Below are 72089 nucleotides of genomic sequence, written 5' to 3'. Positions count from 1 at the left end.
CAGGAAAATATGTTCCAATTATAATATAACTATTTGAAGAACACTGCCTCATTTTTTAAAAATACGACAGAATAAATGAAAAGACCAGGTTCTTGTCACATTAATTTTTTTTTTTTAGCTTACACATCCTGAATGTTTGTTGCTGGCGCTGATATATTTTAGGATGAGGTACAAGATAAAAGTATGGTCTAAAGCATTATAAAAAATCTAGTGCAAATGGAACATTCAGAAATTTCTTCTATTCTGGGACTCACATCAAAAGTAGATAGTCAGGAATTAAATTGCTACTAAAGACAATAAGGTTTGGAAAATTTTGTGTTTTTATTTTAATAATGTTAATTTTACTGCATTAAGCTGAAAGAAGAAATTGATTTCCTTTGTAAACTGTTGAAACAGCATGGTATGGAGCTAAAGTATTTTTATTTTTTTATAGAGCAAACATTAAACTGATCAATTTGAACTTTATACTGAAAGAACAATTGTGTAATCTAATTAGAAATTTTGAATCTAATTAGAATTTGTGAGAATCATGCTTTGGATAACTATCCTTTAGAGTATCTAACAGATTATCAGAAGTACATTTTATTAAATGGGCTTGTCATTTCCTCCTGACAATTATAATTGTGTATGCTGTACTGGAGGCACAGTGGTTAAACACTCAACTGCTAAAGAAAGGTTGGAAGTCTGAACCCAGTAGATGCCCCTCAGAAGAAAGATGTAGCAGTCTGCTTCTGTAAAGATTGAAGCCTTGGAAACCCTGTGGGGCAGTTCTATTCTGTCCTACAGTGTCACTATGAGTTGGAATCAAGTGGATGGCAATGAGTTTGGTTTCAGGTTTCTGGTATACATGGTAAGGAGCCCTGGTGGTACTGTGATTAAATTCTCAGCTGCTAGATTCAAGATCAGGGGTTAGAACCAACCAGGTGCTCCATGGAAGAAAGATGTAGCAATCTGCTCCCGTAAAGATTACAGCCCAGGAAATCCTATGGGGGCAGTTTTATTCTGTCCTATAGGGTCACTATAAAACTCTGGTGGTACAGTGGTTAAAAGCTACGACAAACTACAGCTGCTAACAAAAAGATCTGTAGTTTGAATCCAACAGCCACTCCTTGGGGCAGTTCTACTCTGTCCGGTAGGGTCGCTATGAGTTGGAATTGCCTTGATGGCAATGGGTTGTTTTTGGTATAGGGTCACTATGAGTCAAAATTGACTGGATGGCAATGGGTTTGGTTTTTTCAGTTTAGTACACATGGTCATTGTGAACACTGTGAAATACGACACTGAAAAGATGGATTTGTCTTCAATTTGGAAAAATACCCTCATATTTATTAAACAGTATTAATTTATTCATTGTAATGTAAAAATTTCCTATAAAAGTCAATTTCCATTTCTTGAAAAAATTCTCTAATTTCTTTAACTTGTCATGATAGCCTCAGAGGTCTCTGGGACTATAGCGTTGGTGGAAAATATATGTCCATTTTATCATCACCTAACAAGCATTTTAATAGAATTAAGAAGCAAAATAGTATTGTCACGGAAAATGGGCATGAGAATGTAATTCCTGGAGAATTTCAGAAGTTTAGTGAGGGTACTGAATTCCCACTGTACATAGCCTAGAGGCGTTTAAATCAACTTTATTTCAATTTCAAGAGTCAAAGAGCCCTCAGCTGACATCCAAGTGACAGAAGAACAAATCTATCAGAAATAATAATAAACACAGATAAAGGAATTCATGTAGCAAAGTGGAATGAGTTACTAACATGTACAACACTTCAATGTAAATAGAAATAGTCAAAGAAAACACAGAAGATAAAAGTGAAAATAGCATCTTTTTTTGTTATTTGTTTCTTTGTCTTTTTGTGTTAAGCAGTAACTCTCAACAACATAAAATGTATTTATTTCAAAATAACTTTATAAATAAAATATTTTATTCTTTTGTAACACTTGGATTTATGAAAATTAAGGGGAAAACTGACCTCACTGAGTTTTATTTGGTTAATTAAATTTTGAGTAAAAATGAAGTGAGCAAATTTTTCTAGGCTGCTACTTTCAAATAGCAGAATATTGGGGCAGGTTGAGTGTGGGAACCTACAATGATTAATGTGTCTCAGACTGGATGGACCTTGATTTTCAGTGGTTCGATAGTTATGATGTAGTTTGACAGTTATGTAACGATGTAATTTGTCAGTTATTTAATGATGAAATCAACTCCCTGACGAGATCTGCTATAAGCAGCCAATCAGTTGAAAGGGAATTTCCTTGGGGTTGGCCTGCCTTCATTCAGTACATATGGATGTTCCAGCAAGGCCCTTGCTCTGAATCTTGCATCTGGCTTATCATCATCTGACCTCCATTTTTTTGGAACTTGATATGGCAGCTTACCTGCTGAACTTGGGATTCGTCAGCCTCCACAGACTTTGAGACAACAGCCTGCCATTTGACCTGCCAGTCTTGGGTTTCTCAGCCACTGCAGCTACATGAGTCAGGAGATGTCTTCAGGCTGACTCCTGCTCCATGAACTTCTCTCTCTCTGCCTCTCTCTCTCTATGTATACACATATACATTTCACTGGTTTTGCTTCTTTAGAGAACCCAGCCTAAGACATTTGGTACGGAGAGTGGTTCTAGGGAAACAAAACTGTAAGTATGAATTTTCTAAATCGGTTCTCGAGTTTTGTTAGTCTTAAAGATCTTGAAGACTCTGCTTCTAGTAGTAAAGAGTGTGTTGCTAATCCATAGAGGGAGGTATAGAAATACACAAAATATCACCACCAATAAGTCAAGTATTGGTGAGAAGCAAGGGTCTGGGTGATGGCATGTTTGGACACTCTTATACAATTTTGTCAAGATGACAAGTATAGGGAAGCTGGTTGGTTGGTCCTACTTTTATTAGACAAAGAGGTGAAAAAAGAGAGGAGCTCAGGGCTTCAGAATCACAGCTCAAGCACTGCATAAGTGACCTCAAAGTTGCCACTTGCGCCTTGAAAGGAAGCGTTATTTCTTGTAATAACAGAGCTGGTATTGCTGAAAAATGAACCCAGAGTCTTATCATAAGAGTGGCTGAATTACAACGCCATATGAATTTCCAATCTTGAATGATGTCTGAAATTAAAGTAAGGATATTGATTGGGAAGAAATGAGGTCCTGAAATTTGGGTTTGGGACATATGGGCAGATAATCAGGGAGCTGAGCCCCTAAATTCCCTTGACTAACTCCTGCCAGCAGAACCAGTCCTGTCACTGCTATCTGAAGGGATTACTACACCATCTCCAATAAAATCACCCTCCCCAGTAAACCACTGAGATACCCTTTCCAGTAAAACCAGTAGCTCCTCCACCCCCATCTGAGGACATTAATCCATCTATGTATGAAGAGCCTTTGTCTGAATTATTGCCTGAGGAGGCATCTGAGTCATTGCATGGGGCATTATCTGAAGTGGAAGGCTTACAAGACATTGCCGAATGTGTTCATAACACAATCCTACCACACATATTTGCTTTATACTGATAACTAGACTTAAGTCCCAGCAAGCCTCAAAAGGTGAATTATGAAGCATGACCCAAGAGGAGGTACATGGCACTCCCAAAAAACTGTCTGAGTTTTCTAATATGTGGAAACATAAACCTGGGGAATATGTACGGGATTGGCTATTAAGGGTGTGGGATAATGATGCAAGGAACATAAAGTTGCATCAGTCTCAGTTTAGTGATATGGGCCTACTAAGAACAGATTCATTTAATTTTTCAGCTTGAGAGGTTCGGAAAGGATCTAATAGTTTATTTGGTAGGATCACTGAAGCATGGATTATGCAGTGGCCTACACTAAATCAAGTTGAAATACCAGACCTGCCTTGGCATAGTGCAGAGGAATGTATCCAAAGGCCGAGGAAAATTAGCATGTTAGACTGGATTTACCAGGTTAGACTCATACACCCATAAGTGGAGTGCCCAGAGTACACATCTTTTACCACAATGGTGAAGAACAAATTTGTAAAGGGAGCCCCAGAATCTTTGAAGACTGCTACGGTTGCTATTTTATCTAAGTCAGATCTGATAGTGGGAACTCCTCTAACTGAATTAAGACACCTAACTACAAAATGACACAAGAAACATCAAAAGAAGTTGGAAGGAATGCATAGAGTCATTATACCAAAAACAGTTGGTCAATGTCCAGCCATTTCAAGAGGTAACATACGATGAGGAAACGATGGTACCGAAGGAAGAAGTCCAAGCTGCACTGAAATCATTGGAGAGGGAAACAAGGATCTAGGAATTGACAGAATATCAATTGAGATGTTTCAACAAATGGATGCAGCCCTGGAAGTGCTCACTCATCTATGCCAAGAAATTTGGAAGACAGCTACCTGGCCAATCGGCTGGAAGAGATACATATTTATGCCACTTACCAAGAAAGGTGATTTAACCAAATGCAGAAATTATCGAACAATATCATTAATATCACATACAAGCAAAATTTTGCTGAAGATTATTCAAAAGAAGCTGCAATAGTATATCAACAGGGATCTGTAAGAAATTCAGGCCAGTTTCAGAAGAGGACGTGGAACCAGGGATATCATTGCTGACGTCAGATGGATCCTGGATGAAAGCAGAGAATGCCAGAAGGATGTTTATCTGTGTTTTACTGACTATGCAAAGGCATTCGACTATGTGGATCATAACCAATTATGGATAATATTGCGAAGAATGGGAATTCTAGAACACTTAATTGTGCTCATGAGGAAGCTGTACATAGATCAAGAGGCAGTTGTTTGGACAGAACAAGCGGATTCTGGTTGGTTTAAAGTCAGGAAAGGTGTGTGTCAGGGTTGTATCCTCTCACCATACTTATTCAATTTGTATGCTGAGAACATAATCCAAGAAGCTGGACTATATGAAGAAGAATGGGGCACCAGGATTGGAGGAAGACTCATTAACAACCTGCATTATTCAGATGGCACAACCTTGCTTGCTGAAAGTGAAGAGGACTTGAAGCACTTACTAATGAAGATCAAAGACCACAGCCTTCAGTATGGATTATACTTCAATATAAAGAAAACAAAAATCCTCACAACTGGACCAATAAGCCACATCATGATAAATGGAGAAATAATTGAAGTTGTCAAGGATTTCGTTTTACTTGGATCCACAGTCCACACCCATGGAAGCAGCAGTCAAGAAATCAAAAGATGCATTGCATTGGGCAAATTGGCTGCAAAGGACCTCTTCAAAGTGTTGAAAATCAAAGATGTCACCTTGAAGACTAAGCTGCTTTCGTGTTGCTGTGATGCTGGAAGCTACACCACTGGTGTTCAGATACCAGCGGGGTCACCCATGGAGGACAGTTTTCAGCTGAGCTTCCAGACTAAGACAGACTAGGAAGAAGGGCCTGGCAGTCTATTTTTGAAAAGCATTAGCCAGTGAAAACCTTATGAATAGCAGTGGAACATTGTCTGATGTAGTGCTGGAAGATGAGCCCCCCCACCCAAGCTGGAAGGCACTCAAAAGATAACTGGGGAAGAACTGCCTCCTCAAAGTAGAGTCGACCTTAATGATGCGGTTGGAGTAAAGCTTTTGGGACCATCATCACTGATGCAGCACAACTTAAAATGAGAAGAAACAGCTGCAAACATCCATTAATAATTGGAACCTGGAATTATGAAGTATGAATCTAGGAAAATTGGAAATCGTCAAAAATGAAATGGAATGCATAAACATCTATATCCTAGGCATTAGTGAGCTGAAATGGACTGGTATTGGCCATTTTGAATCGGACGATCATATAGTCTACTATGCTGGGAATGACAACTCCAAGAGGAATGGTGTTGCATTCATCATTGAAAGGAACGTTTCAAGATCTATCCTGAAGTGCAATGCTATCAGTGATAGGATAATATCCATATGCCTACAAGGAAGACCAGTTAATACGACTACTATTCAAATTTACGCACCAACCACTAGGGGCAAAGATAAAGAAATACAAGATTTTTATCAGCTGCTGCAGTCTGAAATTGATCAAACATGCAATCAAGATGCATTGATAATTACTGGCGATTGGAATGGGAAAGTTGGAAACAAAGAAGGATCAGTAGTTGGAAAATATGGCCTTGGTGATAGAAACAACGCCGGAGATTGAATGATAGAATTTTGCAAGACCAACGACTTCTTCATTGCAAATACCTTCTTTCGCCAACATAAATGGCGACTATACACACAGAAATCAAATAGACTACATCTGTGGAAAGAGACGATGGAAAGAAAGAAAAGACCAAGATGGATGTCAGAGGAGACTCTGAAACTTGCTCTCAAACGTCGAGTAGCTAAAGCAAAAGGAAGAATTGATGAAGTTAAAGAACTGAACAGAAAATTTCAAAGGGTGTCTCGTGAAGACAAAGTAAAGTATTATAATGACATGTGCAAAGAGCTGGAGATACAAAACCAACAGGGAAGAACACGCTCGGTGTTTCTCAAGCTGAAAGAACTGAAGAAAAAATTCAAGCCTTGAGTTGCAATAGTGAAGGATTCTATGGGGGAAAATATTAAATGACTCAGGAAGCATCAAAAGAAGATGGAAGGAATATACAGAGTCATTATACCAAAAAGAATTAGTCGATGGTCAGCCACTTCAAGAGATGGCATACGACCAGGAACATATGGTACCGAAGGAAGAAGTCCAAGCTGCTCTGAAGGCATCGGCAAAAAACAAGGCTCCAGGAGCTAATGGATCATCAATTGAGATGTTTGAACAAACAGATGCAGCAGCACTGGAAGTGCTCACTCGTCTATGCCAAGAAATAAGGAAGACAGCTTCCTGGCCAACTGACTGGAAGAGATCCATATTTATGCCTATTACCAAGAAAGGTGATCCAACTGAATGTGGAAATTATAGAACAATATCATTAATATCACATACAAGCAAAATTTTGCTGAAGATCATTAAAAAACAGCTGCAGCAGTATATCAACAGGGAACTGCCAGAAATCAGGCCAGTTTCAGAAGAGGACGTGGAACCAGGGATATCATTGCTGACGTCAGATGGATCCTGGATGAAAGCAGAGAATACCAGAAGGATGTTTACCTGTGTTTTATTGACTATGCAAAGGCATTCGACTATGTGGATCATAACCAATTATGGATAACATTGCAAAGAATGGGAATTCCAGAACACTTAATTGTGCTCATGAGGAAGCTGTACAGAGATCAAGAGGCAGTTGTTCGGACAGAACAAGGGGATACTGATTGGTTTAAAGCCAGGAAAGGTGTGTGTCAGGGTTATGTCCTTTCACCATACCTATTCAATCTGTATGCTGAGCAAATAATCTGAGAAGCTGGACTATACGAAGAAGAACGGGGCATCAGGATTGGAGGAAGATTCATTAACAACCTGCGTTATGCAGATGACACAATGTTCTTTGCTGAAAGTGAAGAGCACTTGAAGCACTTACTAATGAAGATCAAAGACCACAGCCTTCAGTATGGATTACAGCTCACCATAAAGAAAACAAAAATCCTTAGAACTGGACTAACGAGCAACATCATGATAAATGGAGAAAAGATTGAAGTTGTCAAGGATTTCATTTTACTTTAATACATAATCAACACCCACGGAAGCAGCAGCCCAGAAATCAAAAGACACATTGCATTGGGTAAATCTGCTGCAAAGGACCTCTTTAAAGTGTTGAAGAGCAAAGATGTCACCTTGAAGACTAAGGTGCGCCTGACCCAAGCCATGGTATTTTCAGTTGCATCATATGCATGTGAAAGCTGGACAATGAATAAGGAAGACCGAAGAAGAATTGATGCCTTTGAATTGTGGTGTTGGTGAAGAATATTGAATATACCATGGACTGCCAAAAGAACTAACAAATCTGTCTTAGAAGAAGTACAACCAGAATGCTCCTTAGAAGCAAGGATGGCGAAATTGCATCTTACATACTTTGGACGTGTTGTCAGGAGGGATCAGTCCCTGGAGAAGGACATCATGCTTGGCAGAGTACAGGGTCAGCGGAAAAGAAGAAGACCCTCAACGAGGTGGATTGACACAGTGGCTGCAACAATGAGCTCAAGCATAACAACAATTGTAAGGATGTCTCAGAACTGGGCAGTGTTTTGTTGTATTGTGCATAGGGTCGCTGTGAGTCGGAACCGACTCGACGGCACCTAACAACAACATAAGTATTTGTATAACTATATATCTACATAACTAGCCTACCAGCCTCTGATCTCTAACTGATCTTCTACAGTGCTGTTGGAATAAAACCCACTGACACTGAGTCAGTTCCAACTCATAGCCACTCTGTTGGACAGAGTTGAACTGCTCCATAGGGTTTTCAAGGCTGTAATCTTTTAGGAAAGCAGATTGTCACATCTTTCTCCCTCAGAGGGGTGGGTGGGTTTAAACCACAAATCTTTTGGTTAGCAGCCAAGTGATTAACCACTGCATCACCAGGGCTGTTAGAATAACTTATAATATGCAAATCCGACCATGCCTCTCTCCTACTAAGAAAGTTTTTATGGCTTTTTATTGATTGAAAAATAATGTTTAAACTTTTCAAGTATTTTCATAACTTGGTTTTTCTAGTTTCATTTCTTATGTCTTTCAAGGAAGAGTCTCAACAACAGTGAACCACTAAGGGTATTGCAAAAATGTGTATAGAATTCATGCCCCTTGCCCAAGTCTTCTCTGCTATTTTGTGAAACTTCAATTAACATTTAAAGCTAATTAATACGCAGTCTTCTTTGGAGGACTCTGGGCAACAAGGCTAAGTTGGTCACCACATATTCAGACTTCCATAATGTTTGTGGTCCATTTTAGATGAATCCTATCATATAACATGTAATCAACTGTTTGTATCTGTTTTTTGGACTGGATTCTAAATTCCTCAGTAGCAGAGTCTACATCTTATTGATTTCTACATTTATATCATCTTATGCAGAGTTTGGAAACCCTGGTGGCATAGTGGTTAAGTGCTATGGTTGCTAACCAATGGGTCGGCAGTTCGAATCTGCCAGGTGCTCCTTGGAAACTCTATGGGGCAGTTCTACTCTGTCCTCTAGGGTTGCTATGAGTTGGAATTGACTCGATGGCACTGGGTTTGTTTTTTTTTTTTTTACCCAGAGTTTAGTAAGAAAAAAAAAAGAATAAATAAATGCAGCAGTGAAATACAGGAAAGAGGTCAATATGTTTCAATGATAAAATTCAAAAAGGCAGCATCTGCTGGGGATTAATATAAAATGTTAAGGATAGGTTCAGATGACAATTACACAGGTGATTGATGTATTGGACTGGATAACATATCCCATTAAAAAATGTTTAAAACTACGTGACTACATGTTGGGAAACGACATGTTGGAAAACTACATGCTCATTAAGAACATGGGGTATGATATGAGAGTGAAGGAGAAATAATTGAATTATATGTCGCAGTAAAGGCCTTTATGCCATATCTCAATAAGTGCTTAGTGTTTGTTGCACAATTTATACTGGGCATGGGGAAAACTTGTTGAAGTGAAAGTAATCAAAACTGTCAGAAACTTTGAAATCATATCATATGAGCAAATATTTAGAGTACTAATGATGTAAAGGAGGCCTGGTGGCACAGTAGTTAAGAGCTACAACTGCTAATGAAAAGGTTGGCAGTTCAAATCCACCAGCCACTCCTTGGAAACCCTATGGGGCATTTCTGCTCTGTCCTATAAAACCAAAAAAACCAAACCCACTGCTGTCAAGTTGATTCCACTTCATAGCGACCCCATAGGACAGAGTAGAACTGCCCCATAGAGTTCACAAGGAGGGCCTGGTGGATTCGAACTGCCAACCTTTTGGTTAGCAGCCATAGCTCTTAACCACTATACCACCAGGGTTTCCCTCTGTTCTATAGGGTTGCCATGGTTTAGAATTGACTGGACAGCAATGAGTTTGGTTTGGAATGATATAAGAAGGAGTCTTGATGGCACAATAGTTAACTGCTCAGCTGCTAACCAAAAATTTGGAGATTGGAACCCACTTAGAGGTTCCACAGGAGGAAAACCTGGCAATTGGTTCCCATAAAGATTACAGCTTGGAAAACCCTATGAGAAAGTTCCACTCTGTCATATGCGGTCGCTATAAGTCAGAATTGACCAGACAGCCTTTAACAACAACAACAACTGATATGCAACTTGAGAAAAATGTGGAGCTATAAGGAAAATGAATACTGTGAAAATGAATGACTTTTCAAATATTAAGATCGCCATGTCTTAAAAAAATTATGGACTTGTTTTCATTTCTATAATAAGAGGTCTATAAATGGATGTTTAAGATAATCAGTTTAAAAAGTATACTTCTACAGATATATATGTTTAATTTGCTTTGTAAGAGAGAGATTCTCCTAAACCTTTGACGAAATTGAAATGTCTGAACTGAACCCATATTTCTAATGCATTCAGTGGAGCTGAAACTGTAGCTGACAAATTTTCCTCTTTAGGCTCTTTCCCTAAACCAGCAATCATGGGCAGCTATCGAGGTATTTTCTCTGTGAACAAGCCAGGATGTGAAAGAAATACATTCCAAGAAGGGGTTTTTGTGGAAATACATTTATGACCTGATCCCAGCATTATCTGAACCACCCAGGCAAAAAGATAGGTTTCATTTAAACAAGCAGGGTTTAAGGGGAGGTTGAGCCTAGCACCAGAATGGCCTGGTATTGAACATCTCCAAAAATGTTTTCCATCAAAGTGTTTTACTTCAAAAAAGACACTTTTACTACCTATCCTAGAAATGCATGCATGCAAAAACTGGATGATGAATAAGTAAGACCGAAGAAGAATTGATGCCTTTGAATTGTGGTGTTGGCAAAGAATTTTGAATATATCATGGACTGCCAAAAGAATGAACCAATCTGTCCTGGAAGAAGTACAACCAGAATGCTCCTTGGAAGCAAGAATGGTGAGACTATGTTTCACATACTATGGACATGTTATCAGGAGGGATCAGTCCCTGGGGAAGAACATCATGCTTGGTAAAGTACATGGCCAGCGAAAAAGAGGAATGCCCTCATCAAGATGGATTGACAAGGTGGCTGCAACAATGGGCTCAGGCTTAAAAACAATTGTGAGGATGGTGGATGACCGGGCAGTGTTTTGTTCTGTTGTACATAGGGCCACTAAGAGTCTGAACAAATTGTTCGGCACCTAACAACAACAACTAGAAATTTGTATAGTAGCGATTCTGTGACTATAATTTGTAACCTCTGTGCCCGCCTAAGTTTCTATGAGCAGCCCCTATAACCAATCCTATAGTCCATTTATATAATGTACCCAACAGAATTTCTTTCTCCATCTATGACCTCATTTAAAAACTACCAGTTATGATTTTATTGTAGCTTCTTGCCTTAGCCGTATATAAACTTTGTTTACAGAGCTTTCAGCGAACACCGCCATGTTTTCACTTACGTGAGCTGGTGGTTTCCTTCATCCGAGTGAATCTTTATGGTGAATAAATCCTCCGAATTTTAAGTTCAAGGCCTGAGTGTTTTTTTGCTACAACGGTTTGGGGACTCATCTAGGATTTGGAAAGTGGCCCCCCTCTTCAGTGAATATGCTGAGTACCTCAGGATCAGAACGGGCACCAAATTAAAAGCGCTTTTGTGCTGTCTTTGCCTCCTCAAAGCCTCGCAGTGTCATGTTAGCCCTTCTCGGAATCGAACCCTCCACTCTTTTTGTTTAGGATTTCTGAGATTTATTTGTCTTCTCTCTCATTTCTGTCTTATTTATCTGTTCAATGTGTTGAACATAACATCACAGCCATTTTAATGTTGGATTTCAGGTGTCTAATTTCTTCCGTCTTGAATTAGTAAGGTGAATGTTTAGTTTTAGCTGCCATCTAACGGATTTTTTGTTTTTGAGAGAAGGCAGTAAGTTTGGTCTTTATATTTTTTCCCCTACTTTCTCTGAGACACTCATTAAGCAGGGTGGGGTGCGCGCGCGCCTGTGTGTGTGTGTGTGTGGGAGGGGTGGGTAACAGCCCCCGCCTGTTTTGTGTTTGTCCCATAAAGTGGCATTATTTGATTAGGGGACAATTTAGGTTCGTGCCACTTAGGAATCTTTTGAACAATCTACTCTTGTTTTCTCTGATTTTTTTTTTGTTTTGTTCTGTTTTGTTCTTGTTGCTAGCATGTGCAGGTTAGTCGTTCTTGCAAGTATATCTGTTGTGACTAGTCCATTTGTTTGTAAGCAATTTAAAGTTAGTTAAATTTTTGTTAAAGCTTAAACTCCCTTATTTATACCAGCTAGTCTGTTTTTTTTTTTTTTTTTAAGTCTGTATAATTGCTACGCTGCTAACCAAAAGATTGGCAGGTCATATCCACCAGGTGTTCCTTGGAAACTCTATGGGGCAGTTCTACTCTGTCCTGTAGGGTCGCTCTGAGTCAGAATAGACTCGATGGTGGTGGGTTTGGTTTAGTCTATATAATAATCAGGTAAAAGGAGAGGTTGCCACTCTGTTACCAAGCAACCAGGCTGACTGTGCTGCTTGCATTTAAGACAGTGAAGGCGCTCCATAAATAACTCAGGGCCCTGTAAAGTTTACGCAAAGGCTCTAAACTTCAAAATTAGTTACTTGACAACTGAATAAACTGCTTCTTTCAAATTTGCTTATTAATAACTCTTTTATGAATTAATTTTAAAAAGACTTTTAAAATATCCTTGGGGAAATAAGCCTGGATTTCCCCTCTACCAAAATGCTGATTTAAAGTTCATGCTTAAAACAACTGTAAATTGAATATACTTAGAAGTAATTTAGAATCTCAGTCATCACATTAAGAAAATGAGTTCCCATTTTGCGATGTCTTATTTTCTTTTTGATGAGCTTTTGTTTGACTCTAAGAAACTAAATTGCTTATGTTGTATAGTATTATATAAACCTGAGTCTGGAGCAAGTCTCACAGCTTGATCAATTTATGTAGTTTTTGTGTTTCACTTGTATTGAGAACTTGTCTCTAATGTTATGTTTAAGTTTCTGAATTTCATCAACTTAAAGGCCATGGGTAGCAGTTACTGTTTTTCATGAGGCTGGCTTTTCTCTCCCTCCCGCCCACCTCCAAAAAAAAAACAAAAAACTTTCTATGCCTTAAATTTTAGTAATTACTCTGATAAACCTTGATATAAATTAATGTATTTAAAAATATGGTGAAAAAAGATGCCTTTTATTGATATAAGAAGGCCTTAAAAAGAAATAAATTATTCTAAATCATTTTTAAAGGATCCTATGAAAATATGCAGGAAATAAGTGTATAAAACATGTAACAATTTTTTACTTCTGGATAGGATTATTAACTTATAATATTTTTCAAAGAATTTACTTTGATTAGTTTAAATAAATAAGCATTTATATAAATTAAATTATTTCCAAGAATTAATAAAAATAAATTCATTCTAGTAAAGTATATTGTATGTCAACTTAAAATAATTTCCAAGATCTTTTTAAGTAATTTAAGCTGAATTAAATATATAAAATATGTTTTATGAAAGAAAAATAGTAGTTTGTCCTAGTATGAAAGAGGCTGGTTTTCCTAGGTGAAAAGAAAAGAAAAAATTTATATAGATATATGGAAAGTGATAGGTCAAAGGAAAGTCAAACAGAAATTTAAAAACACTAAAGAAAGAAGGCTAAACTAGTATCACAGAGAAAAGATAAATGTATTTGATGTATGTATGTACATTTAGGTTTAATAATGAATGTGTTTGCCGTTTAAAGGATTATACTATAAAAAATACAATTGAAATTTTTTGTTTATTACAACTGAAAGTTTAATAGGTTAATTCATGAGAATTTTTAAAGTTCAATGTCAAATAGCATATGAAACAAAGAACTGGATTTCTCACTGTTAAAATAACAAAAAATTACTTAATTACTAAGTTAAAAGGTCAATTTTATTCTTTATACAATCTGCCTTGAAAAGAAGGGTGCAATAGAATAAATTTCTGAATCAAAAGAAAATATGTTTTTTTTTAAAAAAGTTTTTACCTTTAAAATCTTTAATATAAAATAACTTAAGTATTATTGTCTCTCTACAATCTATGTTAAACTCTTGACAGCTTTGAAACTTCATGGAAAGTCACAAAGGATTTCTTCTGTTTTATAAAAAAGAAAAATACAACAAAGTTTTTATTTAATATCTTAAGATTATATAAAACATGTTAACTCAGGAAAAACACCAAATTTCTTTGGGTTAAAATTTATACGGCTAATACTGACAAGAAGAACATGATTCTATGTCATAATTTTATTATTTCAATTTATAACTTAGCCGCAACTTTGTTTTTTTTAAATATAGCATCATCAATGCCAGAGGGTTTAACTAAAGAATTCATATCGTGTACGCATAAAGTTTTTGTTACCATTCAAATGTTTTGCTTAATATATTCAAGATTATTATATGTTATATCCAAAGCTCTTTAGAAATGAGGTTAACCGTTATGGTCAGAAATATTTTATCTAAAGTTTTTACTTTATGTTTGCATTGCTTTTGTAAGTAACGGTCATCAAGTTTTTTCACTTTTAAGAACTATTATTCTAAATCAGCCATAACCATTTTTTAATTAATATGTGAAATTTTAATTGTTTTCACTTATTACTGCTTAGTGTCACCCTAAATGGTTTAAAGGGACTTGTAGATACATTAGAATGTACAGGCACCTTTTTTCTTTCAGCTCATCTCCCCTGTTCAATGTATTGTCATTGCCCCAGTAATAAGGTGTCTAATAATAGTATATCTAATACTATTAATGACATGAAGCTAAAGTTGCAGTTACTATATTCTCTACATCAAGTATCTTTTTTTTTAATTTACTATTATTTCTTTTACGTTCACAGTGATTCATCCCCTTAAGAAGCTCTATTGTTGTTGTTAGCTGCCATTGGGTTCCCTCCCAACTCATGGTGACCCCATGTACAATGGAATGAAATGTTGCCAGATCCTATTCCATCTCCATGGTGTGTTGTGAATCGAACCATTATGATCCATAGGGTTTTCATAGACTAATTTTCAGAAGTAGATAGATGCCAAGCCTTTCTTCCTAGCCCATCTTAGTCTGGGAGCTCAGCTGAAACCTGTTAAGCATCATAGCAACACACAGACCTCCACAGATGGATAGGTGGTGGCTCTGTATGAGGTGTATTGGCTGGGAATCAAATCCGGGTCTCCTGCATGGAAAGGAAGAATTCTGCTCCTAAACCAGCACTGCCCTCCTTAATAAGCTCTAATAAAACTTAATTATTATCCTTCTAAGCACCTCAGTGGGAGATATTTAAATCATTATCTCATTTTTTAACTCTGAAAACATCTCCAAAATTTTTTCCAAAACATTAAAAATGTATTTGAAAATACATTTTAATATTGGTTATTGAATTCCAATAACTTTTGTTTCAATGTTTTGAAGTTTGAAATTTTTACATAATTTTATAGATGAAACTCAGTTTTAAAAAAGTTGCAAAAAGGTCTAAGAATTTCCAATAGCCTTCACCAAGATTCTATACAAATCATCATTTTACCATACTCTCTCGTCTCTCGATCCCTTTCTTTTTCTTCTTAAAATATTTTTAATACATTACAGATATCATGCATTTCCTAAATACAAGTTCATTGTTGCAATTATGTCCTTATACATACCACGACAAATTTTAAAAATCCAGAAACTACACTGGAGTAGTGGTTAAGAGCTATGGCTGCTAACCAAAAGGTCGGCAGTTCAAATCCACCAGGTGCTCCTTGGAAACTCTGTGGGGCAGTTCTACTCTGTCCTATAGGCTTACTATCAGTTGGAATCAACTCATCAGCAACGGGTTTGGTTTTAACATTGATACAATAGTATAATTTAAAGGGCTTAATCAGTTTTCATTAACAATCTCACAGATGTCCTTTTCTGGCTCAGTATCAAATGCAACATCGTGTATTGCATTTACTTATCATGTCTCTTTAAATGCAAATTCATTACCATTCTGACTCATAGCAACTGTATGTGTTACAGAGTAGAACTGTCCCATAGCGTTTTCTTGACTGTAATCTTTACAGAAGCAGACCTCCAGGACTTTCTTCTGCAGCACTGCTAGGTGGTTTTGAACTATCAACTTTTAGGTTAGTAGTCAAGCACAAACCGTTTGTGACAACGAGGGACCTTTCAGGTCTCTTTAATCTTCCTTGATTTGTAGCAGTTGCTCAGTTTTTTTTGTGTGTGTGTCTTTTAGGATCTTGTCAGTTTTGAAGAGTACCAGCCAGATATTTTGAAGAGTGACAGAATGTCTTTCATTTGGGTTTTTCTGATACTTCTTTGTCATTAGATTCTGTTTATACATATTTTTGTAGAAATACCACAGAACTGATTCTGTGTCCTTCTCAATGTGTCATGTATATATATTCCATTACTGGTGAACTTTGATGATTTGGATGACCTGAAGTCTGAAAGGTACAAATATATCTTGTAATTAAAAAATCTCCTGTATTTGACCATACTTACTTCCAGTTGATGATTCATGCCTGAAATCATCACTTAATTATATTCATGCGGAAATTGTACACAGACAGAGGCAGTCATTCCTACAGGACAAAGGGATAAAGCGTGGTTTAAAATCAGGAAAGATGTGTGTCAGGGTTGTATCCTTCACCATAATTATTCAATCTGTCTGCTAAGCAAACAGTCAGAGAAGCTGAACTACATAAAGAAAAACGTGGCATCAAGACAGGTGGAAGAATCATTTACAACCTGTGGTATGCAGATGACACAGCATTGCTTGCTGAAAGTGAAGAGGACTTGAAGCACTTACTGATGAAAGTCAAAGATTACAGCATTCAGTATGTGATTTATGCCTCAACATAAAACAAAAATCCTCACAACTGGACCAATAAGCAACATCATGATAAACAGGAAAGATTGAAGTTTTCAAGGATTTCATTCTACTTGGATCCACAATCCACACTCATGGAAGCAGCAGTCAAGAAATCAATTGACATATTGCATTGGGGAAATCTGCAGAAGACCTCTTTAAAGTGTTAAAAAGCAAAGATGTCACTTTGAAGACTAAGGTACGCCTGACACAAACCACATATTCTCAATTGCCTCATATGCATGCAAAAGCTGGACAATGAAAAAGGAAGACTGAAGAAGAATTGACGTCTTTGAATTACGGTGTTGGCAAAGAATATTGAATATGCCATGGACTGCAAGAAGAACGAACAAATCTGTCTTGGGAGAAGTACAGTCAGATTGCTTCTTGGAAGTGAGGATGGCTGCTGTCAGAAATGGTAGAGAATTTGCACAATGGGGGTATATTTGACCTCCACCTCATAGGAACCAGCTTGGTGCTGATTCTTATAGTCAGAGTTATATGACAGCACTGTAAAGTTACTATCTCCTTTTGTAGTTACTAAATATTTGGGGGAAACACATTGAGACAATGCAAATCCTCTATCTCCTCAAATTTCTGTTGACAAAATTCAGCATCCATTGGTAGATATTATCTGCAACAATTATTAATATGGTGCTTGCCTAATAGTTATTTTATATTTCTCTCTTTGCTTCTAATTTATTTATTGTAATTCCGCTGTCAAGATCTATCCTCTATCATTTATTTATTCAATGATTTATTTAAATCTGTGTTAACTCAGGGATATTTATCATATGGGTTAAAATCCTATATTATATTTGCATATTTGGCTTCCCAAATTGTTTCTGCTCTGTCCATTAGGAACTCCCTTAGGTTGGCTCTTGTTTTATTTTTTGATAAGAACCCATCTTTGTAAAGAACTTTCCTTCTATCTGGCAGTATATGTTGTTCCAGTTTCATTTTCTGTCATTCCTGTCCCAACCCTACAGCCAATGACTTCCCCATAAAGCCATATGAGAGACCAATTAGAAGTAACGTTAACTTGAAAAAATGATAGGAAGAGTAAGTACCTACCCATGTAATTACTAGCTCTGAGCACACAGATCATGGTGAGTTAAACTATTTTTTTCTCAGAGTATGGGAGACAGTTAACCGACTTAATCAAATGAATGATTTATGTAATCTAAATATTTATATCCATGAATAGCTTGCTTAGATTTCTGTTTTCTTGATGGCCATGGGACTATTTCTCAATGGGCCCTAAACCTTCATATTCTCCAATTCAGCCACAAAAGAGCTCATTTGGAAGTAGGATAGAATGGATTCTTCTGCTTGAGGTAAGGGAAGGTTGCTTATGGCTGCATTTCACTAGACAGTCATAGCTTCCTTAACGATTTGTTTGCCTTTTTTTCGACTTTCCTTATTGTCATCTTGTACATAAATTCTTTTAATGAACTTTTGATTGATTTACACAAAGATGAGAGTTTTCAAAACTTAATATTTTAATTTACATGTATTTTCTTACAGGCAAAAAAGTTACACTGTACTCACACAATTTCAGTTTAAAGTGAATATAATAAATGAAATAAAATAAAATAAAAGTTCTTCCACTATACCCATTCTTATTTTCCATGAATTCTGTTTTCTTAGCTTTCTTCCTAACTGGAACTTCACACAATGCTCCATGATTTCATGAATATTTCTTAAAGCTTTAAGGTTCACCACAGGAGGCAAAGGCTAAACAAGAGATTTATGTAGTTCATTCTGCAAGTATTTTTACCTTGTGAGAATTGATCCATATTAAAGTCATTCAGAAAAGATTGAGAAAGTTCTTCCATGTCCTTTTAACCACAAAAAACCTTGTTTTTTTTTTTAATGAGTGTCGTAGCTGTAAAGCTTTTGTAGGCTTTCACTGGAACAAGTTTTTATTATTTGATACAATATATGCTTTTCTTATGTTTTTAAAACACAAAGATTCCTTTAACACATTCAGCTTTTTATTTTTCAGGGAATAACACTAATCTTTATTGTAAAGGGTCATTATCTTCTTTATTATACAGAAAAAAAATATGTCTGACTTAAACTTTGCTTCTGATACAAAAATTGTCCTTTCGTTGATCTTGTATTTAATAGACAATTTCGCTTACTAATATAAAAATGCTGTTTTGCTACTAACTTTTGAACCCTCACTTACTCATTCAATTAAAATGTTTCTATTTTGTGGGACACATTTACAATTTTTTGTTTTGTCAAAGACATTTTCATTTAAAAACAGAAATTTCAAAATATTAATGTTCTTTAGTGACTGGAATTGCTTGATTATTTTGTTAGAATTTTAATCCTTGACTAACATCTAGGATCTTAAACTAGAAGATAAAAATTGATGTCTTCAAATTATCTGCCAAAATCTAAACAGTTACTATCAAGTAGAAAGGAAAAATTGTTACTTGTTGATCAGTCCCTCAAGACTTAAATCTACTTTTGGCAATATTACAGCTTAAGGAGTTGTTTTGTCATACTAGAAGTAGTATCCTGATATTTCTTTGAATAGTCTTTTTTTGCAAAATTCACTATTTTGTACTTATTTTTTTCATTTTCCACACTCATCTATACTTATTACAAATTTTATAAGAAAGCATATTTAGAAATTGATAGTCGTAATTTAACACATAGGTTTACATTATTAATTCAATAAACTAGATTATTCATTAATATAAAGAAATTTAGTTGTTAACAATAAAAACACTGCATAACCACATAGCATATTATAGCTTTTAAATACAGTAGTGTATTTCATTTTTACAACTAGTATTTAACAAAAGAGATAATTCTACTATAAAAGTGCAAGTTGACTCATGTTGTAATATTAGAATCCCTGCCATTTTCGCAGATATGATTTTACTAGACAATAGCCTTTGTAACTATGCCAAACTTGCCATTTTGTTCATATCAAAACTTACTGGAATTTTTATTTTGATAATGGGTGTGATAAAAGGTGTGACTATGGATAACTTAGTATATACTGTAATCTGAGCATTTTCCAATACACACAGTAAAACATTTAATTATTAAAATGAAGAGCATTTTTTTTAGTAGGACAAAACATTCTTTTAGAAATGTTTCTTCATATCTGACTGAGAATATTAAAAGGAAATTCTGAAGAACTGTATGCATAAACTTAATTAGAGCTTCCAATATGAATAAAAGTTCTCTAGCTTTTAAATAAGGCTAAGAATTTAAAGACAAACATAAATAAAATTTTCATTAACATTTTGACAAAATTTGTACAACATTCCAGCCTCTATAAAAAACATAAAGTAATGAGATTCTACTCTTGCAGGCAGTTTATTTAAAGCTGGACAGATAAAGCTTACATATGTAAAATACTAGAGAATAATTTACTGAACTTTATAATCTAGCATTATGCTATGATAAATATTTATAAAGAAGGGGAGAACAAATTTTTATTGATTGGAATTATTAGAGAAAATTATATAGAGAACTGAACTCAAACTGACTTTTTAAAGGAACTATTATGTTGATGGACAGATCCTGCTTGCAGCAAGAAAGTGCAACCTGTGAGATAATTTTGATTTACTGTTTTGATGAACACCAATTAATCCATATGTTCTTTGAGTTAAGAGAAAAATACAAAACAAGAAGAAAACAAGCTCGTTTATTTTCTATAGCTCGTATCTTGGATTATGTTTATTGGCTAATAAGTGAAGAATAAAAGGGTTAATTTTTTAAAGCCTCAAATAAATCCAATTCTCTTGACATATGCTTTAGATTTATCTATGCAAGTGCTACAAAAACCTTAAGAAGAAAAATTGGGATAGAAAGACTGAAAAGGAAAATATTAACATGTAAGGAAATGGTGAGAAACAAATCATGGCACAATTTAGAAGAAATAATTGAAATGTCCCTAGGAAGTAAAGTCTTTGTTACACGTGAAGTAAAATAAGCAAATATGTTAGTTATTTATTTTACTATATATACATTTATATATTGTTCAATTTATTGTTTTATTATTCAGATGTAGGATATTTTCAGAATAAAGGGTTAAGAAAGATTCAGGGTTAAAAATCTTGCTTCAGATTGTTTTTGAATATGAGTTCATACCTAAAACAATATGTACAGCCTTTAGTTTATTCCAAAATTTTCTTTTTTTTTTAAATCATAATTCTCTCCTTTAATTCATCTGAAGTTGAAAATGAGAAACCAAACGTCAGTGATAGAGTTCATTCTTCTTGGATTGACAGATGACACCGAGCTTCAGGCTGTGCTTTTCCTTTTTCTGCTACTAACTTATGTCTTAAGTATTATGGGAAATTTGACCATCATCATTCTGACCCTGCTGGATTATCGCCTCCAGAGTCCTATGTATTTCTTCCTCCGGAAGTTTTCCTTTCTAGAAATTTCCTTTACCTCTGTCTTTGTTCCCAAAACTCTAGTCAATATCATAACTGGAGACAAGACTATTTCCTTTGCTGGTTGCTTCACTCAGTATTTTTTTGCCATCTTTCTCGGAGCCACCGAATTTTACCTTTTAGCCGCCATGTCCTATGATCGCTATGTTGCCATCTGTAGACCCCTGCATTACGTAACCATGATGAGTAGGAGACTGTGCATTCAACTTGTCCTATGTTCCTGGTTCTCTGGTTTGTTAGTTGTCCTTGTGCCACATATAATGACTCTCCAGCTGCCCTTCTGTGGGTCCAACATCATCAATCATTATTGCTGTGACTACACTGTACTGTTGCATTTGTCCTGTTCAGACACATATTTCATAGGAATGATTGAGTTTTTCCTTGCTGGGGTGACGCTCATCTTCACATTGGTGTTAGTGATTCTTTCCTACACATACATCATCAGGACGATTCTGAGAATCCCCTCTGCTCAACAAAGGAAAAAAGCTTTTTCTACTTGTTCCTCTCACATGATTGTGGTCTCACTTTGTTATGGAAGCTGTATCTTTATGTATATAAACCCCTCTGTTAAGAATGCAGCCACTTTTAATAAGGGAGTGGCTGTGCTAAATACCTCAATTGCCCCTCTCTTGAACCCATTCATCTATACCCTAAGGAACCAGCAAGTGAAAATAGCCTTCAAAGATATGGTTGGTAAGATACAATTATTTTTTCAAGAAAGTAAAACTATTTGAGGTCCATCATTAAAACAAAGAATAAAGAAATGTTTGAAAGACTAAAGGTGGACTTTATAGTAATTTAGAAATATTTTTTCTGCATTATGTCAATAATATTCCTAATTGAACAGTGAAACTATGTAATTAAGCTGATTTTATCACCATGTTTACTCTTCTTAAAAAATTTACAGGTTTTGTGTGTTTATGTGTCCTCTAACACTTTACTCTTATTTTTCATTTATACTTAATTTTTAAGAAAAGACTGGGGGGAAGAGTAGAAGACTTCTAATAGTTTTTTTTTTTTTTTTTTAATGGAACCCTGGTGGTGTAGTGATTAAGTGCTATGGCTGCTAACCAAAACACTTGCAGTTTGATTCCACCAGGCACTCCTTGGAAACTCTATGGGGCAGTTCTACTCTGTCTTTCTTATAGGGTCGCTACGAGTTGGAATTGACTCCATGACAACAGGTAGTTTGTTTTTTACAAATTTAATTTTTATAATCTTATCCAATGTCATTATGGTCATCAGTTTCTATATTTGTTAACTGAATAATTAAATTCACATTCTGAAGAAATCTGCTACAAATAATACAAAAAAAACACAAAACACCCAAACCAAACCACTTGCCATCCAGTTGATTCCGACTCATAGCGACCCTACAGGACAGAGTAGAACTGCCCCACATGGTTTCCAAGGAGTGGCTGGGGGATCAGAACTGCTGATATTTTGGCTAGCAGCCAAACTTTTAACCAATAGCTTCTGTAATATTGGTGGATGGATGTAAAGTTATTTTCAAATTCTGAAATTCAGGTTTGAATTTAGTCTTTTCACAGTAATCACTCATTGAGAATTTTGACATGCTTAAGTTTTTGAGGTAAAAAATCCTACCACCCAAAACCAAACCCACTGCCGTCAAGTCGATTTGGACTCGTAGCAAACCTACAGGACAGAGTAGAATTGCCCCACAGAGTTTCCAAGGAGCTCCTGGTGGATTTGAACTGGCGACCTCTTGGTTAGCAACCATAGTACTTAACCACTGAAGTCTAATTAGAAATATGTCATTCCAGCTAATTTCATACAGTTCAGTGTTTGGCCTAATCATTGATCCAATAATCATTTAATAATCCTACCTGTGATGTTAATAATTTCATAAGCTTAAATCATAGTCACTCTCAGTTTTTTTTTTCTTCCTCTTCACACTAAACTTTAAATCTTTACAAGCTGATTTCTTTAGTCAGGGCCTCCATTACAAGTAAAAGCTGCAATTTTAGGAATATTCCTGTATCCCTGTTCATTTCTTAGAATGCATGAGCAGATTCACAGCATGGCTAATTTTAAGATTTAAAGAGGCTATAGATATTTTCCACTCCAACCCTCTTGTTTTAAAGAAGAAGATGAGTTTTATAGATGTTAATAAATGTTTACTAAGGCGTATCGTAAATCAGGAAACCCTGGTGGTGTAGTGGTTAAATGCTACTGCTGCTAACCAAGAGATCAGCAGTTCGAATCCAACAGGTGCTCCTTGGAAACTCTATCCGACAGTTCTACTCTGTCCTATAGGGTCGCTATGAGTCGGAATCGACTCAACGGCAGTGGGTTTTTGGTTTTTATAGTAAATCACTACCAAAATTGTACTCTTGATTTCTTTATTCATCCATCAACTAATAATTCAGAATCTACAAGTAGCAGAGATACTATTAGTGTCCTTGGACACCTAATAGAGATTATTGAAAATGTAGAATTTTGTATATACCTAGCCAAGAAGCCCTTGTTGCGCAGTGGTTAGAGCACTCAGCTGCTCTCTGAAAGTGATGGTTTGAACCCCCCAGCCTTTCCATGGAAGGAATATGTGGCAATCTACTTCCATAAAGATTTACAGCCCTTGGAAACTGAAAGGAGCAATTCTACTTTGTTCTATAGGGTTGCTATGAGTCAGAATAGACTCAATGGCAAGGGGTAGATACCTAGCCATAATTGCATCAAAAAGGGACCTAAACATTTAACACATAACGGATGTTAGTAAGTTAGTTAATTTGTTGGTTATTTAGACAGTCACGTATTTGATTCATTAATTCACTCATTGTTTGTTGTTTTAAACACTGTTTTAAAGCTATCATTAGTACACTAATGCTATTCATCCAAAATATTGTCACCCTATGTTGGCTGCTCATTTTTAATGGGCAGGTTAAAAGGATGCCATGCAGGTAGACATTTTACTGATAAGGATAATTTCTGTTAACACACATACACCACATACAAACACAGGCAACATTTTAAAAGCCATTTCAGCGTAGTCTACTAAAACAACCCAGGCTTTTATCTAGAAGAAAACTGATAACTAATTATAAAATTGCAGAAAGATAATTAGCATAGTGTTCTATAAATCTGAACTCTAGGAGTCTACAAAACAGTGATATGTAATATTAAAAGTGATATGTGTCTTGCATTTCAACTTCCAATATATCCAGGGGGGAAAAAACATGTTGATTATGGTTTTAATGGTAATACTTTGTTCTGAGACTTTGAGAATGAACGACCAATATAAAGGACGTAATCTTGTTATTCAGAAGTTTGAATGACTATTATATTCCATTAGCAGAAAAATCGCAGGGTTAGTATTAACATTTCCATTTGATTTCAGACTTTTTCTTGAGTCCTCTTACTTTTGACAATATCTCTGCATCTCTGCTTTGCACAGTGGTTTCTGCCTGTGCTGTAACATTGCTCTGTAGTCTCCACAAGACTCAATTCCCTCTGTTCCATTGAGTGTGAAAGGGTTTACTGTTGTACCAAGAAAAAGCTGTTTTAAATGCACAGGATAACAAGATGACAAATCGGTCAATGCCAAAAGGGAGGGGAAGTGTAGGACTCTCAAAGTTTCCAATGCAGTGTAAGTTTGGCCCCAATATATTATTTTCTGTCACTTTTTTTTAAGGCTTTTGGTAGGGAATCTTGTCAAAGAATCTTTGTGTTCTTCATATTTTATGAGTTATTTGCATACATATATATCTTGTTAGGAATAACATTTTTCACATACAGAGTTTTCTCAATTAAAATTATTTTAATGTAAATTTGTGTAACTATGATTATGCAAGAAACCCTGGTGGAGTCGTGGTTAAGAGCTATGGCTGCTAACCAAAAGGTTGGCAGTTCGAATCTACCAGGCACTCCTCAGAAACCCTAAGGGGCAGTTCTCTGTCCTATAGGGTCGCTATGAGCCAGAATTGACTCCATGGCAATGGGGATGATTAAGCAATGGTTTTTTTTGTTGTTGTTTTGTATTTTCTTTAACAGGGAATATTGTTTTTTTCTTGTAAATGGAAGGAATTCATTTTCTGAACTTCCAAAATTTCAAGCTCCTCTCTTACGCCTGAGTGGATAATCAATAAATTCCCCAGTGTCACTGCCGTTTTAAATAAGAGGTTGCTCATTTTCAGCTAATAGTTACATGGTTTAACCCTAGACTTCCTTCAGAACGTGTGAATAGATGTCTTGTCCTAAAAAGTTTTCTGCCACTACTTTAGCAAAAAGAACATATTATGCATTCATTCATATCTAGATATATTACCTACAGTCTACTTCGATTTAGCCCTTAGCCATCATTGTAAATATGTGGAGTGCTTCATTCATTTCCTGACAGGTTCTGAAGAAGTTACCAAATTGACGTGTATGGTGAGGGTGGGATTTATTAAATGATACCATTTTCATGCAGTACAGAAAATTTTAGTTTGTGAGATTGCTTTGGGAAATGGCATCATCAACATGAATTAAATATTAGGTATAGAAACTGAAAAGAAGAAAAGGCTGTATCTCAATCAGTTCCTCTTAGAGTGGAAGAAAAACAATAAATTGGTGGCAAAATCATTTTTTACTGGAAGAGATTTTAAGAAGTTATTTGGCTGTTAACTAACCTCAGGTTAAAATGTGTGCCTATTTTAGTATCACAAATATCCAGTATAGCAGCTTTAGAACGTTGACAGAACTGAGAAAAATTTTGTTGTTGCATATGTTGCCAAACTTTAAAAATTGCATTATTCAATTTTTAATCATATGCAATAATCAATATTTGATAGAATTTATTTCAATACTCATCCATTTGTCATTCAATAAAAATGTGATGTAAACAAGAACAAGATGGGTCTTATTGGCTTTATATTTACAAGGCTATGGCCATCTCTGTTGTTGTCAGATGCCAACATATAGCGACCCTATGTACAACAGAATGAAACACTGCCCAGTCCTGTGCCATTCTCATGATCTTTGCTATTCTTGAGCCCATTGTTGTACCCATTGTGTCAATCCATCTCGTTCAGGGTCTTCCTCTTTTTTGCAGACCCTCTCTACTTTACCAAGCATGATGTCCATCTCCAGGGACCAGTCCCTCCTGATAGTATGTCCAAATTTTGTGAGACGAAATCTCTCCATCCTCACTTTGAAGGAGCATTCTGGCTATACCTCTTTCAAAACAGATTTGTTCATTCTTTTGGAAGTCTATGGTATATTCAATATTCTTCGCCAACACCATAATTCGAAGGTGTCAATTCTTTGGTCTTCGTTATTCATTGTCCAGCTTTCACATGCATATGAGGTGATTGAAAACAGCATGGCTTTGGTCGGGGGCACCTTAATCTTCAAGGTGACATCTTTGATTTTCAACACTTTAAAGAGGTCTTTTCCAGCAGATTTGCCCAATGCAGTACATTGTTTGATTTCTTGACTGCTGCTTCCATGGGTGTAGACTGTGTATTAAAGTAAAATGAAACCCTTGACAACTTAATATTTTCTCAGTATATCATGATGTTGCTTATTGGTCCAGCTGTGAGGATTTTTTTTTTAATGTTGTATAACCCATACTAAAGGCTGTAGTCTTTGATCTTCATCAGTAATTGCTTCAAGTCCTCTACATTTTCGACAAGCAAGGTTGTGTCATCTGCATAATACATTCAATCCTGATGCCCCATTCCTCTTCATATAGTCCAGGTTCTCAGATTATTTGCTGAACATACAGATTGAATAAGCGTGATGAAATGATACAACCCTGACACACACCTTTTCTGACTTTAGGCCATGCAGTATCCCCTTGTTCTGTTCGAATGACTGCCTCTTTCTTTATGTAGAGGTTCTTCATGAGCACAATTAAGTGTTCTGAAATTCCTATTCTTCATAATGTTATCCATAATTTGTTATGATCCTCACAATCAAGTGCCTTTGCATAGTCAATAAACACTAGTAAACATCTTTCTGGTATTCTCTGCTTTCAGCTAGGATCCATCTGACATCAGCGATGATATCCCTTTTTCCATGTCCTCTTATGAATCTGGCTTGAATTTCTAGCAGTTTCCTGTTGCAGCCACTTTTGAATGACCTTCAGCAAAACTGTACTTGCATGTGAGATTAATGATATTGTTTGATAATTTCTGCATTTCCAAGAAGGGGGTTGCCATCTCTAGTCGGGAACAAAGATGTCATTTTGATTAAGTTTGTATAGCCAAAATATTTCTTCTCCAGTTACAACTGTCTATTACCCGTTTCAACACTTCCTATAACAATAAAACCCCATGTTCCACAATTTGTAGCAGAGGCATTCTTATGAGGTTTTGGGTGAGTGAATCAGCTCTTTGACACTGGTCAGCCTTTGGATATTTCATCTTAACATCTTTTGTGAAATCTCAGGATCTATAGATTCAGCTACTACACTTAAAAATTTCTCAGTGGATCCAGGATTAGAATATCAATAGCTCAAATAAATATTAAAATTAATAAAATCCATTTGTCAGTTGGAAGTAGAATAGAAAAGTGAGACTGTCTGCTGAGACCAATCAAGCATCCCTCAATCAGTAATGTTGTATCAATTTAAAAATATTCAAAACCATTGCATATGAAATAGTAGCTTAACAAAGTCTTTACAAACTGAACTGAGATTTGAAATATCACCCACAGAAGGTGAGATAGAATTTACAGTTTTGAGTCTAAAAGGTTTAATTACTATGTTATAAAAAAGAAAAAATCTGCAGAGGTGTATAACAGAAATTAGAGTCTATGCAACGTAATATTCACATTGTCCAGAATGCATTACAAAACTACTCAACAGACAAAGGACAAAAAAAGTGACCTCTTTTTAAAAGAAAAGAAAATCAACACACATTAATGTTACATAGCTGCAATGTTACATTTAATGCAAAAGGATTTAAAGGAGCTATAGATTTGCTATGAGTCAGAATCGACTCAACAGCAATGGGTTTGATTTGGCTTTTTGGTTTAATATAACTATGCTTGGTGTACAATGTACTATGATTTAATAAAAAATAGAAGCATTCAGAAACAAAAAGAAAATATAAAAGAACAAAATAGAAAATGTATAACAAAATACAATGCCTGAAATAAAAGATTTTATGGATATAAAAGCAGATGGAGATGAGACAGGAAAAAGGAAGCAAACTTGAGGAAACTCAAATAACCTGGGGTTTGTGGTAGGCTAAATAATGACTCCCAAAGATATCAATATCCTAATCCCTAGGTCCTGTGAATGTTACATCATGAAAGATGTGATTAAGTTAAGGATTTTACAATGAGGGAGATTATTATGGATTATCCAGTGGGTCCTAAATGTAAACCACAATTGTCCTCATAAAAGGGAGTCAGAGAGGGCTTAGAGTACACAGAAAGAGGAGATGTTACAAGGGAAGCAAAAGATTGGAGTGGCCAGGCACAAAAGAACTGTATGTTTATATACGTTATACAGTATATATAATTCTATTTATATTCAACTTCTTAAAAATATGAAACATTATGTAGTACTAAAGGGAAGTCAGTGATTTCCTATAGTCAGGGGCAAGGGAGTTATGGACTGCAAAGGGTTACTCAGGAAAAACTTGAGGATGATGGAAATGTTCTATATGAGGGTTGTAGCAGTGATTTAATAAAAGCACACTGAGAAAACTCATTGAATGGTATATTTTAAATGGATGCATTTTACTGTGCATAAATTATACATAATTAAGGAGGATGAAAAATACTATTGATATAAGCAGAATAACATGTAAAGAACCAAGGAATAAGTGTTACATAAGAATTATAAGATCTTCTTGGGAGAAAAAATTACAAAAATTATTAATGGATAACAAAGAGGACTGAGTAAATTAGAAAATATACCATGTTCATGGATTGGAAAACTTAGCATTGTAAAGGCAAATTCTCTCCCCATTAATTGATAAAATCAGTGAAGTTCCAGTTAGCATATTAACTGTTTTTATTTTGTTATTTGGACTGGTAAACAACATCATGATAAATGGAGAAAAAAAATGAAGTAGTCAATGATTTCATTCTACTTGAGTCAACAATCAATGTCCATGGAAGCAGCAGGCAAGAAATCAAACAACATAATGCATTGGGCAAATCTGCTGAAAAAGGTTTCTTTAAAGTTTTAAGAAGCAGATGTTACTTTGATGACTAAGGTGCACCTGACCTGAGCCATGGTCTTTTCAATCACTTCACATGCACGAGAAAACTGAACAATGAAAAAGGAAGACAGCAGAAGAATTGGAGTATTAAAACTGTGGTGTTTGTTAAGATTATTGAATATACCGTGGACTAACAAAAGAATGAAAAATCAGCCTTAGAAGAAATACAACCAGAATGGTCCTTAGAAAAGAGAGTGATGAGACTTTGTCTTATTTACTTTGTATGTGCATCAGAAAAAATCACGCACTAGAAAAGGCTATGTTTGATAGAGGGTCAGTGAATATGAGGGATCCCCTCAATGAGATGGAGTGACACAATAGTCACAACAATGGACTCATATTAACAATCATGATGATGACACAAAACTGGAAAACGTTTCATTCTGTTATACGTAAGGTCACTATGAGTCAGAGCTAACTGAAAGGCAACTAACAACAACATTGTGTGATTATGCAAAAAACCCATTGTCATAGAGTCGATCCTGACTCATAGTGACCGTATAGGACAGGGTACAACTTCCCCACAGGGTTTCCAAGGCTGTAATCTTTATAGAAGCTGACCGCCACATCTTTCTCCTTTGTAGTAGCTAGTTGATTCAAACCACTGAACTTTTAGCTGGATCTTTCAGCTGAGCACTTAACCACTGAGCCACCAAGGATCCCCTGTGATTAGGCAAGTTTACCCTAATTTCGTATGAAAGAGCAAATGGACAAATAATCTAAAATAGAGGGGTAATTAAGGGAAAAACAGAATGAAATATAAGCACAGATTAAAATATAACTCGTAGCTGATAAAATAATATGTATGGAAAACTTTGATAATTCAGATTATATGACATTACCTCCAGGATAGATAGATTAACTTGTTAAAAAATCCATAAACACATCCTTGAACCTACAGAAATTTGATATATGAGAGTGATTATTTGTAGTCAATACCAGATAATCAATTATTCAATACATCTTTTTCTGGGACAACTGGATAATGATATGAAAAGACTATAGAAGAAACTTGATCACTGCTAAAAATTTGAACATACTAGAAGGAAAGGATACTGAAACTGGAGTGGAGTAATATTTGGATAGATAATGTCCAATAATTGTCCAAAATTGATGGACGATTTCAAGACAAAAGGAAGAAGCTCTCATAATCTCAGGTCAGTTAAAATAAACCCACCAACCAATCTCACCCTACTCTCCAAAAAACTAGAATCTAGCAACATTATACTAAAACAGCTGAAAACCTGAAGCAGAGAAATTGAAAGCAGGCAATGTTCAAATCAGCTGAGAGGTGATTGGGGTGGTTTCCTAGGAAGAAGAGCTTAAGTGGAGCAAGTGGTTTGGTGGTTCAAACCCACCCAGCAGTGTCATAGAAGAAAGGTCCTGGCAATCTGCTTCCTTAAAGATTACAGCCAAGAAAATCCTACGGAGCAGTTCTTCTCTGTAGCCTATGAGTAGCCATGATTCAGGCCTGACTTAAAGGCAGCTAAAACAACAGTAAGAAAAATGAATAGGAACTGAAGTATTTAATCCAATTATAGTCTAAGTTGACTTTAGGTTAGGTTGCAGTATTTTGTTGTTTGCTGGTTTATTTTACAACTTTACTGAGTTACAATTTATGCATAATAAAATGCATCCATTAAAGTGTATAGCTTGAGGAGATTTGACATATTTTTTTATGAAGCCACCGTCAAAATCAGGATAACGAATATTTCTGTCAAAGTTTCTATGCGCCCACTTCTGATAAACCTCTGGAGAATTTGTGATGTTTCAACTTAGTTAGGCCTAACTACATGTCCAGGAATTCTCTACCATGTTAAGGCAGGCCATAGATTCTTGGAGATTTGGAGGGTGGAGTTAGTTAATCAGCAGCCATTTTGTAGGTCACACATGCTGTATCTTTTCTACTGACTCACTTCGTTTTGTTAGGCATTAGCCAGTTCTGCAGCTGCTCCGCTTTCTCTGGGATCTTGTTCTTGCTCTCCCCTTCCCGACTACGTGTTCTGTGAATTTCAAACTCTAGCATCGGACATGAAGAAAATAGCCTTACAAAGAGTATTTAACAGGTTTCCAGGTTTCAGAAGATCAGGCTTAAGCTAATTATTTACAATTCCACCCATGAATTATCTATCTGTGTTTGCTGATACCAAGAGTAGCTCCAGGAGAACAGACTCTTAAGGATGAGTTCTGTTAATTGGTTTCAAATCTGATTAGATTTAAAGGCATTAATGTCTCTGTTTATGGTGGTGAAAGGGGTACTATTTGTCCATGGTACACAGTATCAAAACTTTAAGACTTTGGGTGATGAAAAATTTGCTGCCTTAGAATATTTTAGTTCAAGTAATGAATATAATAGTGTTGGTTGGTTGCTTACAAGCGTGCTAGAGAGTATGGAGAAGGGAAATGGTGAACTCAGGTATTTTAATACCAAGTTCATGCTCCCTATGTTGTGGTTAGCTGCTGTTGAGTTGATTCTGACTCTTGGTGAACCCCTGTGTTACAGAATAGAACTGTTCCACGGAGTTTTCTTTAAGGAAACAGATTTCGAGGCCTTTTCTTCTGCGGTGCTGTTCAGTGAGTTTGACCTGCCAATCTTTCAGCTAACAGTCAAGCAGAAACTATTTGGGCCACTTAGGGACCTATTCTCCCTATGAGGGCCATGAAAACATTTATTATTATCCTGAAAGAAACCCTTATCTCCTGTACTTGGAGGGCCTGATTTCTGAAAACCCAATCCAAAATCTAATTTTGTGTGTTGTAGAATTAGAATGCAAACTGAATTCCTGAACTTTCAGGGTTTGTTTTATTAACGTTGGGGCATTGATTTGGAAGTAATGGGATATTAAAATTGAGATGGAACATTTGGATATATTCAGATAAAGCTATGGTCTCAAACCCCTAAATTCTATCTTGCATTCTTTGCTGTTTGTACCTGAGCAGGTTAGTCTCCTCTTGCCTGAAGAGCCTGAGGAAGTTGCCTTGTGAGGCATTGCTGATTATCTTTTAAGACCTACTTCCATAACAACCTAACTCTCTTTGCTTCTAAAATTGTAAGCAGGGCTAAGTCCTAGTGAGCTCTAAAGGGTGGGGTATAAAGTGTGACTTGTGAAGAGGTGGCATACAAAGGAGTTACAAAATTTTGCTAATTCATATCAACAGAAAATTGGGGGATGCATTTGGGAATGAATCTTAAGAGTGTAGGATCAAGGAAGAATATAAAGATGAATCAGGTTAAATTTGTTGATATGGGTCACTAAGAAAAGAATCAGAATTAGATGTTTTAGTCTGATAAGTTAGGGATGGTTCTAACAGTTTGCCTGATCAGTTAAAGGTCAGCTACACTAAAAGAAGCTGAAAGGCCTAAAATTCTTTGGTGTACTATAGAGGGAGATATTAAAAAACTTAGCAAGATAGGAATACTAGAGTATATATAACACATAAAACCTACCTGTCCACCCTAAGATTGTCCTGAGAACACACTTTTTACAATAGTGATATATTCTTGTAGAGAACACTGGCATTCTTGAAGAGCTGTGTGGTTTCTACTTTTTGCAGGCCAGAAATTAAACTACTTCCACAGTGTAAACTACTACCACTGCACTGAGATCCTTAAATACAATGGAGATGATGGGAGCCTGAAGTTGCAGGGGGCAAATGGCAACAAAGACTTTCCAAAGACCAGGTGGATATGGCTATCGTAATGGACAGCAGAGCCAAAGTAGTTCATCATAGGGTTCCTACCGCTGAAACAAAAAGCTAGCTTACTAAATTCTGTTTTAATAGGTACATGCAGAAACACTCTAGGTATAGAGAACTAAAGTGTTTTGAATCATCCAGAGCTACGACTCCTCAATTTATTTCCATACTTGAGTAGGTTCACAGACCCAGAGCCTTGAAAGGAGAATGGAGCACAGGTCTTCCTGAGTAATGGTGCTGCTACACTGCCAAAATGTTGTATTGTTAATATTCTCACTACCCCTCCCTAAAGGTACCTAAAGTCATTTACCAGGATGAATGTTCATTGGGAAAGAGGAAATAATCAAGCTTTTCAAGGATAACTGGACACTGATTCTGAAGTGACTTTAATTCCTGGAGACTCAAAACATCGCTGTGGTCTACCAATCACAGCTGGGGGTTATGGAATTTATGTAATCAGTTGAGTTTTGGCTTGGGTCTATCTCACAGTGGATAAAGTTTGGCTCTTTAAATGCAGTCCAGGGCATGGATAATTTAACCAAATGTGTAAACGGAAATTCAGAGATAGCTGAATATGTATTGTAAATGGGAATAATAACCATATCATTCACCTTCTATCTAATTTTTCCTAAGCTACTTTTTATTATTAAATATTTATTATGAAAATTTACAAGCATACACCGCAGAGAGAAGTGTATAATGAATACCCATAAAACTACCATTTCATTTTTGACTATTGTAAATACCATGCCATTGTTATTTAGTGTACAATTCCCCGAATATTTTTGGAGCACAGTTTAAAAAAAAACCAGATGTCATTTTATTTCACTCCTAAATACTCCATTATTTAACCCTAACAAATAAGAAATGTAAAAACATAACTCCTAGGACATTATTACACTTTACATATTTTAATATTACCCAATTATCTAAGAATACTGCTTTATATGAATTAGTAATAGTCCAAAGTCTACATGTGGTACTCAATAAACATGTCTCCTAAGATATTTTTAAAAATCTAGCATAGTGCATCCTATCCCTTCCCCACTTTTTTTCCCTATGCTTTTTGTCTGTTGAAGTAATTGGCTTATTTCAATATGGAATTTACCACATTCTGGATTTAATAGTTTGAATCCTTATTTAACATGTTCATTTAGCCCCTGTATTTTCAGTAAAATGACAGATAAACACATTTGATGAAATTCAAGTTCTTTGTGGGGTGGCAAGAACACTTCACAGTTGGTGCTGTATGCTTCCTGTTGCAGTGTGTTGGGTGGCATATGATAATGGATTTATCACTTTACATGATGTTAAAATTGATCAGTATTTTAGGTATTGACTTGATTATCCATTAGAAAATGAATTGCAAACTATTCACTGACTGGCAGTGTCTCAGTCTTCTAGTGCTGCTGTAACAGAAATACCACAAGTGGATGGCTTTAACAAAGAGAATTTTATTCTCTCACAGCCCAGTAGGCTAAACATCTAAATTCAGGGCACAGGCTCCAGGGGAAGGCTTTCCCTTTCTGTAGGCTCTGAAGGAAGGTTCTTGCAATGCATCATTCTTCCCTTGGTCTGGGAGCATCTCAGCTCAGGAACCTCAGGTCCAAAGGACATACTCTGCTCCCAGAGCTGCTTTCTTGGTGGTATGAGGCCCCTATGTCTCTCTGCTTGCTTCTCTCTTTTATATATCAAAAGAGATTGGCTAAAGGAGTACCTAATCTTGTAGACCTCATTAGTATAACTGCAGCTAATCCATCTTACTGCATCATAGAGATAGAATTTATAACATATAGGGAAATCACATCAGAAGATAAAATGGTAGACAGTCATCCAATCATACAAGGGAATCATGACTTAGCCAAGTTGACATATGTTTTAGGGGACACAATTCAATCCATGACAGGCAGAAATCAATAATTATTGCCTATTTCCCTTGTTTTATTAAGGAATATAACATTTCAAGGTTTTGCTTCCATTTTTTTTCAAGCATTTATTGATTGCGGTACTTCTTTAAAGAATTTTCCCTCCTCAATTATCTAGTCATTCAGAAATACTATCTGTTTGATTTGTAACTTTTATTTATCACTTTTCAGAATAAGAGTTGTTGCCAACCAAACTCCAAAGGTGAACAAATGTGGTTTTGGAATTATAATAAATCTCATTTTTTTTTAATCATTGGTGAGAGCCCCTTGAACTGATTCCTTTGTCCTTTAACATGATTCCATTGATCTTTGACAATTTTCTTATTTTAGGTATGACAACATATTCTAGGTTCATCATTATGGAATCAACTATTTAAGAAGTTCTGGTTCCTTTTATACTTATTAAGATTTCACAGGAAGTCAAATATGATAATAAGAATTAAACATACCGCACATAATCCTTAGTCTCAGTGAAGTGATACATTAAGCTGAATAAAACAAGATTTCAAATATTAGTTACATTTCACTGAAAGAAGAGGAGTGGATGGGGCCAAATTTGCATATACTTATAATGGACAATAAATAAAGAAGATCAAAGAAGAATTGATGCCTTTGAATTACGGCATTGGTAAAAAGTATAGAATATACCATGGACTGCCAAAAGAATGAACAAATCAGTCTTGGAAGAAGTGTAACCAGAATGCTCCTTAGAAGCAAGGATAGCATGACTTCATTTGACATGCTCTGGACATGTTATTAGGAAGGTTCAGTCCCTGGAGAAGGATATCATGCTTGATAAAGTAGAGGGTCAGCAAAAAAGAGAAAGACCCTCAACTAGATGGATTGACACGATGGCTGCAACAATGAGCTGAAGCATAACAACAATTGTGGAAATGGTGCAGGACCTGGCAGTATTTCATTCTGTTGTACACAGGGCCTCTAAGAGTTGGAACTGACTCAACAGCACCTAACAACAATAACATAATAGAATAGAAAAATAGAGTTCTGTAATTCGAAAGGGGAAAACGTTTTTAAGAAGATAGCTATGTAAGGTCATGATCCTCCAGATAGAAATTAAAGGGAAAATATGAATATATGTTAGATAACGTAATAGGAAAATCAGGTCCTAATCCAGAAAGTCAGGTCCTAATCCAGATACCTTTCTTTGTACATTTCCCTAATAATACATTTCTGTTGGATACCTCATTATGATTCTATTTCTTTGATAAAGACAGAACTCTTTGTAACAAGTTCTTAAATGCTTGTTTCACTTGCTGGTTCCTTAGAGTGTAAATGAAGGGGTTCAAAAGTGGAGCCACCGAAGTATTGACCACTGAAACTCCCTTCATTAAATATATTCTCTGTTTGGCTGAAGGTTTAATGTACATGAAGATGCAGCTGCCATATGAGAGGGAAATGACAATCATGTGGGAGGAACAAGTAGAAAAAGCCTTTTTTCTCTGGTTGGCAGAAGGGATTTTTAAAATTGTTAGGGCGATATATGTATATGATAGAATCACTAATACCAAGGTGACCAGGAGTGTCACCAAAGCTAGAATGAAACTCATCATTTCCAGCAAATGTGTATCTGTGCAAGAGATTTGCAGGAGAGGAGCAGTGTCACAGTAGAAATGGTCAATGATATTGGAATCACAGAAATCCAGGCCTAAGCCTAAGATGAGTCCTGGAAAAATGATAAGGAAACCGGCCATCCAAGAGCCGAGGACCAGCTGGATACAGATTTTACTGTTCATGATAGTTGTATAATGCAGAGGCTTACAGATGGCAACATAACGATCATAAGACATGATGGCCAGGAGATAGAATTCAGATGCACCAAGAAGGAAGGCGAAAAATAACTGAGCTGCACAACAGTTATATGTAATTGTTTTGTCTCCGGTTGCCATGGTAACAAGCAATTTGGGTATACAGACTGTCGTATAAGATACCTCCAGGAAGGAAAAGTTTCGAAGAAAAAAATACATAGGTGTCTTGAGATGAGAATCCAGCAAAGTGAGGGTAATGATAACCAGGTTGCCCGAGATGCTTAGCAAGTAGGTGAGAAGGAGGAAGATAAATAGCACAATTTTCAATTGTGGGTCCTCTGTCAATCCTACTAAGATAAACACTGTCACTGTTGTATGGTTTTTCGTTGCTGACTCCTGATCTGCTCCTGCTCCGATAAAAATATTCAAAGAAAAAAAAGTTATCTTAATGTATGAATGGTTAAATGTTAAAGCAACAATGTCAAAATACTAATAATCACTGTTGATGGTATATATTAACGGGACACTTTTTTGAAGCGATTAATGTAACACAAAACTCTGGCAAATGTTATTAGTTTGCATATACTGCGAAAATAAATGTTTTCCACAAGTTTGCTGAAATAAAAAAGAATGTCATAAAAATTCATTCTATATTCTGGTTTAGTTACATTTATAGTAATGAAGTGAAGAGGTGAACATGCATGTAAAAATAGCATTCCTCTTTTCTCAAGATCTAAAGGCTGAAATGTCACGTTGTTTACACTCAGCCTGGCCAGTGACCCTTTTAACATCATCACTTCAAGGACCTGACTGTGAGTGCAGGAAAACTACAGAAACTGTATATATGATCGAGACATTGAAAAACAGCTTTTGGCTAAAGTGGTAATAGAAACAACGCAATACAGTCATGACAATAGCCTTTCAGTTGTGTGGCCTTTTGCCTTATCTACTCAGCCAGTGAACACTCTTTGTGTGAGTTCTTTCTGATGCTTTACTCTTGTAAATCAGTGTAATGTGTTATCTCCCTATTTCTATCTCTTCCCTTTTTTTGTGGGGGGGAGCACTCTTATTTTTACCACCCTTCATTCAATATTGGAGTCCTGGTGGCACAGTGGTTAAGAGCTACAGCGTGCTATGGCTGTTAACCAAAATGTCAGCAGTTTGAATCCACGCTCCTTGGAAACCCTATAGAGCAGTTCTATTCTGTTCTATAGGGTTGCAATGAGTCGGAATCAACTCAATGGTAACAGATTTGGGTTTTTTTTTTTTGTATTCCAATATTAAATCTACTGTCAAAATAATCAAAGCACAAAAAGAATTAAAGAGCATAGGGTTTATCTGAGCAGACAATCTGCATGAATACAGGGAAACTTTTCTGTTCAGAAAAACAGGAAGGCTCCTTTCAGGCCAGTTACAATGAGTTTTTAACGAGGAAAGAGGAAACAAGATTAGAAAATCAACCATTGGATAATCTTAACATGATTGAATCATGACCCCTTTTCTGAGGTCTCTGTGGATTGGTCAGCCCCCCATTCATTTTCACAAACCCTCAGGTCTAGTCCAGAGGTTTTAAAATAATAAAGGGACCTCAATTGTTCAGGAAATGATAAAGATTTAGAATTATCTGTCATGAAGCAAGAAAAATGACCTCAAGTTAAATTCTTTGTATAAGATAAACTCTGAAATAGTTTATGGTTAACAGACGTCTTTGTCACAAGGGGAATCTGTGGTCACTGTGACTCTAAGTTATTTCTTTTTATTTGTTTTCAGGTACGTTCCACAACTGTCAGTGACCTTTGTGAATTTTCCTAGGCACTTAGAGAATCCATCAATCTCTCTGGTCCTCAATTTCCTTCTTTAACACAATCGTATTGCATAGAAAACCTGACTTGAACAGAATGAAACCAATTCAGTGTTTCTGCTGGATACAGTTCAGAATATGGGAAAAAAAATAATAAAGTGAACAAGGGAACAGGGAGAGGAAGAAAAATACAATTGGAAAGAAGGAGTCAAAAAATTGGAAAAGGGGTAACAGAGTAAGGAAAGAAGTGAAGGAGAAAAACCTACCATTAAAAATGGACTTTTCTTCAGATGAACCATTGACTTCCATTTACCTCTTTGCTTAACTAACACACAGTCTGAGCTACTGTTGTGTTGTTAACGTGTGCCATCAGGTTGATTCTAACTCATAGGGACCCAATATGTAATTTGGTTCTACCTAGGAGAATAGAGAGGAGAAATTCTAATAAGTTTTTCTCTAATGATCAATCACTGGGCAAGTATTTGGACATTTTGCAGGTAATGCCAACTGCCCCAAAATAATATGATTGGTAAAAAGCCAAGCCAACTGAAATGAAGTTGATTATGTGGTTGGGAATTTTACAAGTCCTCATTAAAGAAATGTCCTGAAAATCCCTAAGTACAGTTTCATCCCTTGAGGACAAATTTCTCCTTTGATGACTTTATTAACAATGTTTCTTCGATGAATTCATTATCAATTACAAACATTTTGTAAACAATTTTCTGTAGGTTTATAGAAGATAGATTATCGTACATTGAAGAATAAAAGACGTGTATATAAAATAAGGTCTCTATCACAGTTTACTGTGTTATTAAGGAGACATGATACATGCATGAATATAATCATATTTAATGTGTCATAATCTTGATGATAAATGAGATTCATTTTTACAAAGTGGTATAGAAGACAGGGGAGAAGATTTCTCTAGGGCTTGTGACATTTGGAGAAGATTTATAGGAGGGGATGGAGTTTTAGCTAGGCGTTGGAGAAAGATTAGGAAGTACACCAAGGCATTTAGGGAGGATAAACAGTGCAAAGAAATGTAAGAATGAAAACTCATGATTTGATTAAATATTGATCAGAGAAGATACGATAAGCAAATGACAATGATAATAATACTCACAACAACCATGTTTTAGCCAGATATTAGTTAAGGCTCTGGAAAGTCCAACTATTAATGCCAATGTACACAAAGGCCTCCCTAGTATTTAGACACATTCTCCAGACCACAGTGACCATCTCTGAAGAAAGCTGATGTATTACGAGGAACACAGCCAGTTGGGTCAGAAACAGAGACTTGTCATGCCCACCAGTCAGAATTTTATCAGATAAAACATAAATTCCCTTCTCTCCCCCAATTTCCTGGATATACAAGAAACAGTGTTTTACAATACGTATAGCAAGCCATCATTTTTATTCATATTTATACTTAAAAAATGAAAAAAAAAAATCCCCTCCCTTCAAAATTCTGAACAAATTTATATTCAATAATGGTGACATTTAATAAGTCAATCAATGTCAATTCTACCATTAAAATGAAATCAAAGTAATTAAACTTTAATTTTCTTATTTTATTTTATTGTAATTTGATGAAGGTTTACAGAACAAACTAGTTTCTCATTAAACAGTTAGTACACTTATTGTTTTATGACGTTGGTTAACAACCCCAGGACATGTCAACACTCTCCCTTCTTGACCTTTAGTTCCCTATTCCCAGCTTTCATGTCTCCTCCTGACTTCTAGTCCTTGCCCCTGGGCTAGTGTACCACTTTAGTCTCATTTTGTTTAATGGGCCTGTCTAATCTTTCGCTGAAGGGTGAACCTCAGGTGTGACTTCATTACTGAGCCAAAAGTGTGTCTGGGGGCCATACCCTTGGGGTTTCTTCTGTCTCTGTTGGGCCAGTAAGTCTGGTTTTTTTTTTTTTTTTTTTTGTGAGTTAGAATTTTGTTCTACATTTTTCTCCAGCTCTGTCCAGAGAAAGTCAGTGATCCCTGTCAGAACAGTTAGCGATAGTATCTAGGCACCATCTATTTGTACTGGATTCAGTATGGTGGAGGCCGTGGTAGATATGGTCTATTAGTCCTTTGGACTAATTGTTTCCTTGTGTCTTTAGTTTTCTTCATTCTCCCTTGTTCCTGAACGGGTGAGGCCAGTGGAATGTATTAGACAGCCATTCATAGGCTTTTAAGACCCCAGATACTACTCACCAAAGTAAAATACAGAACAGTTTCTTTATACACTATGTTATGCCAATTGAACTAGATGTTCCCTGAGACTATGGTCCCTACAGCCGTCAGCCAACTCAGCACTTCGGTTCCTCAGGGAGTTTGGATGTGTCTATGGAGCTTCCATGACCTCGCCTTGGACAAGTTGTGCTGGCTTCCCTGGTATTGTGTACTGCTTTATCCTTCACCAAAGGTATCACTTATCTATTGTCTATTTAGTGTTTTTCCATCCCTACGTCTCACCTCCTTCGTAACCATCAAAGATTGTTTCTTTTTGTGTGTAAACCTTTTCATGAGTTTTTACAGTAGTGGTCTCATACAATATTTGTCATTTTGTGATTGGCTTATTTCACTCAGCATAATGCCCTGCAGATTCATCCTTGTTATGAGATCCTTCGAAAATTCATCATTGTTCATTATCTTTGCATAATACTCCATTTCGTGCATGTACCATAGTTTGTTTACCCGTTCATCTGTTGATGGACATCTAAATTGTATCCATCTTTTTGCTATTGTGAACAACGCTGAAATGAACATGGGTGTGCATATGTCTATTCATGTGACAACTCATATTTCTCTAGAATATATTCCTAGGAGTGGGATTGCTAGATTATACAGTATTTCTATTTCAGCTTTCTAAGGAAGTGCCATATCATTTTCCAAAATGGTTTTTATCATTTTGCATTCCCACCAGTGGTGCATAAGAGTTCTGATCTCCCCACAGCCTCTTCAACGTTTGTTATTTCCTGTTTTTGATTTGTGACCATAATGCTAGGGTGAGACGGTATCTCACTGTGGTTTTGATTTGCATTTCTCTAATGGCTAGTGTTCCTGAGCATTTTCTCATGTGTCTGTTGGCCACTGAAATGTCTTCTTTGGTGAAGTGTCTGTTCATTTCCTCTGCCTGTTATTTAATTGGATTATTTGTCTTTTTGTTGTAGAGGTGTTGGAGTTTCTTGCAGATTTTAGAGATTAGACCTTTCTCTGATTTTGGTGAAGTCTTTTGAGGAGCATAAGTGTTTAATTTTTAGAAGATCCGAGTTATCTAGCTTATCTTCTGGAGTTTGTGTGTTGTCGGTTATGGTTTGTATCCTGTTAATGGCATGTATTAGGGCCTCTAGCATTGATCCTATTTTTTCTACAATGAACTTCATAGTTTTTGGCTTTAAAGTTAGGTCTTTGATGCATTTTGAATTAGTTTTTGTATAGGTGTGTGGTATGGGTCCTGTTTCATTTTTTTTTGCAGATGGACATTCAGCTTTGCCAGTACCATTTGTTAAAAAGACTGTCTTTTCCCAATTTGTTGGACTTTGGCCCTTGTCAAAGATCAGGTGACCGTAGGTGGATGGACTTACTTCTGGGTTCTGAATTCTGTTCCACTGGTCAAGGTATCTGTCTAACCAGTACCAGGCTGTTTTGGCTACCGCAGCTATATAGTAGGTTTTGAGGTCAGGTAGTGCGAGTCCTCCTACTTTATTCTTCTCCTTCAATAGTGCTTTACTTATCTGAGGCTTATTCCCTTTCCATAGAAAGTTAATGATTAGTTTTTCCATCTCTTTAAAGAATGCTGTTGGTATTTGGATTGGGATTGCATTGTATTTTTAAATTGCTTTGAGTAGAATTGTCATTTTCTTAATGCTGAGTATACCTATGTGTGAGCATGATATGTTTTTCCATTAATGTGGATCTCTTTTGGTTTCTTGCAGTAGTATTTTATAGTTTCCTTGTAAAGGTCTTTTGCATTTCTGGTTAGATTTATTCCTAAATATTTTGTTTTTTTAGGGGCTACTTTTTTATAGTAGGCATTATTTTCCTGACTTCCTTTTTATCATTCTCTTTACTGGTGTTTAGGAATCCTGCTACTCTACTGAATCTTCTATTAGTTCCAGTAGTTGTCGTGTGGAGTCTTTTGGGGTTTCTATGTATTGTATCATATCATCCGCAAATAGGGACAGCTTAACTTCTTCATCACCAATTTGGATGTCCTTTATTTTCTTTTCTTTCCTTATTGGTGTAGCTAGGACTTCTAAAAAAAAAAAAATTTTTTTTAGCATAATGTTAAATAGGAGTGGTGATAAAGGGTATCCTTGTCTTGTTCCTGATCTCAAGGCGAGTGTTTACAGCCTCTCTCCATTAAGAATGACATTGGCTGTTTGTTTTGCATACATTCCCTTTATTATGTTGAGAAATTTCCCTTCTATACTTATTTTATTCAGAGTTTTTTTTTATCAGGAATGCGTGTTGGACTTCCTTGAATTCCTTTTCTGCATTGATTGAGATCATCATGTGGTTCTTTCCTTTCATTTTTATGTATGTGGTGGATTATGTTGATCGATTTTCTGATGTTGAACCATCCTTGCATACCTGGTATGAATCCTACTTGATCGTGGTGGTTTTTTTTTTTTTTTTTATATGATGTTGAATTCTATTGGCTAGAAATTTGTTAAGAATTTTTCTATCCATATTCATAACAGATATTGGTCTGTAATTTTCTTTTTTTGTAGTGTCTTTGCCTGGTTTTGGTATCAGGGTTAAGCTGGCTTCACAGAATAAATTTGGAAGTGTCACTTCCTTTTCTATGTTATGAAATAGTTTGGGTAGTACTGGTGTAAGCTTTTCTCTGGAGGATTGGTAGAATTTTTCAGTGAAGCCATTTGGGCCAGGGTTTTTTTTTGTTGGACATTTTTTTTTTTTACCGTTTCAATCTTCTCTAGTTATGGCTCTGTTCAGATTTTCAACATCATTCTGTGTTAATTTGGGTAGGTTGTGTGTTTCTAGAAATTTGTTCATTTCCTCTGGGTTTTCAAATTTGTTGAGTATAGTTTTTCATAATATTCTGTTATGATCTTTTTCTATTTCAATTGGGTCTGTTGTAATAGCTCCCATTTCATTTTTTATTTTGATTATTTGTGTCCTCTCCTGTTTTCCTTTTGTCATTTTGGCCAGTGGTTTGTTGATCTTTTCAAAGAACAAACTTTTGATTCTTTTTTATTTCTTTCTATTGTTTTTCTATTCTCTGTTTCATTTATTTCTGCTCTGATACTAATCGTTTCCTTTCTTCTGGTGACTGTGGGTTTTTTTTTTGCTGTTCTCTTTCTATTTGTTCAAGTTGTGTAGCTAATGTCTTGATTTTGTCCCTTTCTTCTTTTTTGATGTGTGCATCTATTGCTATAAATGGACCCCTGAGGACTGCCTTTGCTCTGTCCAAAAAGTTTTGTTATGATGTGTTTTCATTCTTATTTGACTCTTGGAATTTTTTTATTCCATCTCTGATTTCTTTTATTACTCAGTGGTTTTTTAAGCAGGGTATTATTCAGTTTCCATGTAATCGATTTTTTTTCCTTGCTTCTCCTGTTGTTAATTTCTACCTTGATGGCATTGTCGTCAGAGAAGATACTTTGTATTATCTCAGTGTTTTGGATTTTGTTGAGGGTTGCTCTGTGGCCTAAGATGTGGTTTATTCTGGAGAATGTTCCATGTGTGTTGGAAAAGAGTATGTACTTTGCATCTGTTGGGTGGAGTGTTCTACATATGTCTATGAGGTCAAGGTGGCTGACTGTGGCCTTTAGATCTTCTACATCTTTAAATTTCTTTGTAGATATTCTGTCCTTTACCAAGAGTAGTGTGCTGAAGTCTCCTACTATTATTGTGGAACTGTCAATTTCTCTTTTCAGTGCTGTTAGATTTTGTTTTATGTATTTTGGAGCCCTGTGATTGGGTGTGTAGATGTTTATCTTCGTTTCTAAGATGTGTCTCTTGAAGTCAGTATATTGGTGGAGGCTGCTTTTTTTTATCCATTCTGTAAATGGATATGGGTGCATTTAGGCCATTTACATTCAGTGCAGTTATTGATAGGTGTGAGTTTATTGCTCTCATTTTGTAGTTTTTTTTTTTTTTTGGTGCTGACTTTGTCTTTGTTCATTACTCTCCTGTGCTGAATTCCTTTTGTTTCTGTATGTTTTCTTCATTTCTTTTGTTTTTGTTGATTTTGTTTTTACTGAGACTTTATGTTTTTCTTCTATATTTTGATGAGTAGGTTTGTTAATTTTCTTTGTGGTTACCTTGAAATTTACCCTTATCTTCCTAGGTTTGAACCAGTCTCTTACTACTTGGTATCATTTTGCCTTCCTCTTCATTAGAAAGTTCTATACCTACACCTTTTATTCCCTCTTTTATTGTTCTGACATTGCTGTCATTTGCAGATTAACCTCTCTGGTTACCTGTTGTAATTCTTTTGGCTTTAGATAGTCCTTGAGAGTTCATTTCCTAGGTTGGTATCTGGCTGGTACAATCTTGTGTCCTAGATTCAGGCTGTGGCCTGATGTTTGTTCTCAAACTGAAGGACTACCTTTAATAATTCTTGTAATTTTGGTTTGGTTTTAACATATTCCTTTAATTTCTGTTTATGTGGAAATGTCCTATTTTCACCATCATATTTGAGGGAGAGTTTTGCAGGATATATTATCTTGGCTGGCAATTTTTTTCTTTCAAAGTTTTATATATGTCATCCCATTGCCTTCTTTCCTGCATAGTTCTTGCTGTGTAATCAGAGTTTAGTCTTATTTTTTCTCCTGTGTATGTGACTTTTTGTTTTTCTTGAACTGCTCTCAGGATTCTTTCTTTGTCTTTGTTTGTAATGAGAGTGATCATGATATGTCTTGGTGATTTTCTTTTGGGTTCTATACTGTATGGAGTTTGTTGAGCTTCTTGGATGGTCAGCTTTTCATCTTTCATGATATTAGGGAAGTGTTTTGTCAGCAGTTCTTCAATGATCCTCTCCGTGTTTTCCTTTTTCTCCCCCTGTTCTGGAACTCCGATCACTCCCAAATTTTTGCTTTTGATTTTATTCCATGTAATTCTGAGGGTTACTTTTTTTTTTTTTTTTATTGTTGTTGTTCTTTTTTTCTGATTTTTCCTCAAATGAAGTTGTAGCCAAGTGTTTGTCTTCATTTTCACTGATCCTCTCTTCCATCTTTTCAAACCTGCTCCTCAGCCCTTCTACAGCACTGTCCGGCCCTTAAATCTTGTTGTTTATCTTTTGGATTTCCAATTGTTGTTTTGTATGATTTCTAGTTGTGAATTTATTTTGACATTTTCTTATATTCTTTCAATTTTTGTCTGCATTTTCCATGCATTTGTCTATTTTTTCCTCATTTTTGTCTTCTTTTTGCTTCAACTCTTGGAGAGCTCTGAATATTAGAGATTTGAATTCCCTATCAGGTAGTTCTAGTACTTTTTTTCTACTGAAAAGTCATTTGGTGTTTTATTTTGGACACCTACTGGACCCATCCTGTTCTTTTTTTTGTTTTGCTATTGTCTGCTGTCTTTAAGACCATCAGTAGTTATTTTCTTCATTTATTGATTGTAGATTTGTTTGTTTAGTTCGGCTTTTTTTTTTTTTTCATTTGGTTATGTCTGAGTTGGTGGGCTGTGCATTCTTTGTTGTTTGCTCATCTGCAGGCATGATACTTTTCACTTCCTTGTTCAATTGGCAGGGCCAGTTCGCCAGCTATTGTGAAGCAGGGCAAGTCCAGCTGAAGGGGAGGGGCTGAGATGGGTTGTTTGTGGCATGTAGTAGGTTCAACAGGACAGGATGGGAATCACTGCAGGGCAGTTTCTGGTATTCAGTGCCTGTGATACTCAGGGGTGTGATGTTCAGCACATGGTGCACATAGGCAGGAAGGAGGAGGGAAGTTGTGATGTGTGGAGCTAAAATTGGTGTGGGAAAGAGAAGAGAGAAACAGGAGCCAAAAACAAGCAAACAAACAAAAAAGTGTTAAGGGAGCTTGCCATTGAATTGGAGAGATGAGAAACCGAGAAATAAAGAAAAACAAAAAGAAAAAAAAAAAAAGAATAATGGAAAAAGAAAAATAAATAACAATTAGAGAAAAAAAAAAAAAAGAAAGGCCCCCAGGGATCCCACTAGTACAACTTTGAAGAATGGGGCAGTGGCTTCCAGGCTATTCAGTACAGCCTGGCTAGAAGGGCTAGAGATGTCACACTATTCCAGGTATTCAGGACACAGGAAAAGAAGGTAAGTATAGAGGGACAAGAAACTGAGAAATGAAGAAAGACAAAAAGGAAAAAAGAAACAAAGAAATGCCCCCAGGGATCCCACTGACACTGCTGTGATGAACAGGGACGTGGCTTCCAAACAGTGTAGTAGGGCCCAGCTAGAAGTGGCTCCCAAGCCACAAAAAGGAAAAGGAAACAAACAAAACAAAACACAAAACAGCCCTGGGGATCCCACCAGTGTGGCAGCACGGACCAAGGAAGCACTTCCCCAGTCAAGTGGCACTTCACAGCCTTTTAAGAAGACAAAGATGGCTCGTGGAGCCAGGTGTTTGAGAGAAAGGAGGGGGAGGTGGAGAAAGGCATGGAAAAAACAAAAAGAAGTAAAAAAAAAGTAACACCAGCAACAAACAAATGGCACTCAGGGGGCCAGCCAACGTGGCTGGGGTGAATCCAAATAGCACAGGGCCAAAGCCGGCACCTCCTGGCCAAGATACTTCAGCCAGAGGGAAGTAGAGGAGGCTGAGAGGGAGGGAGGAAAGGTGGGAGGTGGAAAGGCGTATATTGCTGGTTGCTGGCTGATGTTTCTCCTGCTGGAAGCTCAGTGAAGCTGCTTTCCCATACTCCCTGTCTGTGATATCAGATGTGGGTGGGGCGAATCCAAGTGGCACAGACCCTGCACTTCCCAGCCAGCCAAGTGATTGCGGTCAGCTGTGAAGTCGGGGAGGTTGAGCAAGGGGGAGAAGAATGGGAGGGAAGAGTATATTTTGGGTTACCAGGTGCTCTGTCTCCTGGTGGGACCTCCATGAAGCTGCTTTCCCATATTACCTGTCTGCTGATCTCTGACAGGAGTCCAAGATGGTGAATCTGTGTAGCTGATAAGGGACCTCCAAATGTATCACTCCTTGCTCTCTCTTCTCTGTCATTTTCTTATTCCATTCAGTGCTTGGCTGAGTTCTTTATCTCTTCATTTGACCCTTACAGTTCCAGGATTGATGTTTGTCTCCGTTTTACTTAGCTTTTCAGGTCTTGGCTGTGGAGGAATGGGGTGGTGCTTCCGTCTATAGCGCCATGTTGGCTCTTCCTTCAAAAAGATTCTGTTTTTGATGTTCCATTCCTTATCTTCCTGCTACAGGACAAAACACAGTTTTCCACCCTCCCCTCCTTCAGGAATCATAAAGAAATCTGCACTTGTTTATTTTTAACATTTGTGTGAACATTTCCAGTTTGCACAAATGTCAAAATTCTTTCTCTGATTCTTCCCTCAATGAAACCTTATATTTCCCATGAGATAAGGAAGTTTTCCTTACCCCTTATCTTTTCTGTTCTCCATTCCTAAGAATATCTTGGGAATTGACAAGAAAATGGCTGAGGCAGATCAAACTCAGAGTTGTTTTCTTTTCCACACAAAAACTTTGTAAAATAAAAGTAAAGGAATAGGAATTATAAATCCATAAAGACAAAGAGTGGCAAAAGAGGTAGCAGAATGTAACTTTGGAAACTGAAGGAAAGATGGTCAGATGGTAACAAAATGGTCAGAACAAAGAAAATAGAAACCTAAACTGGCTTGCAGGAGTCCTGGGAGCAAGCAGTTTATCAAAACCAATCACAGAAAGGTGAGAAATTTAGGGCAGGACAAATATTTTAGAGGAAGGCTTGGGAGTCTGTACATGAATAAAGTAGTTAGAACTCCCATTTGGTAAAGGCTTTTTCACTTTTCTCTGAAATATCCTTTCCCATCACAACATGATCCTGAAGGAACTGTGGAATCAGAGTATATTACTACTCAGAAATGATGTGGAGGGGGTGCCCTACTGAAATATGGGAAAAAAGTAAAATCTTTCAATGATAATTGTCTAAGACCACTGTATCTTTCCACTTCCATCTCCATTCCTTTGGACTGAACTCAGGCATTTTGATGTCTAGTTAAGGGAAAAGCAAACTGGTTGTACGTACAGATTGGGATAGTTATTGCTGCTTGCAGTATACTGACTAAAATAAATCACATATTGCAGGGCCCATTAGATTAGAAATAATAACCACACTACTCACTGACATGGTCACAGGTCTTTATTACATATTAATCAGGATGACGATAAATAGAGTAGGGTTTATCCAGGAGCCATGTTCTCCCAAAAGGCCTCCATCCAAGGGTAAGATGTTTAGTCAACTGCATGCCTGCCCCCAATGCATCATGGGCAACAGAGCAAAGAGACAAAGTAATCCTGGGCTTATATAGTATAAACTGGAAGGGAATATGTGCTTGGTATGCATGGGAAAAAGGAAAGGGGGTAAGAAGAAGGGGACCTTTTCTCAGGTGTACCTGGAATGGCCACCCTGTTACCAGAGTGGTGTCTTTTGTTCAGGTGCATATGGCATAGCCACCCTGTGAATAAGGTACAGAACTCGAAAGAGCATTCCTTTCCCTCTCGCTACAATATTAATTTTTGTAATACTGAATTTTCTGATTAATGATGTTGAAATCCAAATTCAAATGCACTACTGTGCAGTCGATTCTAACTCATAGTGACCCTGTAGGACAGAGTAGAATGGCCCAATATAGTTTCCAAGGAGCACCTGGTGGATTTGTACTGCCAACCTTTTGGTTAGCAGCCATAGCTCTTAACCACTACGCCACCAGTGTTTTCATTAGTAAAAATATCAAAGCGTCAGTCTCTGGCACAAAATCAGCCCCATGGCACCTAAAAACAACGCATTAACATAAATTCAGTGCCCTCTAAGTTTCCCATGTAATACTTCTAGTTACTATTACCAGTGTGATCTCATATAGTTCTTAAAAGAGCACAATATTCAAGGCAGACATTCTTTCAATTTATTATTATTTAAAGTATTGTTGTTTGGTGCAATGGAGTTGATTTCATCTGTAGGAACCCCAAGTGACAGAGTAGAACTTCCCCATAGGATTTTCTAGGCTGTTCTAGGCTGTAATCTTTATGGGAGCAGGCACTCATGTCTTTCTGCTGTGGAGATGATGGTTGGGTTTGAACTGCTAACCTCTCAGTTTGCAACCAAAAACTTAACTGTTGTGCCACCAGGGCTCCGTTTCTTAGGTATACTGTATTTTTATGCAAATAAGTCACACCTTCTACATTTGTTTGTTGACATCTATTCTCCCCTTCCCAAAGGTATTTTCACAAGCTCTGTTATGCTAATTTTTTTTCAGCAATGCATATAACATGTAAGGCATGGTGAAGAACAACTTGGAAAAGGAGGATGAGAATGGTTGCACAACTTGAAGAATGTAATCATTGTCACTAAATTATTCAAGCAAAATTGTTTAATTGGTGTATGTTCTACTTATATATTTTCAACAACGACCACAAAAAGTAAAATAAATTATAAAGAAACAAAATATTAAATTAACAGAATAATACTTTGAAAAGGAGGGAGAACACAGTAATTAAGTTCCTTTATACATATATTTTTTTTATACATAGATAATTCCCTAGACAGAGTTGTAGTGAGTAGTTTTCTGTGTGTTGTGTATTTGATTTCTGTCAGATAAGGAAAGAAACTAAAGAAGACTTGAAGATCATTATATTCTTTTGAATGTGGCCTCTACTTTGTGACATTAAAAAAAAAAAAAATTGCTGTCAAGTCGACTCCAATTTATAGTGACTCTATAGGACAGAGTAGAATTGCCCATAGGGTTTCCAGGGAGCAGCTGGTGGATTCAAACTGCCAACCCTTTGGTTAGCAAAAGATTTGATATATTTTCCTCAAAAACTTTTTATCTTGAAGTTACTTTCAAATGATTCTACAGTTGAGTAAGTTTGATTTATTATTTTTCAATGTTGGTTATTTTACTCGAAAGTTGGAAAGGTTATAACAGAAGACTTTTACATAGATGACCTCCTGAACTGAATATTCAAAAATTAATTCATTTTCAATGTCTGTCTCATAATTTTAGCTTTTCTATAGAAAACTGATCGAATAAGAGAAGGAAAAAAAGATTACTGAAAATCTATTACAGGCTACTAATCCAGGTTAAAGGTAATGGTAGATTGGATGAGAATGATGGCAGCTGTGGCAGAGACTGTCTAGTCTTAAACTTTCTCTCCTGAACACCAAGCGAGACTAGATATCCCAGACTTCCTTGCATTCAGGTGTGTCTTTATAACTTAGTCTGGTCAATGGAATAGAGACGAAAAGTGTTAAAGTCATCCCCATGCCCAGCCATAAACCAGCCATAAATACTTCCCAAGTGATTCTCTACCATCTGTCTTCCTTCATCTGCTAGCTAACTGTTGGCATATGTTGATAATGGCAGAGCCTTAGTCAGCTTGAATCACTGAATGATTGCAAAGAGGAGAACAGCCCAACCCCACGCTCCAAAAACACCCTCTATTTGTGCTGCATATATGCCTTTAAATTTTAATGACATAACCTTCCATTGCGTAAAAAGTGGCAAAACTAATCAATGCTACTGGATGTAAGACTAGTGTTTAGCCTTGAGAAGAATAATGACCAAAAGGAACAAGAAGGGAAATTCTGTGGTTTTGTAACTTTCTGTTTCTTATCTGAGTACCAGTAATGTAGGTGTGTTCATTTTGTGAAAATTGGCCCGACTCCATACTTACAATTGAATTTTCTGTATGCGTTTTAAACTTCATGAAATATTTTTAAAACTGAGCCATAATGATCTTAAGGTTTTTCTGCTGCAGAAACTAGTATTAGTTTAACTATACAGCAGTGGAAATATAGAAAGGTAAATGAATTTGAAATATAATTTTTAAGTAGAATCAACACATTTTTCTTAAAAATTCAATGTAGAGGTTTAGTCTGTGGGTGCATAAGAGGGAACCCTAGTGGAGTAGTAGTTAAAAGCTATGGCTCCTAACCAAAAAGGTGGACGGTTGAAATCTACCAGGAGCTCCTTGGAAACCCTGTGGGGCAGTTCTACTCTGTCCTATAGGGTCACTATGAGTCAAAGTTGACTCAATGGCAGTGGGTTTGTTTTTTCGGCTTTTCTGTCATAAGAAACACAATGGTGGCCTTACTTCCCTTCAATCCAGATCTCTGTGATAAAAAAAAAAAAAAGATTCTTAAATACTAATGCTACCTCATTTAATGTTTTCTTTGTAAATGATGAAAAATCTTTGTAGATCCTAAAGATTAACTTCTAAGTCTGCCACTCAAGATGATTGCCCTAAAAGGTTTAATCTTTTGTTGTTGTCATTTGATACCATTGAGGGAGCTTTGGCTCATAGCAGGCCTATGTACAACAGAAGGAAACACTGCCCAGTCCTGTGCCATCCTCACAATCAATTCTGTGCTTGAGCTTACTGTTGTAGCCACTGTGTCAATCCATCTCGCTGTGGGTCTTCCTCTTTTTCACTGACTCTCTTCTTTACTAAGCATGATGTCCTTTTCCAGGAAGTGGTCCCTCCTAGTAACATGTCCAAAGTATGTGAGATAAAATCTTGCCATCCTTGCTTAAAAAGAATATTATAGCTGTACTTCGTCCAAGACAGATTTGTTCATTCTTCTGGCAGTCCATGGTACATTCAATATTCTTTGCCAGCACAATAATTCAAAGACGTCAATTCTTCTTCAATCGCCCTTATTCACTGAAAACTTTTGCACACATATGAGGTGATTAAAAATACCTTGGCTTCGGTCAGGCACACCTTAGTTCTCGAAGTGACATCTTTGTTCTTTAACACTTTAAAGATTTCTTCTGCAACAGATCTGCCCAATGCAATAGGCCGTTTGATTTCTTGACTGCTGCTTCCATGGGTGTTGATTGTGGAGCCAGCTAAAATTAAATTCTTGATAACTTCAATATTTTCTCCGTTTAGTTTTTTTGTATCGTAATGTTGCTAATAAGTCCAGTTTTGAGGAATTTTGTTTTATGTTGAGTACAATCCATACTGAAGGCTATAGTCTTTTATATTCTTCAGTAAATGCTTCAAGTCCTTTTCACTTTCATCAAGCAAGGTTGTGCCATCTGCATATCCCAGATTGTGAACAAGTCTTCTTCCAATACTGATACTCCATTCTTCTTCATATAGTCCAGCTTCTTGGATTATTTGCTCAGCATACAGGATGGATAAGTATGGTAAAAAAAATACAACTGTGGCACACACCTTTCCTGATTTTAAAGCATGCAGTATCCCCTTATTCTGTTTGAATGACTGCCTTTTGATCTATGTACAGGCTCCACATGAGCATAGTTAAGTGTATTGGAATTCCCATTAGTCCTAGGCTGGGTTCTCTACAGAAGCAAAACCAGTGAAGCATATATATATATATATATATATATATATATATATATATATATATATATATATATACACATATATAAAACCTAGTGCCGTTGAGTTGATTCCGACTCATAGTGGCCCTATAGGACAGAGTAGAACTGTCCCATAGAGTTTCCAAGGAGCACCTGGTGGGTTCGAACTGCCGACTCTTTGGTTAGCAGCTGTAGCACTTAACCACTACCCCATCAGGGATTCCTATATATATATGTATATGTATATATATAAATATATATATACATGTATATGTATATATATAAATATATATATACATGTATATGTATATATATAAATATATATATACATGTATATATATATAAATATATATATACTTGTATATATATGTGTATATATATAAATATATATATACATGCATATACATAAATACACACACACACATATATACATGTATATGTATATATGCTGTCCTCCACACGTCTGTCAGTTTGTTGTACTGTGGGGGCTTGCATGTTGCTGTGATACTGGAAGCTATGCCAGTGGTATTCAAATACCACTAGGGTCACCCATGGTGGACATGCTTCAGCTGAGCTTCCAGTCTAAAATAGACTACAAAGAAGAACCCAACAATCTGCTTCTGAAAAGAATTAGCCAGTGAAAACCTTATGAATAGCAGCAGAACATTCTCTGATATAGTGCTGGAAGATGAGCCCCTCCAGTTGGAAGGCACTCAAAATAGGACTGGGAAAGAGCCGACTCCTCAAAGTAGAGTTGATCTTAACAACGTGGATGGAATCAAGTTTTGGGGACCTTCACTTGCTGATGTGGCACAGCTCAAAATGAGAAGGAACAGCTGCAAACATTCATTAATAATCAGAATATGGAATGAACAAAGAATGAATCTAGGAAAATTAGAAATTGTCAAAAATGAAATGGAATGCATAAATATCAATATCCTAGGTATTAGTGAGCTGAAATGGACTGGTACTGGCCATTTCGAATTGGACAATCATATGGTCTACTATGCCAGGAATGACAATTAGAAGGCATGGCATTGGATTCATCGTCAAAAACAACATTTCAGGATCTATCCTGAAGTACAGTATGATCAGTGTCAGAATAATATTCATATACCTACAAGGAAGACCAGTTAATATGACTGTCACTCAAATTTATGCAAAAACATTAAGGCCATAGATGAAGAAATTGAAGATTTTTACCAACTCCTGCATTCTGAAATTGATTGAACCAGCAATCAGAATGCAATTGATAATTACTGGTGATTGGAATGTGAAACCCAAAAACCCAGAAGCAAATAAGAAGAGTTGGTAGCTGGAAAATATGGCCTTGGTGATAGAAATGATGCCAGAGACCACACGATAAAATTTTGCAAGATCAATGATGTATTTGCAAATACCTTTTTTTCACCAACATAAGTGGTGACTATACACATGGACCTTGCCAGATGGGATACACAAGAATCAAATCAACTACATCTGTGGAAGGAAATCATAGAAAATCTCAATATCCTGTCAGGACAAGGTCAGGGACCAATTGTGGAACAGAACATCAATTGCTCATATGAAAGCTCATGTTGAAACTGAAGAAAATTAGAACAAGTCCACGAGAGCCAAAGTGTGACCTTGAGTATATCCCACTTGAATTTAAAGACCATCTCAAGAATATATTTGACACATAGAACACTAATGACCAAAGCCCAGATGAGTTGTAGAATGACATGAAGGACATCATACATGAAGAAAGAAAAAGTCATTAAAAAGACAGGAAAGAAAGACGAAAATGGATGTTAGAAGAGACTCTGAAAGTTGCTCCTGAACTAGGTAGCTAAAGCAAAAGGAAGAAATGTTGAAGTAAAAGAACTGAACAGAAGATTTCAAAGGGCAGCTTGAGAAAACAAAGTATTATAATGACATGTGCAAAGACCTGGATTTAGAAAACCAAAAAAGAACACGCTCAGCATTTCTCAAGCTGAAAGAACTGAAGAGAAAATTCAAGCCTTGAGTTGCAATACTGAAGGATTCTACAGGGAAAATATTAAAGGACTCAGGAAGCATCAAAAGAAGATGGAGAGAATACACAGAGTCCCTATACCAAAAAGAACTTGTCGACTTTCAACCATTTCAGGAGGTAGCATATGATCAGGAACCAAGGAACCAATAGTACTGAAGGAAGAGGTCCAAGCTGTACTGAAGAAATTGGGGAAAAGCAAGGCTCCAGGAATTGAGGGACTACCAATTGAAATGTTTCAACAAAGGGATGCAGTGCTGGAAGTGCTCACTCACCTATGCCAAGAAATTTAGACGACAGCTACCTGGCCAGCTGACTGGAAGAGGTGCATACTTGTGCCCATTCCAAAGAAAGGTGATCCAACAGAATGCAGAAATTATTGAAAAATATCATTAATGTCAGACACAAGTAAAATTTTGCTGAAGATCATTCAAAAGCGGCTGCAGCAGTATACTGACAGTGAACTGCCAGAAATTCAAGCCGGATTCAGAAGACATGGAAGCAGGGATATCATTGCTGATGTCAGATGGAGCCTGGCTGAAAGCAGAGAATACCGTAAAGATGTTTACCTGTGTTTTATTGGCTATGCAAAGGCATTTGACTGTGTGGATCATAACCAATTATGGATAACATTGCAAAGAATGGGAATTACAGAACACTTAATTGTGCTCACGAGAAATTTGTACATAGATCAAAAGGCAGTCATTTCAATACAACAAGGGGATACTGTGTGGTTTAAAGTCAGGAAAGGTGTGCATCTGGGTTGTAATCATTCACCATACCTATTTATCCTGTATGCTGAGCAAATAGTCTGAGAAGCTGGACTATATGAAGAATGGGACATCAGGATTGGAAAAAGACTCATTAACAATCTATGTTATGCAGATGACACAACCTTGCTTACTGAAAGTGAAGAAGACTTGAAGCACTTCCTGATGAAGATCAAAGACCACAGCCTTCAGTGTGGATTATACCTCAACATAAAGTAAATAAAAATCCTCACAACTGGACCAATAAGCAGCATCATAATCAATGGAGAAAGGACTGAAGTTGTCAAGGATTTCATTTTACTTGGATCCATAATCAACAGCCATGGAAGCAGCAGTCAAGAAATCAAAAGATGCATTGCCTTGGGCAAATCTGCTGCAACAGACCTGTATAAAGTGTTGAAAAGCAAAGGTATGCCTGACCCAAGCCATGGTGTTTTTAATTGCCTCTTATGCTTGTAAAAGGTGGCCGATGAATAAGGAAGACTGAAGAAGAATTGACTCTTTTGAATTGTGGTGTTTGCAAAAAATATTGAATATACCACAGACTGCCAAAAGAATGAACAAATCTTTCTTGGAAGAAGTACAACCAGAATGCTCTTTAGAAGCCAGAACGGCGAGACTGCATCTTACATACTTCGGACATGATGTCAGGAAGGATCAGTCAGTCTCTAGAGAGGACATCATGCTGGGTAAAGTACAGGGTCATTAGAAGAGAAGAAGACCCTCAAAGAGATGGATTGACACAGTGGCTGTAACAATAGGCTTAAGCATAACAATGATTGTGAGGATGATGCAAGACTGGGCAGTGTTTCTGTTGTATGTAGGATTGCTGTGAGTCAGCACCAACTCAACAGCACCTAACACCAACAATATTACATAAATGAGCAAAAACTGGCCTCTGTGGATTAGTCACAGGTTGTTTACTTCTTCAGAGCAAACCACAGTCTATTAGCCTAAAGAGCCTGCCAGCACCAAAGTCAAATGTTATATATCCAACAGCTTTAAAAATAGGCGAAATAAGCACATTTTTAGATAGAATTTAGTAGGGCTGTGCATACCCCACAAAACAGCACCGAACATCTGGTAGACATAGATAAGACAAAATTCTGTGGTTATAAGGACCCCAAGCTACTGCTACCCTTTGAATTCTGACCCAGAGACTCCCCACCTTGCTACAGAGGCAGATCCTCTAGGGACACAGACTAAGCACTCCTGAAACTCTTTTCTTCTTTTCTCTTCACTGGGGTTTCTTTTGCCTCTTCCTCTTCTGGTGGCAATTGGGCCACTTGTCTCTGGAAGGCCTCCTGCTGTTATGGAATGCTGTCCAGTCCATTCTGATGCATGGCAACCAGCTTGTTGTGTGACACTGTTATCACATGGTGATATTGTTTTCTTTGTTTCGTCCCAAATTCCTTCAACCTTACAGTATTTGATTCCTGGATGTTAAAACAGCCTTACACTCCTAGGATTAATCCCACTTGGTCATTGTGTGTAATATTTTTTATATGTTTCTGGATTCAGTTTGCTAGTGTTGTTGCATCTATATTCACAACTAATGTCAGTCCATAGTTTACTTTTATTGTGGTGTTTTTGTCTGCTTTGAGTATCAGGGTAATATAGTCCTCATAGAATGCATCTGGAGGGTCCCCTATTTCTTTGTTTTTTGGAAGAGTTTGTCAATTCCTATCAGTTCTTCTGTAAATGTTGGTAAAATTTATTAATAAAACCATTTGGGCCCAAGATATTTTTGTGGGAATATGTCAATTATTAATTCAGTCTTCTATACTTATACGTATTTTCAGATTTTCTATTTCTACTTGAGTCATTTTCATTAGTTTATGTCTTTCTAGAAATGTGTTCAAGTTATTTAATTTTTTGGCATATTGATGTTCATAGTATTAAAATCCTATTTATTTTAGTAAGTTTGGCAGTGATATCTCTTCTTTCATTCCAGATTATAATAATTTGAGTCATTTCTCACTTTTTCTAGGTCAGACTAGCTAAAGATTTGTCACATTTTTAGTCTTTTCAAAGATCCAAGTGTTGGTTTCATTGATAACTCCTATTTTATTTCTCTTCTTTGTGTTATTAATTTCCAATATAATCTTTATAATTTCCTTCATTCTGGTTGCTTTATCTTTATTTTTTATCTTATTTTTTCAGTATCTTATTGTTGGAATTTACGTTGTAGAGTTGTAGTTTGTTCTTTTCGAATTTTGTTGTTGTTGTTATGTGCCATTGAGTTGGTTCTGACTCATAACAACCCTATAGGACAGAGAAGAATTTCCCCAGAGGATTTCCAAGGAGCAGCTGGATAGCATCCTAGATCTTAACCATTCCTCCACCAGGGTTCCTTTTTTAATATAGGCATTTACAATATTAGATTTCCCTCTTAGCACTGATTCAGCTGCATTCCATAAATTTCGGTATGTTGTGTCTTCATTTTCATGCATATGAAAGTGTTTTCTTACTTCACTTGTGATTTCTCCTCTGAACCATTCATTCTGTTTGGGACCTATTGACCTGCTCCACCCAAATTTGAACCACTTGACCCATTCATTTTAAAGTGCATTATTTTCCACATATTCATGGATTACCCAATTTTGTTGTTGTTGTTACTGATTTCTCACTTCATGTGTTTGGATAGCAAACTTCACATGACTTTTAATCTTTTGAAATTTGCTAAGGCCTGTTTAACGTCCTAGCATATTGATGATTCTGGAAAATATCCCATGTTCACTTGAGAAGAATATGTATTATGGTGTTGTTGGGTGGAATGTTTTATAGATGTCTGTTAGGTTTAGTTGGTTTATAGCATTGTTCAAGTCTTCTATCACCTTGGTGATCTCCTGCCTAGTGGTTTTAGCCATTATGGAAATTGGGATTAGGCCACCTTGCTCTATATTTAGCACACCTCTGCTATAAGATCTAGCTGCTAGATGGGATGGGTAGGCTTTGATCATCTCAGCTTGCCTCTCTCGGCATGGACCCTCCACACTATGAGTGAGCTGCGGTAAGAGTGATTGGAGCCCCAGTGTCTTAGGCTGGGTTCTCTAGAGAAGGAAAACCAATAAAGTGTATAAATACATACATAGAGAAAGATTTGTATCAAGGAAATGGCTCACATGGTTGTAGAGGCTGGAATGTTCCAAGTCTGTGGATCAGGATAGAGGCTTCTCCTAATTCACCTAGCCACAGGGGCTGACAAACCCAAGATCAGTAAGTCAGGAAGCAGGGGCTCTTGCTCACAGGCTGCAAAGATTGAGGAATCCCAAGATCAGAAGGCAAAACCATAGGTAGGCTGCTAGGTCAAGTCCCAATAACCAGAGGTCAGAGGAACAGGAGCCAGTTGCAGGATCCAGAATGATCAAAAGCCCACAAACCTTGCCAGAATATCTACTTATATTCAATGCCGTCCACACGCCCGAGGAAACTCCCTTTCAACTGATTGGCTACTCACAGCAGATCCCACCATGGAGGTGATCACATAATATCAAATCTCTTCATCAAAGTGATCACAACATCATACGACTATAAAACCACTGAGAATCATGGCCCAGCCAAGTTGACATACAACCTTAACCATCTCACCCAGTATTCTTGGCCTGTCATGCCTGAAGTAGAGCTTCCAATTTATAAATGAGTGCAGGGTGGAGTAAGAGATCCTCATACCTTTTGTTCATTGTTACCTGAAATAGAGCTTCAGCAACACAGAGCTAGAGAGAATAAGAAATACTTGTGATCTGTTTCTCTGGCGGGGATATAGTATCCCTTGACTGGGAACAGGGGGGAGAGTAAGCCTTGTATTGGTTATGTGCGTGTATGAGAGGGAAAGAGATAAACTATGTTTATATTTGTCTCTCTCTGAGTGTGTGTCTGTGTGTGTGTTTGGTATTTGACAGAAAGGAGTTTGCAGCACATGGTTAATGGAGAATATAGAATATTTTTCTTCCCAATAGTCAACCCATTGTTAGGGTCCTTTTTTTTACAGTTTAATATAAGACTACTAATATCCAATGGATAAAGACTTGGTGGGCTGGAATTATACAGAACTATGAGTCTCTTTTGTTGAAGGCTTGCTTCATTCTAGGACTCAGAGAGTTGTATGAAGGGTCTGCATTTTACTTCCTAAAGGTGGATTAGGAAGTATGCCTCTTTCTAACCTAAACATGTTTTTTCTCCATCTCAGGTGAAAGACAATACACCACCTTAGCAGAGTGATCACATACCTGAAAATCTTCATAAATGTGTCATGACTAATGCTTTATTTACTACTTAGTGAGTCCTATATTTTCTCTAATATTCTGTATTAAAATATGACTGAAAGAATAGAATTTTTTTAAAGTAAAAGAGAGGATTATTTAAAAAAAACACGAGTTGAGAGATAAATATAGTATTTGATAAGATGCTATTTTCCATCTAATTGGGGCTCTGTCCCTTTTTTCTAATTTTTCAATCCCTTCTCATACAGTATTTTTATGCAAATAATGCACACCTTTTTTTTTTTCTATGTTTGCTTACCAACCACTCCCACCCCCCACAAGGTATTTTAATAAGTACAACACAACTGCACCTTGTAAAAAAAATTGGAATAGCAGTGCTTACAAAAAAACCTCATGCTGTAGTGGGGGTGCGGTTGGCAAACATACATAGAATGTGCTTGTTATTTGTGTAATACGGTAGTAGTTCTCAACCAAAAAAAATGAGTAATGGCTGAAATAATGTAGTAAGTAATTTCTCAAGATTTATGTATTGAAATGAAAACATAAGTAAGCCCTGAGAGCTGAGGATGCTCCGTGGTAGAGAATTAAATGAAATGGGCCAAGTGAATCCTTGTCAGCAACTTTTAGATTTTGTGGACATGATACAGTGTCAAGGGGTGAGGAAAGAACAAATAAGGTATTAGTTAAATATATGAATTTAACAAGTTTATATGAAATTTATACCATTTAATCCTTCAAATAAATTCTTAAGAGGTAGATACTATATTTTATATGAGAAAATTAACATGCAGGTATATTATATAACTCTCCCAAAGCGACATGGACAAAAACAGAATTTAAAACAGTCTGACTACTGAGCTTGTTCTCTTAAGTTAACTATTAACTTTTATTTCTCTCTAAATTTATAGGGTAGCATTTCCCCTGTCATTGATGCTCAAACATTAGAAGTCGCTATTTGCTGTAACCTTATTCTTATTTCATCAGCTAATCAGTTCATATATTCAGTTAGGTTACTTGCTATTTTTAACATATTCCTTCTCTTCATCACTTCTAACACAACTTCCATCATTAAAGCCATTCTCACCTCTTTCTTGGACTACCACCACATTTTCTAGGTCTCTCATCTATTAATACTTATTTTCTGCAGAGCTTCCAGTGTAATTTTTGTAAATGCCAATCTGATCTAATTACTACTTAAAAAAAAATCACCATTATTTTTCCACTTCCCTGTAGGTATCCATAATTTCCACAGTTTTCCTTTTAAATCTCATCAATCATTCCTGGCCTTGAGCATTAAAAATAAGTTACTAAATTCATTCAGTGCATCACATGATCCTTCATTTCCGTTTGCATAGAAAACCTATCTATTTAATCTGACTCAATTCTATCCATTCAAAAAAAAAAAAAAAAAAAACATGCACTTAGAAAGTTTTCCCTGACAATTATGACCACTTGCATTTAGAGGCTCCCTCTGCTTCTCTATATATGTCTTTATGCACTGTGTCCACTGTATGAGATTTTAGTTTTCTGTTGAGCAAGTTACCTCTCTTATTTGATCATGAGTTTCATAAGAACAGAAATTATTTATACCTAAAGCCTATATACCTATTAATCATAGGGCCAAAGAGGTGTCAGAATTCAATAAATATTAATTTGATGGATAAATACAAAGTTAAATATAACAAAAATAGATTATTTTGACTTTTGGTTTATTTTCAATGTGGCTTTCTTATGAGTAGGTAACATTTTCAAGAACAATTTACTAGTCTAATAAATATTTAGATGGGGACAAAATAATAACAAATTAAGTCAAAGAAACCATGAAATAAATATTGTCAGTGGTTCAGGCTCTAGAAATAAGGGGGACTCACAAAGTCACCTTTATGACTGTGGAGTGAAAAGTATCAAGTTTTTCACTACAAGCTGAAAAATATTTCTTAAGTAAATCTAAGTTTTTGCTTCCTCTGCTTATTACAACTTTTGTTACCTCTGTTACATTTCAAAAACATTACATATTACTGACTCAAGAAAATTAATACATCCCAAACATCATCAGGAAGACAGATGGAAAATTAGATATATATTTTCTTAAAAAAAAATAATTATTAACTTTACCCAAAATTATGAAGTACAAAGAAAGTTGCCTCAAAATCAAAACAATACAAAATATAGCCCAAATGTATACTTCAGCAGTGAACACATAGAATCCAAATAAATAAGCCCTCTAACCTAAATATTTCCAACATCAATGGGAGGATTCTTTGCCTTAGTGCATCACTAAATTATTGTCAATATGTAAGACTTTCAGCTAAATCACTGCTAAAAAAGAGTTAAATAAAACTATTTTTTTCTTCAGGCTCTTTCTCAGAGCCTCTTTGACATCTTTGTTTCTCAGAGAGTAAATCAAAGGATTCAACATGGGGGTGACTAGGGTGTAACATAAGGAGGCCACTTTACTCAGCTCAGGAAATCTGTCAGGAGTCAGATACATAAAAAAGACAGCACCATACAGCACACTCACGACTCCAAGGTGGGAGCTACAAGTGGAGAAGGCTTTCTTACGTCCCTCGGTGGAGGGTATCTTGAGAACTGTAGACACAATATACATGTAAGAAACAATAATTACTATGATAGTAGGCAATATGATGAGGATGGATAAAGAAAAAGTCATAGTTTTGTAGACAAAGAGATCAGAACATGAAATCCTCTGAAGTGGGCGACCATCACAGTAGAAATGGTCAATGGCTCGAGAAGCACAAAAAGATAAGGTGAATGTCATGCTGGTCTGAAGAACTGAACTGATGCAGCCACAGAAGTAGCAACCAGCCACCAACTGAGTGCAGAAACTTGTTGACATCTGAACAGGGTAGAGGAGTGGATTGCAGATGGCAATGAAGCGGTCATAAGCCATGGCTGACAGGAGAAATCCCTCAGTCACAATAAAGAGGGCAAAGAGAAAGAACTGAGTCACACAGCCTGCAAAGGAGATGCACTTGCTCTCAGACCAGAAGTTGATCATAGCCTTGGGTGCAATCACAGATGAATAGAAGAGATCAATGAAGGAGAGGTTGCCTAGGAAGAAATACATTGGTGTGTTCAGCCGGGGATGATTCATGATAATGGACATCATCCCAATGTTCCCTAGAAGAATCATGGCATATACAAGCAGAAATAGCAGGAAAAGAAGAATATGCAGCTCGGGGCCAACCCTGAAGCCAACAAGAGTGAAATCAGTCACTTCTGAATGATTGCTTGTTTCCTTGTCAACCATGGCAGAGACCTGCTGAGAGGGGCAAGGCAAAATAAACAAATGAACTCTTGGTTTTGATCCTAGTGTCTCACATAATCCCTTATAGTGTTAGGATTTAAAGCTACTTTATAATAAGTATTTTAGCCTTATAGAGATACTGTGACATGAATGGAAGCTGATTTCAACTGAAGATAATTTCAAAGGTTAGTTTCATTTCCTAATTCCAGCAACTGGTGGAATTAGGTCTTTTGCTTCTGAGTTTAGTGCAATGCCTTTCCACCCCAACACATTTCACATTTACAAGTACCACTTCTCTACATATTTCCCACTCATGTTTTACAGAATAACTTCAATATCATGAAGCAGTGGTTGGAAGTTAGCACAAATAATTGACATTTGGTAAACAATTTAGGTCGCCTCACTTTGGCGATATGGAGGGCTTCAGTAGTCTGGGAAAGAATAATTGAGTACTAAAGAATATAAATGATGTGATTGAGTTTAAAACTACTTCAGGCTGTTTTTGTTGGGTGTCACCAGTCGATTCCAAATCATAGTGACCTCGTAGGGCAGAGTGCCCCTGTGGTTTCTTAAGCTATAATCTTTATGGGGAGCCCTGGTGGTACGGTGAATAACAACTTAGCTGCTAACCAAAAGATCAGCAGTTTGAATCCACCAGCCACTCCCTGGAAGCACTATGGGGCAGCTCTACACTTAGAGGGTCGCTATGAGTCAGAATTGACTTGACAGCAAGGAGTTTGGTTTTTGTTTTTGTTAATTCTTATGGGAGCAGTGTGCCAGGGCTTTTCTCACGTGGAGTGGCTAATGGGTTTGAACCACCAACCTTTCCGTTAGCAGCCAAGTGCTTAACCATTCTGTCATCAGAGCTCCTTCAGAGAATCTTAGCATCCCAGAAATAGCAAATATTATAAAAGATCTCAACAAAGTTGTACATCAATACATCAAGTATTAGGTAAACATCAACAATACATACAATCAAACACAACTCATGATATTACAGAACAATTCATATATGTGCAGGTCCAAAAAATTGAAACGGGGAAGATGAAGCAATGCACTACAAATAAGTTAAGAATGTTTGAGATGTCTAATACGATCTTTGGCCTCTTAAGATCACATCACTTTACTAAAAACTTTCTCCGCATGGACTGTTGTGTAAAGTTTTTAAGTCCTTTATAAACAACAATTTATGCTACATATGTGATGCAGAATATAATCTTCAAACTTTCTTGAACATGGCAACCTTTCAAAAGCAACTTATGCATCATTGAAAAAAAGAAAACACTTTATCAAGGAAGCAAAGGGTTGGTATGATGGAATCTCAATGGCACAAGTAATGAGAAAGTTATAAATTAGGCGCTAATTTCCATACAAGAATTGTGAGTGAAGAAACTATTTATCAAGGGAAAGGTTTCTGCAATTATAAAAGAAAAGAAGAGGTAGCTTTGATGCTTTGAAAACTTTCTCCCTTGGCTTTAAACTTATCCAGATCCCTTCAAACACTTGGAATGGTTTATGCAATGCCACAAGTGAGGTTAAACATTGGAAAACTCTCATCTGTTGTGGCTACAAAACAGAAAATATCACCCACCAAACCAAAAAACTAAGGCAAATGGAGTTAGGTTGTATTCTTATCTGACATTTTATTGCATTTTCCCCATAGTGCTTAATAAACCATACTTGGTGGATATATCAAAGAGCAACAGTCTAAGACTAATGGGCGTTCAATACAAAAGAGTAACACGTAAACCGGAAAAGGTATTTTTTGGACTGATAATCAGCACCAGAGATCAGTTTCCCAAGCTAATTTGGATTCCTGCTTGGCACTCAAATTGTATTTTTCTGAATTAAATAGTATCAACAACAACAACAACAAAACAGTGGCTTAAAGTATTTGTAGAGAAGGGGATAAATATAACTGTGATTTAATAATCACTTTGCCTCCAGATCTCTTAAGAATAACTATTCTTGAAATTACTTACCCTGATAAATATTAACCCACAAATATGCATGCCAGTGTGTACTCATCAAAGGAGGGTTTGGTATCCAAACAGAAATGGAAAAAAAGAAAGAAAGACTTAATCGAGGATCTATGGCTTAAAATTTCACAATGCTAAATGTATGGACAAAACTGGTTATTGTATTTTATATTTAATTTTTGTCTACAATTGATATCACCTAGACTTAGGCATTGTGAATTGTAAAGTTTAGCTGAAGCATTGCCTAGATCACTTGCAAAAGTGGTAACCCTCACATGAATTTTTCTGGAACCTGGCTTTTCTTGAAACCTGTGGGATGCTGCCTTAACCAACCGTCTCCTTGCAACTGATGTTAGGTTTTTTAGTAATACCAAAAAACCAAACCCAGTGCCATCGAGTCAATTCAGACTCATAGCGACCCTATAGGACAGAGTAGAACTGCCGAATAGCGTTTCCAAGGAGCACCTGGCGGCTTCGAACTGCTGGCCCTTTGGTTAGCAGCCATAGCACTTAACCACTAACCAAAAAAACCACTGCAACTTAACCACTAGGCCACCTGAATTTCCTTCTTAGGAGTATCACATTTTAAATTACCCCGTAATTAAAGTAATACACACATACATACAAAGACAAACACACATACATGATCCAACTCTATGGGGATTATTGTAAGGCATGATGATATTTTTAACAGATTTTTTAGCTGACTTCACTTCAATACAGTGCTTTCACTAATTGCAAATTCACTACCAACAATTTGTATCATTGATAGAAAGAGCATGAGATGAAAAAATCACGATATGTTTTCATTGTATGAGACCAAAGCGGGCGTGACCCTCCATTCAAAGAACGCCAGACAATATGTCTTGATTTTAACCAAATGAGTGCAATTTTCCCAAGTTTCTTCTTACTTACACTTTTAATTCAACAAAGGAAACCCGGTGATTTTTTCTATTCATTTCCTCTTCATCATATACACATTCTCTCACATCTTTGACATGCCATCAAAAACACAACCCGAAGTTAGCATTTAGACTGAGTGTCAACTGAATATAAACCAATTGGAACACAGTTTTCAAGTTAATCTTTATACTGTTCGTCTAAGTTTTACTTAGGCACACAGAGAAAAGAAACAATAAAATTCTATACTCCCCTATTTACATATTATTACCTCAAGATTAAGAGATATATAAACATTTATAGAAATGCTGCAAATCATGTTCGTCTGGAAGTTTCAGATTTAACATTGCCTTGAAGAAACGTGAATACATTATTTGGAGAAATCATTATAAGAAATTATTACTGCTGTGGAATAAAACACTGAAGAAATTTTTAAATAAACCTGAGTAGGCCAGGCAGCCAAAATCAATAGATGTAAGAATCAGCAAAATAAGTAGAAGTGGATTTAGAGCAAAAATTTTTTCTTCCACAGGACATTTCTCATGGCATCTTCAACATTCTTGCTTCTTAGACAGTAGATTAAAGGATTCAACATGGGTGTGAACAAAATACACTGAAGCTACTTTACAAAGTTCAGGTTACTTTGGGGGGTGTAAGAAGATCCTTAAGGGGATAGATTAACACAGTGGCTGCAACAATGGTCACAAACATTGTAATAATGGGTTCAGACACAGCAACAATTGTGAGGATGGTGCAGGACTGGGCAGTTTTTCATTCTGTAATACATAGGGTCACTATGAGTCAGAGCTGATTCAATGGCATCTCCAACAACAACTCAATACACAGAGGAGACAGTCCTATAAACCAAACTCATAACCCCCAGGTGGGAGCTGCAAGTAGAGAAGGCTTTCTTCTTCCCTTCACATAGTCTTTAAGACTATGAACACAATATATATGTAAGGTTCTACAATAAGAACTATTGTGGGCATAGTAATGATTAAAGCCAAACTAAGAGACACTATCTTCTTAATAAAGATGTTGGAACAGTAGATCTTCTCAGTTGGATTAGAATCACAGTACAAGTGATCAATGACTTGAAAGACACAGGAAGACATGGAGAAAGTTACACAGACTTGAAGAATGGAACTGACCTAGCGACAGAGATAGGAACCAGCTACCAACTGAATACAGAGTCTTCTTGACATGCAGACAGTATACAGGAGTGGGTTGCAGATGGCAATGTAGCAATCATAGGTGATGGCTGCCAGGATAGAGAGCATAGAAGAAGAGCTGAGCCACACAATCTGCAAAGGATATGATCTTTTTCTGAGAAAGGATATTGACCATGAATTTGGGTAAAATAACAGTGGAGCAGGAGAGGTCAATAACAGAGGGGTTGTCAAGGAAGAAATACAGTGGTGTGTTCAGGCGGGGATCAGTCACAATGAAGCCAATCATGTTAAGGATCCCCAGAAGGACCATGCCACAAACAACCAGGAATAGTAGGAAGAGGAGGCTGTGGCGCTCTGGATGAAACCTGATGCCTACAAGAATGAAGTCAGTCATCTCCGAGTAGCTGTCTTCTCCCTTGTCACCCATGGCAAATTTCTGCTTGAAAGTATAAGAAAAGGTCAACAAATAAACTTTCCACTCTCTCCTTAGCCTCAGAAATAACACTTCACATTGTAGAAGACTTTATAGTTGACATAATACTTTCATAAGCTTCCCATTTGTCCCCCACATGAGCAAACAAAAGATGAGATACTTTGACTTGTGTAAGGAAACACAATTAGCTAAATATGGAATTTGGACTCAAGGTGAGTCAAATTCAGATTTTGTATTCATGTCCAGTGTTACTTTCAATAAAACATAGTTTGATATATTTTTAGACCTCTTTACCTCGACATTTGAGAAGGTTTATGACTGCCATTTGAGATAGAGATGGTAATCTGAAATTAAAGTCTGATAAACATCTCATGTTAAGAAAGACTCTTAAATTTTAACTTATTTAATATTCATTTTTTCTCTCTAATAACACTTTGCTTCGATGAGCTAATAAAAAAATAAATAGAAGAAAATGAAAAACTAAAAGTACATTCTGAGTCAATATTAACTTTTTACCAATAAGAGCTCTTAGAACTGAAAATAAATTGCCAAAGAGTTGTCTTATTTTAAAGCAGAGCCAATCTTCAGCTTCTGGAATTAGTCTAATTTTATTTAAATGTTAAAGTAAAATGTGAGTAATGCCTTTATATTTCTTCTTATCCTGTAAAATTTACTGATCCTACTTTTCTCTAAATAAATGTATATATAAAAAAAATCCACATCATTTCAAACCTTTTTGAATTCGAGAAAAAATTAGAAGCTTCAAAGGCACAAATAGAAAAATTTTACTACATAAAAGATTAGATAACAAATTTTATTAAGCTATTCACCTGATGATTAGAAACTTAGCTGTTTTAAGAATATGTAAGTATTGATTTCCTTGAAGCATACAAGTTAACATATTTGTATTTTGATGACATGCTCAACAACCAAAACAAGTTTGGTTATTTGGAGAATTTCTAGGATTTCCTCCCACCCCCCCAACCTGACCATGAAACTACATATTTACTGTCAGTCTAGAAACTCAGGACAGCACTGCCACTTCTTTTCTTCTTCGGTGGCATTTATACCAAGCGTCGTAGGAAAACTTTTAAGATATGCTAAAGTCACTCCACATGCATTCCTTACTTTTATAACATATCACAAGATTAATAGTCCTTGTCTGCTGATCTTATTTAAAAACAGAAAAAGGAGGAGGTGATGATGTTGGAGCAGCAGAAACAAGAAGACAATGAAATCTTAAGTTCTTAAACCAAAAAAGGCTACTTTTTTGACTTTATATCAGTGAAAGTAACATTAATTTTTCAAGGATAACACATTTTCTTCTGTTGGCTCCTCCATTAATGTGCTTAGTAAATATTTATTGGTCATTTACACTGTGCCAATGATTGTGTTTGGCACTGAATATGAGGACAAAAAAAAAATTCAATGCTTACTTAGGGCATAATGTGATATATGCTATGAAATTTTTATTACAATATTGTAGCTATTTTAATTCATTACTAAATCGTGAGTAATAAATACACTCAATGTAAGCATTTTACAGACTTTTTTTTTCATGCTAAACTGAAGAGCAACTTAGATTAAAAGCTTTAGCTAGGAGGCCTATAAGCATGGCAACTTTAATATAGGCAGGCTTTGAGAGCAAACCTAATTTTAAATGGCCCACATATATTTTGGCCATATTATGTCACAATTTTGGGTTCAGAAAAATGAGTGTGTCCTTAAGAATTAGTAGGTAAGGCTGAACAGGTGCTTACGGTTCTTATTTAGCCTTACATTAGTAGAAGAAGGTGCCCTAGTGGCTCAGTGGTTAAGAGCTACAGCAAGGTACAGCTGCTAACCAAAAGGTTGGCAGTTCAAATCCACCACCACTCCTTGGAAACTGTATGGGGCAGTTCTACTCTTCTATGGGGTTGCTATGAGTAGGAATTGACTCCCTGGTAATGGGTTTTGTGTTAGTGGAAGGAAAGGCTCGAAGCCTTTTTAATGATTTAAAATACGAACGTGCAGCAAGTGAAAGTGATTTGATGAAGCATTTGTCATGGTTACAGGTTGGTTTAATCATTTCAAAATGAGGACAAATGTATATAACATTAAAGAGCAAGTATGAGTTTTCAGGCGACTGCCTGTATCTCTAAGGAAAAGGTGATGATTCTAACCTTGAATACAGGAAAGCAGTATTGTTTATTTCCTTTTATGTAAAATTACAATATAGACTGTCAAAAGGTTTACTTTCATTAATAGAAGAATTATAGACTGTATAATTTATGAAATAATTTATTAGAAATAATGGAATACTTTTCCGATTGTGAAGTTTTCTAAGCAGTGGAACAGGAGAGAAAGAATGAAATAATAGAGTACACATCCCTAGGACTCCGTTTTAATCACCAGCTCCGTCCTACACTCAGTCTGAATTAGCCATGATATTCTTTCAAGCAGTGAAACGTGAATTCTCCCGATCTATTCTCAACCTGGTAATCTGTAATTTATGGCATAGCACATTTTTGAAACTGAAGAAAAAAAATATAATTTTAAGCACATAACAAATAGTCTTGGCTGCCTTCTTAGATGACCAAAATAAATATGATTGTTTTGTAGTTTTTCTTACCTGAATTTATATTTATATTCTGTCTTGTGAATCTGTTTTACACGAAACTTCAGAGATCCTTTTTTTGCCCCTAGGAAAAAGATGTATTTGAGAAATATAAACTATCGATTACAATGTTCAAATTAAAAATCTCAAATATGTTTAATCCCTAAGAAGACAACAAACATCCTTCTTAAGCACTGCCTGCCCATGTTCATTGTTAGTGGCATTATCAAGTCCATTGCTACCAGGTTCACTCCGACCGATAGTGACCCTAGAGGACAGAGTAGAACCGCCCCGAATTGTTTCCAAGGCTGTGAATCTTTATGGAAGCATACTGCCACATCTTTATCCCATGGAGCAGAACGGGGGCTCCAACTGCCAACGTTTTGGTTAGCAGCTGAGTGCTTAAACATCCACAAACAGGGCTCCTCAGTGGCATTACACATAGGTCCATAATTTTCCTTTTTCTGTTTCGAAAATTTGATCTTTCTTTAATAAAAATTTTTAAACCTGTTGTATCTGTCTTCTGAACACAGGGTGAGGGTGATAGACTAGAAAAACTCTGTAGTTCTCTCAGATAATTACGGGTATTTTTCTACCAAAGATGAAATAAGTGCCAATGAATCTATGAACTCAAAGTGCATGAAAACCTCTCATCTCTATGCTGATGTTTTATAGACCTTAGAATGAAAATTGGAGCAAACGAATGTTTAAGAAGGGCAGCAAGAGTCCCTGATCCCTGATGATCTACAAAAATAGCAGCAGCCAGAATCCATAGTAGTTTTGGTTATTTCCAATCCCATGAAACTATTACAGAGTATTGCAGAGCAAGGTTTTTCAGAATTTGGGAGGAAAGCGTTCCTCTGAGGAAGGGCTGAAAATAGGCCAATTATTATTTCACAACATGGACAAACTCTAGGGTCATGAGGACTATATGAGGAGCAAAAACCAAGTATGATTTCTTCACTTGTTGGGTACTTTTGGGATACTCATGAAGTTATTTTGGACAATAATCCTTGTTAGAAAGTTTTCTTTTTTTTGTTATACTAAAAATCTTCCTCTCTGTAACTTACCCCTGCCTGATTGTCAGAAATTCTACCCCAAATTGTGCTGCACAGAGAATTTCATCCTCTAAGTAGCATCCTTTCAAAATTAAAAAAAAAAATACATTATCCCGTAGTCTTCTCATTTCTGGATTCAGCATTCTTATTTTTTGTTAGGAACTCTAGTCAGAAGCAAATGAATGCTTTCTATCTTTCAATTGTACCTGTTTTAAGAAAAAATTGATAAGGTTTTATTTCAGATCAGATTCAATCTATCCAGTTAAAATATCACTGCCTAAAAACCAAAAGCCAAACTTGTTGCTTTTGAGTCAATGGTTTGCATTTGACTGCTAACCTAAAGGTTGGTGATTCAAACTCACCCCACGGTGCTGGAGAAGAAAGGCCTGGTGATCTGCTTCCATAAAGATTACAGCCACGAAAGCCCTACGGATCAGTTCTACTCTGTAACACATAGTGTTGCCATCACCTCCTAATTAAATTACCTGATAGTTATACTTCTTTTAAGACACGTAAGACTGAAAGTTTTTT

General features: G+C 36.4%; 3 protein-coding genes and 1 pseudogene across 3 annotated transcripts; 1 reads left to right on the top strand and 3 right to left on the bottom strand.

The window, feature by feature from the left end:
• The first annotated feature begins 20694 nt into the window (after positions 1-20694).
• On the top strand, positions 20695-22167 carry LOC100671055 (olfactory receptor 2AP1-like). Its single transcript, XM_003405496.3, has one exon. It carries the CDS (start codon positions 21070-21072, stop codon positions 22018-22020), a length of 951 nt encoding a protein of 316 aa, XP_003405544.2. The 5' UTR covers positions 20695-21069; the 3' UTR covers positions 22021-22167.
• A 14131-nt stretch (positions 22168-36298) lies between these two features.
• Positions 36299-36991, bottom strand: LOC100671340 (olfactory receptor 6C76-like). Its single transcript, XM_010600809.3, has one exon. It carries the CDS (start codon positions 36989-36991, stop codon positions 36299-36301), a length of 693 nt encoding a protein of 230 aa, XP_010599111.3.
• Positions 36992-62460: 25469 nt separating this feature from the next.
• LOC100671623 (olfactory receptor 9K2-like) lies at positions 62461-63710 on the bottom strand. Its single transcript, XM_010600817.3, has one exon. It carries the CDS (start codon positions 63421-63423, stop codon positions 62461-62463), a length of 963 nt encoding a protein of 320 aa, XP_010599119.2. The 5' UTR covers positions 63424-63710.
• A 2513-nt stretch (positions 63711-66223) lies between these two features.
• Positions 66224-68299, bottom strand: LOC100671906 (olfactory receptor 9K2-like; annotated as a pseudogene).
• Positions 68300-72089: the final 3790 nt, after the last annotated feature.

Source organism: Loxodonta africana, chromosome 4 (genome assembly GCF_030014295.1).
Source record: "Loxodonta africana isolate mLoxAfr1 chromosome 4, mLoxAfr1.hap2, whole genome shotgun sequence".
Lineage (NCBI taxonomy): Eukaryota > Metazoa > Chordata > Mammalia > Proboscidea > Elephantidae > Loxodonta > Loxodonta africana.
The sequence above is the reverse complement of the archived record's forward strand: the minus strand, read 5'-3'. Positions and strand labels throughout refer to the sequence as shown.

Bases quoted from the DNA above. Each gene is read 5' to 3' on its own strand.
- LOC100671340 (XM_010600809.3), bottom strand. From the start codon at position 36,991: ATGGCAACCGGAGACAAAACAATTACATATAACTGTTGTGCAGCTCAG.
- LOC100671055 (XM_003405496.3), top strand. From the start codon at position 21,070: ATGAGAAACCAAACGTCAGTGATAGAGTTCATTCTTCTTGGATTGACA.
- LOC100671623 (XM_010600817.3), bottom strand. From the start codon at position 63,423: ATGGTTGACAAGGAAACAAGCAATCATTCAGAAGTGACTGATTTCACT.